At 43.3% G+C, this 53,465-nt stretch overlaps 2 protein-coding genes and 1 long non-coding RNA gene across 3 annotated transcripts; 1 reads left to right on the forward strand and 2 right to left on the reverse strand.

Annotated features, from left to right (window-relative positions):
* Positions 1-7,052: 7,052 nt before the first annotated feature.
* Positions 7,053-9,397, reverse strand: LOC139031541 (uncharacterized). The gene is made up of 2 exons (XR_011484044.1): positions 9,031-9,397; positions 7,053-7,425 (listed from the first exon to the last, which is right to left on the reverse strand). It is a non-coding gene; the product is annotated as an uncharacterized lncRNA (long non-coding RNA).
* An 18,218-nt stretch (positions 9,398-27,615) lies between these two features.
* On the reverse strand, positions 27,616-35,120 carry SRSF3 (serine and arginine rich splicing factor 3). The gene is made up of 6 exons (XM_020875811.2): positions 34,993-35,120; positions 33,084-33,291; positions 31,714-31,848; positions 29,518-29,556; positions 29,223-29,309; positions 27,616-29,048 (listed from the first exon to the last, which is right to left on the reverse strand). Exons 2-6 carry the CDS (start codon positions 33,287-33,289, stop codon positions 29,021-29,023), a joined length of 495 nt encoding a protein of 164 aa, XP_020731470.1. The 5' UTR covers positions 33,290-33,291; positions 34,993-35,120; the 3' UTR covers positions 27,616-29,020.
* Positions 35,121-44,356: 9,236 nt separating this feature from the next.
* On the forward strand, positions 44,357-44,680 carry SEC61B (SEC61 translocon subunit beta). Its single transcript, XM_070456940.1, is given in 2 exon segments — positions 44,357-44,433; positions 44,435-44,680. Coding segments are annotated over 2 exon segments (270 nt in total). The 5' UTR covers positions 44,357-44,371; the 3' UTR covers positions 44,643-44,680.
* Positions 44,681-53,465: the final 8,785 nt, after the last annotated feature.

Genomic DNA, 53,465 nt, shown 5'->3' on the forward strand with positions numbered 1-53,465 from the left:
GAAGTGGACAGTGAGGCAAGAGATCAGACTTCGTACACTTTGTGCCTGGCATTGAACTGTGTCCTCTGGGGACAGGAAGAGATACACCCACGGGATCCCTCCCTTCAGTCACTTATAAACAGAGGAACAAGACTTGCCACATGTAAAGCAAAGCTGACACAAATTAAAGGCAGAAAGAAGCAGGGCCTCTTAAGGACTATATTAATCTGTTTAGGGGTGCTGTAACAAAATATCACAGACGGGGTGGCTCAAAGAAATTCACTTCATCACACTCCTGAGGGCAGGAAGTCTAAGATCAGGATGCCAGAAGACTTGCTTTCTCCTGAGGCCTCTCTCCTTGGCTTGCAGAGGGCTGTCTTCTTGCAACCTCTTCACATGGTCTTGCCTCTGCACATACACCCCCAGTGTCTATGTGCCCTAGTCTCTTCCTGTGAAGATACCAGTTAGATTGGACTCTAAGGTACTGGGGGATAGGGCTTCAGCATATGAATTTGGAGCAGGGGCTGTTCAGTCCATAACGGACCTACGTGCACAGCACATTAGCTCATGCATCTTCACCCCACAGTGGGCACTAGAGGCCTTATTCCTGTCTTGAAGACATGGAGGCTAGTCCTGGGAGCGGTTGGCAATGGCTTAGAGTCCTCCAGCGGCCAATGGCACAGCATTTGAGTTCATGCTCTACCCTCTCACATAGTCTAGACTTTCGGACTTCAGTGGGAGAAGATGGCGCTGGGCGGAGTTTTAAAAAGCTGTCCTGCAGGCAGACGGGAGATGAGTGACAGCAGAGAAGGAGGAGGCAGTTCCTGGTCAGGACCTCATAGCTTTGTCCAGATGGGAGGAAGAGGAGATAGTTCCAGGCAAGGACAGTGAGAACTGGAAGGTCCTCCTGAGAACTCAGTCCACACTTCCCATTTCACTGGTGAGGAAACGGACCTGGAAAGGAGGGAGTGATGCAATGCTTCCACCTTGTGTGTCTTCACGTGAAAGGCTTCTCTTCTCCCTCTACTCAAGGCCAAACAACATTGGCAGTTTCTCTGTTCTCTGCGTAGGGCCCAGTATGCCATTCAGAATAGAGATTCAGGTGTTTAGCTATGAAACACGGAGGAAATGAAACTGGGTAAGGGGTCTCAGCTTTATGCCCCTGACCCCCAGTGGTGGTGTGTAAAGGTATACACTACATCAAAGGAAAAAGCAAGCAAATTGCTAATCACACACACTTCTAGAGCATGAGGATGTGTATTACATATACACACATTCCTGCCCCTGACAACACACACAATTTTTCCCCTTTTTAGACTCTTCACTGGAGAGACGTCCTTCAGCCAACACTGACAGCATCAGAGGGTCTTTTCCGTCTCCAGCCCCTTTCCTCTTCTCTCTGCCTCCACTGGAATTCTCCACGTTCTTCCATGCATCTTCAAATGAGGATTTTGCTAGACAAACCTCTCTTTCTTATTTGCCCAAACAACCCAATCAAAAAAAAAAAAGGTGTGGAAAATCTAAATAGACATTTCTCCAAGGAAGACATGCAGATGGTCAACAAACACATGAAAATATACTTAACATCACTAAAGATTAGAGACATACAAATCAAAACTACAATGAGGTATCACCTCATACCTCACACACTTCACACCTCACACCTCATACACAGGATGGCCATCATCAAAAAAATCTAGAAACAATAAACGCTGGAGAGGATGTGGAAAAAAGGGAATCCTCTTGCACTGTTGGGGGGAATGTAAATTGATAACAGCCACTATGGAGAACAGTATGGAGATTCCTTTTTATTTATTTACTTTTTTGGGGGGAGATTCCTTTTTAAAATAAATAGAACTACTATATGATCCAGCAATTCCACTCCTGGGCATATACCTGAAGAAAACCATAATTCCAAAAGATACACCCCCCACCCCCCCACCCCCAGTGTTCACTGCAGCACTATTTACAACAGCCAGGACATGGAAGCAATCTAAATGTCCACCAACAGAGGAATGGATAAAGAAGATTTGGTGTGTATATAAAATAGAATATTACTGAGCCATAAAAGGACCAAAAGTGTGCTATTTGCAGAGACTACAACGGACCTAGAAACTGTTATACAGAGTGAACTAAGCCGGAAAAAAAAATTGTATAATATTGCTTATATGTGAAATCTAGAAAAATGATACAGATGAACTTATTTGCAAAGCAGAAATAGAGACGTAAAGAACAAACATACAGATACCAAGTGGGGGGCAGGGGGGGTGGGATGAATTGGGATGTTGGGATTGACATATACACACTACTGTATATAAAATAGATTACCTATTGAGAGCCTACTGTATAACACGGATGTCAGTGCTCTGTGGTGGCCTAAATGGGAAGGAAAACCAAAAAAGAGATGTGTGTATACATACAGCTGATTCACTTTTCTGTACAGCAGAAACACACAACATTGTGAAGCAGCTATATTCCAATAAAATATTTGCCCGGTGTTGGGGTGGTAAATATGGAACAACCAACTCTCCAGGGGAAAAACAGATATATCAGCAATTTCACAAGAGCTGATTTAAAAAAAAAAAAAAAATGGTAGTAAACTAACTAGGAAGTGATGAATTTTGAGTATATTTTAATTTTTAAAATAATAATGAATTTATATCATGTATTGTCAACAGGGGTGAAAACTGGTTTTTGGCAGGGGATGAAAAACAGTCTTCCTGTCTTTATATATAAAACACAAAAATACATCCAGTGCATAAATAGATATGCAATATATCTGTGATATTAAAATTTTACAGGGAGAGTGGTAGGAGATTAAGGGGAAAATGTCTAAAAAAGTCCTTAGGAGGCTATGAACAAACTGTTGAGAAACACTGAATCTTATCATTTGATTTTTTAACAGCCAGCTCACGGAACTCCTGAATATTTAGTAACTGGCTCTTGCAAGCCTGTCTGAGCTGGTTCCAGCACACCCCCAGATCTGATGGGAACAAAGGAGAGGAGAGAAAAAGAACCCCCTCTGCCACCCAAACAGTACAGCAGGCTGGTGGGAAAGATGGCATCAAGAGGTGTTAAAGCAGAGTCTCTGGACCCCCATAAATCAATGGTGGCTGCCCCTCTATCAGCCACTGAGTCTGCCCACAGCCTTGGGTCCTGGCCCATGTCATCCCATCAGATGGTTCCCCTGTCCCCCAGGAGCCCCAGGGCCTAGGCAGCATGGCAGGTGGGCAGTGGCATCCCGCAGGGCCCCCTACCTAACAGGGCACAGCAGGGATTTGTGCACACACTCTCATCCTCACCCAAAGGGAGCTTCAGAGAATGCTAACGGTCTTTGTTCAGTGCCTCTGGTTGGGTGGTTCTGCTGAAAGGTCTCAGGCAGGCATAGGGTGGAGTGGGGGGCAGGGGTGGTGTTCAGGAAGGGAGGGGCTTGTTTTCCCATTGGGAATCAGAGAGGCCTATTCAATGATGTTCCTCCTCATCAAAAGTTTCCAGTGATGAGGATGACACAGGCTTCAATGCTTGATTAGGCTGGGCCCATGGAAATCTGGAAGGCTTTGGGCACCTTTTCAGAGCTTCCTAAAGCTCTGGGGGTAGGAGTGGGGGCTTGGGGACCTCAGACATGCAGATCCCAACAGATTTCACCATGGGGGTCCCCAGCTGGGCCTTCAGCCTTGCTGTGTCAGTGGCTGGATTGGGGAGGAGAGTGCCCTCCTTGAAGCATTGACGGTGGTTGCTCTAATTGCTTCAAGGGAACCCATCCAGAGTCAGCCAAAGGCACTTTGTTTTCTGTAAGCAGGGCGGAGAGGAGGCACTGGGAAACCTAGGAGGAGGCAGTTCCCTTTCTGCCTTCTCTGTCTCTCCCCCTTTCCTGACCTGTTAGGGAGCCAGGGTCTTCCCCGCTCATTCCAGAGGTTCTCTGAATCCTCACAAAACCTCTACCTAGCTCCTCAGAATCTCTTTCCAGAGGCTCAGCTGCCTCCAGAAAGGATCAGGCCTAGCAGTCACCCCAAAGAGCAACTTTTCCTCCCAGCCTTGCCTTTCCCTTTTCCCGTTCTGTAAAATAGGTCTAATCACTGCCTTCTGACCCAGTCGAGGAGGAGGAGTTAACTGGCATGAGTTGAGGCTCTGGTGACCACTGCCCTTTTGCGCCCCCAGCTGCTCTGAGGCTTCTTTTTACAAAGTTCATTTATATAGTGCTTGTGTGCTAAGTCGCTTCAGTTGTGTCCATCTTTGCGACCCTATAGACTGTCCAGGCTCCTCTGTCCATGAGATTCTCCAGGCAAGAATACTGGAGTGGGTTGCCAGGTCCTCCTCCAGGGGATCTTCTCCACCCAGGGATCAAACACCTCTCTTACCTCTCCTGCGTTGGCAGGCAGGTTCTTTACCACTAGCGCCACCTGCCCTTCACTATTTCTCCAAAGAATCACTGGGGGGTTGCCTTGCTCCCTATCTGACAACACTGACCCTATCAGCCACTACATCAGCTTCTACTTTTGGGCCTTTGTCAGACCTCCCCTAGGAGGCCCCTGAGGCCAGCCTATCACTTGGAGCTGAGGAAGGCTGGAATCTGCACTAGCAGAGGGTGGCCAGCCTCCAGCCTGGTCACGGAAGACTTAGCCACAGTGCTCCAAACAGGTGGGCCACATGCCTGGAAGGGCTGCCAAGGTCAGCTGGCCAGAGATCAGGGCAGGACTTCCAGTGCTCACGCTCAGCACGTCCTTTATACACACCGTTCCCTCTGCCTGGAAATCTCTTCTTCATTTGATTAACTCATTCATTTGCCCCAGCCCAACCATCACCTCCTCCAGGAAACAGCTTTCTTCTCATTTCCCATGTTTATGACAAACCTCGGTGATGACAGTTTTCAAAGCCAAGGGATCCTGTGTATTGGACCTAACTTCTTTGAGTGTTAAAATGTTGTTAATCTCTATGTCTCCAATTGAAGTTTCCCAAGAGTGGGTAGAATGTCTCTTCTTGCTCATCATTGCACCTCCATCTAAAGTTTTCTGAATGAGGGGATGAAATGAGTTACCACTCCTGTGAGGCCCTCACCACATAGCATTCCCTACGTTGTGCTGAAATCAACTGTTTATATGTCTGTCGCTCTAGGACTTGAGGATCTGAGGTGATTTGGTGAAGAGCTACTGTGACTGGGTTCATACTCACGCTCTGCCACTTACTAGCTAAATAATAACCTTAGGCAAGTTACTAAATGTCTCTGTACCTCAGTTTCCGCATCTGTAAAGTGAGGGTAATGGTAAGTGAGTTAACACATGTGAGATGCTTACAGCAGGGTCAGGCAGGTAAATGCTCCAGTGAATGTGTGTGCTGTTACTATATCACCCAAACCCTAGGACCTGGGGCATAATAGGTGTTCAGTAAAGACTTATTGATTGAACCAGCAACGTCCTAAAAAAAGAAAACTGAAGAGATGGGAGAGAGTGAGCCTGAGGTAAGAACTGGAGGGCCTTCAAGGGTAGAGAGAAGTTAGACAATCAGAAACCTAGCTGCCTCAATACTTCCCTACCTAGCAGTGCTTTCTCCCCCTGTTAATAGCAGTTCATTCCAAGAGTAACAGCTGATTCCAATTTGCTTTTTTCCACCAGTACTCACAGAACCAGCCTCCGGGCTTGCCCTCAGGGACACCGGGACCCCCAACTGACACCCCCTCACCAAAGGTCTGGGTTTCAGTTGCAAGGCCCGCCATCCTCCCAGCTTCTGAGTTTTAACAGCTGCAACCTTTTCCCTTTGTTTCTCCAGCCCCCCACTGCTTCCTGTGGTTGTGACTCACTGATACTTCGACATTCTCTCTTTGCCTTTTTCAATTCTTTACGTACTTTAATCATGTTTTATATTAGATTCTCTATGTTGAAATGACTGGTGTGGTTTCTGGCTCCTGACTGGACCCTGACTGATACACTTTTCAGATCCTTGAACCTGAGGCCCAGAGTAATACAGCAGGAGCCAGCACCACAAACCCTTGCTTTGCCTGAATTCTAATGGGAGATAGCTGCTTCAGCCCCTTTCCAGGAATCCTATGGACAAGAGAGGGATATACTGCTCACAGGGATGTCTAATCAGCCCTGGAAAAACTGGGCCAACAGTTAAACCACACAAACAAAACAGCTGCAGCTCCACAGAGAGCTGGCTGCCTGGGATAACGCCAAGACAAACAGGGTGCTCTGGGCCCCACCAGGGCTGCAGGCTTCTTGGGTCTGCATGGATACATCTCAAGAAAAAGGGGTTGAGTCCCCAGAGGCTCTCATTCCTAGACTCCAAGTCTTCCTTCATGCCCTCTTGGATTCTCTAGAATAGGCTGCCCTGTTCTACTTTAGAACCTTCCGGTAAACTGTGGAGCCTTCCAGGGCTTCCTTTCCTGGTGCATGTCAAAGGCAGTGAAATACACATGGGAAGTTTCTAAAAATACTGACGCCTGAGCCCCACCTCAGTGCTGGTCAGAGATTCTGGTCTTGCCCAGCACTGAGCATTACAGCCCTCAAGTGATTCCACCGTGCAGTCAGGATTAAAATCTACCAAGCTAAAAGAATGTATTAGGACAGCAATTCTCAAATTTGAGAGTGCATCACAATTACCTGGGGGGCATGTTAAACCACAGACTGCCAAGCCTCACCCCAGTTTTCTGATCCAGTAGTCCTCGGGCAGGACCCAAGAACGTGCATTTCTTCTAAGTTCCTGGCAGATGCTCCTGGTCTAAGGACCACATTTTGAGAGTCCCTTACTTACAAAGTACAGCCCAGGTTTGAATCTCAGGTTTGCCAGATGTAGTTGACTATCCACCTGTGAGAGTTTTGTGAGGAATGAATGACATAACTTGGCCAAAGAGCCCCACACAGTATGTACTTATGATAATTAGTAGGCAAAGCTACAGAAGTCTTTTTTTTTTTTTTTTGGAGGAGGGGTGGGTGGAGCCATGTCACACAGCTTGCAGCATCTTTCTTCCCCGACCAAGGATTGAACCTGGGCCCACAGCAGTCAAAGTGCTGAGTTCTAACCATTGGACAACCAGGGAATTCCCGATAAGGCGACAGAAATCTTGACTTGCAGCAATGTGACACTGAACCATCATTTTAATCAGAGCCTCAAGTTTCCCCATCTGTAAAATGCAGATAATGATACTCTGGCTCATCCCACTTTACAAGTAGCAGAAGGATCAAAGGAGTTCCTTGATGTCAGTGTCTTGGATACTATAAAGCCCTGTAGGAGAGCTTTATTACAAAGTGGTCAGACCAGAACAGACCCATCCTGGAGCCACAGGTAGGGTTCCCTGCTCACAGAGGACATCTGAAACAGCAGTTCACAGGTTGGTGACAGACGAATTCCAGTGAGTCCCTGCTGCATTCCTGCCACCCTCGGTATATTCAGACGTCTCAGGGGAAGAGATAGGGGGCTGAGGGTGCAGCCACGCCCCACTCAGCAGCATTTCTGCAAAGAAAAGGAATGTGGCAGAAGAGAGCAAAGTTGTGTAAAGGTTCCCTCCCCAGGCCTGGCCACACTGTGGCCCTCAGGTGCCTGTACCTCTGCCCACCTGGCTCCAGGGAGCGAAGATGGGCAAAAGCCGCACTCCCGGCAAGACTGTTCTGCTCCAGGTAGGCGCGTGCCCACTTGGTGCCATCTCTGTAGTTCAACTCAACAGACACATATTGTACATCTGCTAGTACAAGGCTAACAGGCTAGTTGGTATTAATGCTTTCTGAATTTTTTTTAAAAAATACATATTTTGGAGGAATAGCCTCACAGGGGCTGAGTTGAAAAGAGCTAAGAGCCCTTGGCAGTGAAAACTGGAGAAGCCTGTGGGCCTCTAACACTGCCAGTAGGGAGGGGCAGAAGGCTTTACTTGACTCAGGGGCCATTTGGCAGAACAGATCAAAAGTCCAAAAACGTGCATTCTCTGACTTGGGGAAGTCTCAGAATCCATCCCAAGATGATATCACAAAATGATCTGATTTTTTTTTTTTTTTTAGTCTTGGCTCTAATGTGGGTGCCCTAGGGCAAGTCACAGCTTCATTCCTAGAATGGGGTTTTTTGCCTCAAATGCAGTAAGTGCTCACTGATACTAGCATCTTGCTTGAGGGACCCTCAGATATAGAGCCCCAGATAAGAATTTGGGAGGCGAGCCCAGGAATCATGTGGGGCTCTGAGACGGGGAGGGAAGGAAGTCCGTGCAGGGCATATTTATCAGGCTGTGCACAGAATGAGCTGCCTGAGGAAGCGGAGTCCAGAGGTGAGGGGGTACCTGGAGGACTCTATTCCTTTAAGTCTGGCTTTTATTTTATTTTTTTAAGTTGTTTTTTTTTTTTTTTTGTCTTGCTTTTAAAATGCTCAAGACTGTCTCCACAGTTGAACATGAGGGAAAAATATTCTCAGGTTTAAGCCACTTATTTTGTTTTTCTGTGATACACAGCTGAGTTTACTAATCCTCATCTGCAGCTGGAGGCCAGTGGCTGTCCCCAGCAAGAAGCTTTCCAGGGGGACCAGTGTGAAGGCCCAGAAACACCGGCAAATGCTGTGATACTGACACCTCCGTCGGAAATGATCTCACCAAGGGACCCTGCTCACACAACCCACCCTCCTGGAGCCTAATTTTGTAGTGGAAAAGTTCTCCTAGGTAGGAGTTCATCCCTCCCACCCGAATCCCTAGGCTGTCTGGCACCTCCTTCCTGCTTAGAGGTGTCACGGGACCTCCCCAAATGTGGGCTCCCTGCACCCAACCCTTCCCAAGCCCTCCTTCACAACTGATCCTTCCCTGTGCCCTTCTCCTTGGTCTCTGGTCTCTTAGGCAACAGCCAGCACATCTGACAAGTGAATCGGTGTTACTGGGTTAATGTGTCACCCTCCAAGTAGCCAGGAGGCTACTTTGACAGGAGCCAGGAGGAGTCGAGGCCCTATGCCCAGAGCGGAGTGACGTGAAGATCACCAGAAAAGCTAGAGGCCACCCTGCTGCTGGCCTCACTTCCTGTGTGCCGCTCCCGTTTCCCCCTTCATCCCATCCCCTCCCTTGGCGCAGCCGACCAAGGTCGTAGCTCCTACCTCAGCAAATGCCAGGTCCCCACCCTCCACCGCCATTCTGCTTGAGATGCCACTCTGAAGGCGAAAGGAGTCAGAACAGAAAGAAAAATAATAAAACTACTGAAAGAGAAGAAACAGCTGGAGAGTGTTGGAAAAATTCCCAGGCGGGAATCCCCAGCCCTCAAGGGCTATGACTGGCTGAGGACCTTCTTAAAGGGCAATCTAGAAATGTGTTCTTCACATCGTGGCCGACTCACAGGCGTACCCGACCCCTGGACGCCCCTCTGCCCCAGAGTGGGGTACCCGCACGAGCTGTGGTCTGAGGGTCAGAGCAGAGTCACGGTGGGAGGGAGAGGGGCAGGGTTGAAGGACGCAGCAGGGACGCGGATGCGTGAGAATCCAAGCTCTTCTGGGATTCTGCGGGACAGGCAAACCCAGCAGGGGCGGGGCTTGGCAAAACCGCGCAGCCCAGAGGGCGTGAGTGCAGGTGCAGGGAGGGGGCCTCCAGGAGGCTGCGCCGGCAGCGGCAGCCGGGCGGTGGCAGCCAAAATAAAGTTGGCTGCTCTTACCTAAACCCAAGTGAGACTTTATATCCGTTCAGGAAACATGGATGGAAACTGGAAAAGGTTGAAACAGGAATCTGGCTTGTGCTTCTGCAAGTCTGAAGCAGGCATGACAGAGGCTGGCAGGCAGGGAGGCAAAAGCAGTGGTACCACGAGCACAAAAGCAAGGCTCCCGCCGTGCGCAGGGACCGGCAGGCTGGCCACCAGGAGGGGCTGGCATTAGGATTTCTGATGAAGAAATATGAAGGGGCCTGCAGGGTGGGGACAGGGGTGGGGGACAGGGGGTCAGGGAGAATAGGAGCGGGTCTGCAACTTACCCGAACGCTGGGTTTGAGTAATGGAGTTTGGAGAGAAAGACCAAGGCTGGACCTGACACAAATCATCACGTCTTCTGGCCAAGTCTGGGAGACCTTTCAAGCCCCCGTGTTTTGGGCTCAGGACTTGACCCACCAGAGAGGCCCCCTCACCCTTTGTGAAATGCAGTTACTGATAATACAAAGAATAATCCACAATAAAAAGGCAGTCAGTCTTCTTTGATGAGGAGAGAATAATTTCTACCAAGTTCATTAATTCCAGATAGGCTATGACCTAAGGAATGTCCCAAGCCCTATCTACTGATTCTTCTGTCTTCACTCTTCTCCCTCCAGCCAGTAAAGTTAGAGGGGTTCGCTGCCCGCCCCCAAACCCCCTAAGTCCTTCCAGCCATGTGCTTCTCCCCATTTGGCTCCACACACACACCCAGAGCGGGCTCCCCTGTGGTTCGGCTGGTAAAGACTCCACCTGCAATGCGGGAGACCTGGGTTCGATCCCTGGGTGGGGAAGATCCCCAGGAGAAGGAAAAGTCTACCCACTCCAGTATTCTGGTCTAGAGAATGCTATGGACTGTATAGTCCATGGAGTTGCAAAGAGTTGGACAAGACTGATCGACTTTCAATTTCACGCCCCCAGAGTAATCCTCCAAAGGCACTTGGATACCCGCTTTCCCTGCCCAGTATTCACCACCATCCAGACCAGCCCATGTTACCTGGCACCCTGACCTCCCCCCCTTTCTCACTGAGGGGGGTGGAGTAGAGGAATGTCACGGTCAGAGCAGGGGCTGGCTCTGAGTCTGAATCTGCCTCCACTCTCGGTGCCAACACTTCCTCATCTGCGGACTAGAGATAATAACCATACCTACCTTATGTGGATGTTTTGAGGATTAAATGAGTAAATAAATATAAAGCACTTAAACAAGTGCGAGGTATGTAGTAAGCACTCAATGAATGTGAGCTATTATTATCTTGGCTATGCACAATGTCCACAGAGGAGGGGTTTTTGTTTTGTTCACCAGCTTCATCCTGCTGACTCGAACAGGGTCAAGCACGTAGTAGACCATGTGTGTTCAGTTATTTTCTGTTGTAAACTCTGTTCTAACCTAACTCTTCCCTGTAACACATTTTATACATGCCTGCCTCCAGGCCTTTGCTCATGGCAGGCCCGCCTCTTGAAAGGCCACACCCATCCAGGGTTATATTCCTCCTGCTATTTTGAATTGCCCGCTCCAGGCTCCTCCCTGCCCCCTCCCGCCCAGAGGCCTTCCCCAGGCTCAGAACCTGCACAAAACAAGCTCTCAGTAAAGCCTCAGTGGTTTGTGGCCGGGATTTTTTTTTTTTAACGCTTTGGCTCCAAAACAGAGTTTCCTCACTGACTTGGCACTTAATGTCCACCACCTCCTGGGGTGGGCCCCAAGAAGTGGCGCCCCTCCCCACCAACCAGCTACTATATATGTCACTCATCTTGTGGCTTTGAGATTCAGAGAGGGCTTCCCAGGTAAAATTACCTGAATAACTACACATAACTGGACACGTGGTCTCCAAACCACAGTTTCTAGGCTTCCTAATTGGCGAGTTGAGAGAAATGGCATCTGTTTGCCCAAGAAACATGAGCCAGGCAGCTTCACATCAACAGCCCGCTTTCCGCCCCGGATGGGGCAACAGCTGCCTTAACTCGGCTGTTTGTGCACTAAAAAAAGAAATTCCATGGTGACCAGTTGACTCAAGCCAGCTCCCAATGTGAGGAGGTACTTTCAAAGTAATCCCTGATGACACCAAACGCTCCCCACCCAGTCCTTAATGAAAAGAAAAAACAAGGGCAAAACTTGAGCAGGAATTTGCATCAGTTGATATTCTAAACCTCCTGGAGTGTGTGGTGTCGGAGCAGGAGTTGCATCTAGAAGGTCGCAGGCCTAACAGCCCCCTCCAGGCAAGCTTGTCCCCCGCTGCCCAGAGACAGGGCACTCTCCCCACTCCCTGAGAAGGATCACAGCGCCATCAGAAGGTCTTCCTCTGAGGCTGGGGGCGGGGAGAGAACAGGAGATTGACTTGACTAGCCGCATGTTCGGGCCGGACTGTCCACGGGCCTCCCTGGATAGCATGATCATGGGTTCTCCACAACCAGCAGATGCACACTCACCACACATTAGGCTTTCTTCTCAGTGCATTACACACATAGCTCTTTTTTAAAATTAGTTTATTTATATTTGTTTTTGGTTGCAGTGGGTCTTCGCTGTGGTGCACGGGCTTTCTCCAGTCGCGGAGAGCAGGGGCTTCTATTTGCTGTGTCCAGGGCGTCTCACTGCCCTGGCCTCTCCTGTCGCAGAGCACAGTCTCCAGGCATCAGAGCTTCATTGGTTGGGGCACATGGCACTCGGTACTCGTGGCGCCTGGGCTTAGCTGCTCCAAGGCACGTGAAATCTCCCCCAACCAGGGGTCCTGTGGCCCCTGCACCACAGGTGGCCGTGTCCACTGTGCAGCCAGGGACGTCCCATAGTTCTCTCTCAATCCTCACACACAGCCAGGAAGGTAGGCCAAATCACTTCTGCCATTCTACAGGTGGTGGAACTGGAGCCCGGAAACGTTAACTGTCCCACCTGTAACCACTTGAGAATAGCCAGGCTGGTTGGAGCCTGGGCCCATTCTCTGAGTCTAGAGCTAAGTGGACTTTAGTGTGTGCCCTTCCTACCCCTTGAGAGTGCCACCTCTCCACCACCACCCGCCCACGCTTCATGCCTCCCAGTCACTACTATCTGTGTGAACTTTGCACTCTGCCCCTGTGGACCCAGGAGAAGTGCTTCCTCATAAGTGCACATCGCCCAGTTTTATAGTTTCCTCCTAGACTCTTTGGCAACACCTGAGCCTGCTGCTTCCCTCTTCCCCATCCCCACACTCATAGTCACCCTCACACACTCAGAATTACACTAGTCTCACACACACACTCGACATACACATTCACAGACAGACACACAGAAGCGGTGATGACATTCACACACACAGTCACTCACCTCTGTGATGGCTAATGGGACGAGAACTACTTTCTAGAAAATCCTGCCTGGCTCTCCTTAAAGCCCTTTGTCCAGTCCCTGGAGCTCCAGGCTTCTGCCTCGTTTCATGTTTTGAGTCACCCTTGCTCTGAGGGCCACAGTCGCCCACTTTCTGTGCCCGCAGGCAAATCTGGATGTCCTCTGGATGGAGTGGAGAACCAGCTTTCTTCCCCGTGCTGCCCCCTTGGGACCCGAGCCCAGAACTGTGGGCTCTGTGCCCAGGGGAGACCCACTTCCCTGGGAGGCTCCAGCGTCAGGTGGGCTGTTAGGGGAGGTCTACATCCAACTGTCCCCCATCTGCAGACGGGCAAGCCAAGTAAACCAAGATGCCCTCTTCCTCCACCCAGTCTTCAAGGGCACAGTTAGCTGGCAGGCAATGGGAGGGTGCACCCCACAGACCAGTGCGTGCCAGGCTTGAGCTCACAGACGTCCGTGTGACCGGCTCTCACCTCGCTCACTCCACTGAGGGACACTTCGAGGCCTCTCTGCCTTTGGTGAGGCAGCAGCCCAGGAGGTGTGCCCCCTTCTCCTCCTTGAGCCCAGAGCCAATGTGTTTCAGGCAGAGTGATTTCATCTCATCTCTTTATTTTACTCAGTTTTATTTTTGGCCCTCTGGTGCAGTGGGATGAGTCAGTCTTACTCCCTAGATGACGGCTCAGTCATCACTATATGCCTGACTTGTCCCCTCTTGTTTTATTTCCCTTCACCCTGCGGGCCACTCCCATCCCCCTGCAGCGCAGGCAGCCATTCTAGTACATCCTTTTATTTGTATGTATTCTAAGTGCAGGGTTCTCTAGGTGTGTGTTACCACACAGCACTGCCTACTACTGCCCTACTCTTTCATTACCATTTTCCTGACAGTGCTATTTAAAGTGTTTGGGGGGAGGGTTAATAGACACAACATGTCCCAGAGTGGAAGTGCCTTACATTAAGACTCTCTGTATTAGTGATCATGGAAGTGACTGCACTTTTTCACTGATTTGTGCTTCCTCGAACATAACCTCAGGATTGTGGGTCATGGGCAAGGCTGCCCAGAGGCCTGAATCCTCACCTCAGCTCTGCCAGACTTACTGAGACCCCCTGCAGGTCTTTTACCCTCTGACCTGTGGATTCCTCATCTGTTAAATAGCCCTTAAACTAAGGCCCTTGGAAGGACCCATCTACCTTGAATGGTCTTCGACACTCAGAAAGGTGCTGTCTAGGAGTCACCAGCCCTGAAATTCTTACCCTGAAGCCAGACAGCCTAGGTTCCAGTTCCAGCTTCCCCAATTGCTGCCATGTAATACTGGGCAGGTTACTTAACCGTGTCTGTTTTTTAACCTGAAGATAATAAGTAATAATACCTACTCTCTGAGGGTTGCTGTGAAGATTAAATTAATTAAATTAGGTGAACAGTACTGGGCACCTACTAAGCATTCATTAAAGATTATTGGGGGTTTTTTTGTTTTAAACTTTATAACAGCCCTGTGATCCTATTTTACAGATGACAAGACCAAGGCTCAAGGAGCCAAGTAACATACCCAGGCTTACATAACAGTATTACTAGGAGCCAAATCTAGGTCTCCCGACGCTGAATGCTATGGTCTTCCCACCAGAGACTTGGGACTTCAATGTGCAACCTGGAGACATTGTGCAAAACCTTCTTGACACCAATCTGAGTGACAAGAGGTGACCCAGTGCCCACTGCGCAGACACTTGTGGCCCTGGCAGTCTTCATTCCTCACTGGCACCCTTTTGCTTTACACCCACCCGCCCTGTCTGACAGAGAAACTGCTTCCTCCAGGGTTTTGTGGGTATCCACGCAGTCTCTGAATCAATGTGAACCACAGTGCCATCTGTTAATAGCAGACACACACAACTGAGATGTGCTGGAGGAGCCGGGGCCGAAGGAGTCGGGCCTTGGTTGTAGTCCTGGCTCTGGCATTTCCTCACTCCGGGAGGAAATGTTCCTTCTCTAAACCTCAGTGTCCACATCTGTGCACTAGGAATGGCAACTGTTAACAAAGCTTCGTGAGGGCTGTTTTGAGAAACTATTCCGATCTTAATCAAATACGAACATTTGCCTGACCACTGTATGACAGAAAGTTCCTGTTAAAAAATCTTGATGCCAGGATTTCCCCGGTGGTCCAGTGGTTGAGAATCCATCCGCCTGCCGTGGGGCAACCAAGCCTGTGTGCTACAACTAAGCCCAAGTGCTCTGGAGCCCGCACACTGCAGCGAAGACCTGCACGCCGTGTACCCAATGCAGCCAAATTAATACAAAATTTTTTTTTTTAAGCCTGATGCAGCCTTGGATGAATTGTCACCCACTGTATGCACATTTAACATTTTTCCTTTACCCTCCAAGAAAACAACTGCCTGGACCTGCCATCCTTACCAAAAAAAAAAAATTGTATTCCTTTTTTGGACTTGACAAGTCCTAGAATATAAGTGCTGGAAAAGACCTTGCAGACCATTTGGTCCCGGTGTAGCAAACTTGGATCTGATTAAGAGCTGCCTCTGGGAAAAAAAAAAAAAAGCTGCCTCTGCCTGAAGCAGGGCATGAGCTGAGTCCAGCTGGAAGGACAATGGGGGCCATTTGTTTACCAGGTGCAGTGGGAAGGCACAGGCTGCCACGTGAGGTACGTGCCACCTGCTGCCCAACTGTCCCCCCCCTACAAACGGCAAACCAAGGAGGTGAAGATCCCGTCTCTGCCCTCAGCTGAGGCTCAGGGCTACCAGATCTGACTGCCATGTTGGCGCAGGAGATAGGTCTGTGTGCCACCTGGACTAGCACAGGGCAGGGCCTACATCACACGTGATCACTTACAACCACCACACAATTAAGGTTCCTGAACTGAGGTCTTTATCTTTTCGGAATTCTTCAAAATTACAGATAGATTTTAGGGAACGATTTGCCTACAATCCACTTGACCTACTCAATGCATAATTTTAACCACTGAAACAAACAGTGCATATTTGTATTACCTTAGGCATTAAAACACTGCAGTTGGTTTCTTTTAGAAAACAATGGAAATATTTGCTGGGAACTCCAAGACAGCTAGCAAACAGGAAAGACCAGAAGAAAGCAAACACAGAGTAAAAAGTACCCTTTTAAAAGCGAGGGAGGGGACTTCCTTGGGGGTCCAGTGGTTAAAACTCCATGTTTTCAATGCAGGGGATGCAGGTTTGATAGCTGGTCAGGGAACAAAGATCCCACATGCTGTACTGCACAGCCATAAGATTTAAAATATTAATTTTAAAAAAGGGGGGAGGGAGGGAAAAGCCCAGAAGGAGAGTACTTATGTGCTTGCAGAGCTAAGGACAGTACCAACCCAGTATCCCTGGGAAAGCAAAATGGAGGAACCTAAAAACCCTGAGTTGAGTTGTTTACTCACAACCTGCCCACTTCCAGGATTCCAGCACTGGACAGACTGCAAAACAGGAATTTATCTTCAGTGAGGAATGGTTTTAAGTATCTCCAGCCATCATGAGGGAAATACATCATGGGCGCAGGCTCCCTGTAAACATGGGGGTTCAGGGGCAGGTGTCTGAAACTCACAGGTGGGCACCTCACCTCTGAGGTCCCTCTTGGTCCTGACACGGGTGCTGGGCTTGGACTCACAGGCTGTGGGGTTCAAACCTGGCTTAACCTTCCTACTGTCTGCATGACCTTGGGAAAGGTACTTCCTCTTTCTGGTTTCAGTTTCCTCATTTGCAAAGTGGGGCCATGATATCACCTAACACCCCCTAAACACAAATGATGTTGGAGAAGACTCTTCAGAGTCCCTTGGACTACAAGGAGATCCAACCAGTCAATCCTACAGGCTTTCAGTCTTGAATATTCATTGGATGTACTGATGTTGAAGCTGAAAGTCCCAATACTTTGACCACCTGATGCAAAGAACTGACTCATTGGAAAAGACCCTGATGTTGGGAAAGACTGAAGGTGGGAGGAGAAGACAACAGGAGATGAGAAGGTTGGATAGCATCACTGACTCGATGGACATGAGTTTGAGTAAACTCCAGGAGTTGGTGATGGACAGGGAGGCCTGGTGTGCTGCAGTCCATGGGGTCACGGAGTTGGACACGACTGAGCGACTGAACTGAAACACAAATAAATGAAGACTCTTTCCACTCCAAGCATACAGAATAAAGAAAATAGGACAGAAAAAAAACTTATGAAAATCCAAAGCTATTGGGTCACTTTCTTGTTTATGTGCTGTCTGCCATATCGTGGATTACCTTTGAATTAAAAGCGAGTAATTAAAGAGGATGGAGTAGAGCTCATGTGAAAAACGCTGAGCTTGGCAACTTTCGGCGCTCCCTCTGTGCCAGGCAGAGTTGTTGAAGCTTTACACGCGTTACCTCAGGTTTTGTCCCAACAAGTCGGGAAGGGAAGCAGTTCTGGCTCCCACTGCTCACTGTGGAGACTCGAGTTCCCAGAGGAGTCAAAGGCTTCACTCTCACAAGGGGCCACAAATACACGACAGTATGGTCAAGGTCAGCACTGCAACTCTGGAGAAAGCAGAACCTTCTCCCTCTCCTGCAATGTGACCACAAAACCTCGGAGAAGCCATTCCCAGCAGAGCGATACTCTATGAACCTGCTTCTGGAGGACGTGCCTGAGTCAAGGTCAGATTAGTTTATTATTCGATAACAGCCTGTGTCCAGCCAAAGGTTTCAGCGTGTGAACTTACTTTTAAAACATTTGTTTCTGTATAAACATACTGCTTGCTCATGGTATTTCTCTTCAGTAGCAACAGAAAGCATTCTCTAAACAAAAACGCTAATATGAATAATGCTGTGATTAAAACAATACCTCCTAATAGTGATTTATCATGCTTTCCCAAAAAAAAGAGGGCAAATGATGATAAACGGTATTTTTTAAATCCTGGGAGTCAGTAGCCCACCAATTCTCCCATGCTTCAGAGCCACCATCTGTCGCCAACATGTCTGCACCCTGGTAACACGGACCACACCTCATGACGCTGCCCCACCCTGATACTGGAACTGAGGTCGATGGGGCAAGGCTCTGAGCTGCCCATGGGGACAGGGAAGACAAGTCCCTTTGTGGCCTGGAAAACCCTCTTTTTTAAAAGAGCCGACACCATTGTCAAGCTCACAGGTGTCTGTCTGTTGCTCAAGAGTCCGGATCTGGCCACAGCGAGCGAGGGAAGGGATGTGGCACAGGCACAAACCGCTGGGTGAATCAGACCTGGGCTGACTCCTGGAGCCGGGTACTGTTTGCCCTCCGTCTGAGGCTTTATCTGCCAGGGAGATGGGCAAGCAGCCAGGGCCTTCGCAGGTGAGGGGTTGTACAGCCAGGGCGGTGGCACGCTGCCACACCAGATGTCAGTCTCTCAGGAGCACTGGGCCAGGACTCAGGAGGCTGAGCACCCAGAGACGGCCCAAGCTGGGCTCCATGAGTCTCAACAACTCACTCCCCTGTGCCTTTACCTCAGGCTCCACAGGGCAAAAGTGTGGGCAGCATAAGAATGCTCACATGGTGCCTCAGGAGTCTCCCAGACATTTGATCGTGTTTAAAATATATGTTTGTATGTCTAATGTTTTTGTTTAACTTTTTTAAGAACATAAAACTTACTAACATGCTAAAGTGAAATCTGTGTTTCTAGGTTGTTGTGAGGTAGACTTTCCATCCTGTCACTTCTGGAATTGCTAAATGAGTTGTTAAAAAATGTATTTCTCTGTATAACCAAAACAGGAAAAACTTGTTTCTGAGGTCAATTTAAGACTGCATTCATCAAAACATTATTTTTCCTATCTTTGTAACTGATGAATTTATCTACCAGAACTTACAAATCATTTAAATTCTTGTGTATTTTATAGTTATACAATTTCATTCCAGAAAAAGGTTTGACTAGTTTTCCAGTTTGAAAACCACCAGTCCCTGAACTCTTAAGTTTTCCTCTAGTTCTCACTTTTTACTAATCTCCAATTCTAAACCCTGAATAAATTCACAGGCTCTTAGAAGTTGTCAGTCCACAATAAAACCTTGAAGTTTCCTGCCTTTGCTTTTATGCACATGGCTTTTTTCTTTATACAGCCAGCTTTCTATCCCAATCCCATTCTTCAATACTTAGCTTAAGTACAACCTCTTCTACACGAAACACTTAACATGGGTCTTGGACCTAGTCTTGATTTCTTCATCTGCAAGATGAAAAACTGCCCTCAAGTGGTGAGGTTTAAGTGAGCTAGTAATATGTATATATAAAACATTTAGCAAGATGCTGGCAAGAGCTCAAGGAATACTAGTTATTATCTCTATTGTCTTTATTACTATCTTTATTGTTATTATTCTAGTGGAAAAAGACACTTTGGAGTCAACACAGACACAGTTCTACTCAACAAGTGTTTGACCTCAGGCAAATTTGGCCCCGTATTCTCAGCAAGGCAGTACTGCCTCCTAGTGGGTGCCGGGGAAACTGAAGCGGTTTTTTTTTTTTTTTTTTGTCACACGGGCCAGGGAGCATCACTGACATCAGGGGAAGAGGACAGACACACTCCATGTCTGGCACACAAAGAACTGCCCATGCCCACAGGTCTGAACCAAGCACAGGTAGAAAGTATTAAAAGTGCCTGCATAAAGCCATTAAAATGATTAAATGGAATAAAGGCACTGTCTAGAACTGCAAGGAGATCCAACCAGTCCATCCTAAAGGACATCAGTCCTGGGTGTTCATTGGAAAGACTTATGTTGAAGCTGAAACTCCCAATACTTTGGCCACCTGATGTGAAGAGCTGACTCAATGGAAAAGACCCCGATGCTGGGAAAGATTGAGGGCAGGAGGAGAAGGGGACGACAGAGGATGAGATGGTTGGATGGCATCATCGACTCAATGGACAAGGGTTTGGGTGGACTCCAGGAATTGGTGATGGACAGGGAGGCCTGGCGTGATGCGGTTCATGGGGTCGCAAAGAGTTGGACATGACTGAGCAACTGAACCAAACTAGAATTATACTTTACCTTGTGCAATCGGGACTACTCACTTTTTCCTAATTGTTATTCCCTTTCTACCAAAGGATTGTTGTCACAGTCACTGTCATGTCCGGCTCCTTGTGACCCTGTATACTACCTAATACTTTATGTTTAAAAGTAACAGGAACTGGTTGAGCACATTTCATCTATTAATTCTTAAATCCTCATAACTCAATGGGAGAGTACTGTATTATTTATTCCACTCGCCTTGCCCCATATCCCTGCAGGATATGACCAGGGTTCCCCTACAGTGGAAGCATGAGTCTTAACCACTGGACCACCAGCAAAGTCCCACTGTGAGTTTATCTTTTGACATTATAGTTTTAAACTCCAACTCATTTGTGAGAATACTGTACTGTCTCACTTCTTCAATTCAGTGATCTGTTGTATTTGTCCTGACATGCTATCCCTACTTCAATTAAGCTTATTTCTCCTCCTCTAAGTAAGTATGGTCTCATTACTCCCTGGCTGTAACTTTCATTCTGATTTCTACATGTGCCTTCACTCTTCTTACAGGGCAAGTATGGAATGGCTTCAAGTGGGTTCAAGCATCTGACTTATTTCTTATGTCTTCTGGCAATCATACCCAACATACACACTCTATTTTATAAACTGCTCTCCTTTTTATATTATAGTTAAGGCTTCATCTTCTTTTTCTTTTTTAAATAGTGAACACAGAAAATGGATTTCACTTCAGGATAGTGAAGGATCATTATAATATATATATATATATTTATATATGTAATTATATAATTATGTATTATATACCTTATATATTTTTATATATGGTTTTATATATATATATACGTGTATACACACACACACACACACACACACACACACACACACACACACACAGGGAGCCCCAAGTCTGTTACGAGTCGAGACCTCTCTCCCTCTCTGAGCTTGAGTCAATGAGGTAACACACACACACACACACACACACACACACAGGGAGCCCCAAGTCTGTTACGAGTCGAGACCTCTCTCCCTCTCTGAGCTTGAGTCAATGAGGTAACACACACACACACACACACACACACACACACACAGGGAGCCCCAAGTCTGTTACGAGTCGAGACCTCTCTCCCTCTCTGAGCTTGAGTCAATGAGGTAACACACACACACACACACACACACACACAGGGAGCCCCAAGTCTGTTACGAGTCGAGACCTCTCTCCCTCTCTGAGCTTGAGTAAATGAGGTAACCCCAACATGAAGAGTTGATAATGAGGAAAAGCACCATACATGTATGTGCTCAGCACGTAGTATTTCACATGTATGTGCTCAGCACGTAGTATTTCAATTTCAGCTCCGTTTTCAATTTTCTCATACTTTGCTCAAGCACTAGCAACCAACTTGATCAGTGAACAAAACAAGATTTTCTGGTAAAAACAATCTCACCCAACTGCTAGGCAACACCAAGGCAAGCACCCAGGGGTGGTGAAAACTGGGCAGCACCCAGTTTTCAGTGCTGCCTTTCCCAGCCAAGTTAAGTGGCAAGAACAGGGATGTGCCTTTCTCCCTATACAGGGAGGCCTAGGAGAACTGGGGTGAGGAGGAGACAAATATACCCAAAGACTACTGTGGGATAAGAAAGAGATCTTAATTCTGATCTTAACAGATTGTAAGTTATTTAGACTCACCTATTCAAACTAAATCAGAACATCTGGGGGCAGGGCCCAGGTATTAGTTTCAAAAATTCCCCTAGGAGATTCCAGTATGCAGCCAACAGTGGAAAAAACCACTGACAAAGATCAGTTTAATACCCTCTGAAGTGTTTTGTTATCCCCAACTTTACACATATAAGTGACTTGTCCCAGACACAAAAAAAGATGGAAATCTGAATACAGGCCGGGCTAATTTGAAAACCCATTTCTAAGGAACCATCTAGCATTTAGAATCCACCTTATCCTTCCTACCTATCCTTGTGACTTCAGAAGCCCCTTTTTTGAAATCTGCCTGGACCCCTGTAACCACAAATGTTCCTCTTGACCTTGCAACCCTGAAAGCAACATCCCCTCAAACTGGACAATATATTCCAATATATTCGTAAGTAGGTAATGACCAGGGTCAGTGGAAATACTCGTATGCACTGGGAGCACTCTTGCTTGCCCAGCACCGAAGTGGTTGTTTTTCTTTACCAGCTGAGCCACCAGGGAAGCCCTCAGTTTTGCTTACAAGCCATTCCTTAGCTGCTAACTGCATACCAGTGTTACCCTGCCACATAAGAGCTAATGCTTATTGAGCAGTATTGTCAGTCTGCATCACATGACTACATTCTCAAAGGTAATTAACCTGTTTTAAGATGAGAAAAATTAAGTGTTAAAAATTATGCAGCTGGCCATTGGGCTTTAAGTGAGGAGGCCAAGATTTAAACCCTGAAGTCCTTAACTGTTATGCTGCTCCCTGGAATAGCACTTTAGTAGCTGTTGAGGCAATCCTTGTCCCAGCTCTGCCAGGGTCCCTGCATGACCTTTAGCAAATTCACCTTCTCTAAATATAGGACTCCCAACTATGAACTCCAAGGCCACCACCAGTTATTCTACACCTGGTATTGCAACCCGGGTTACACCATTACAGCTCAATCACTCCTCGACAACTTACCCAGCCTTCTCTAACAGCTCAATCACTCCTCGACAACTTATCCAGCCTTCTCTAAACTTCAGTCTCTTCCTCAATAAAGCAGGATGCGTACATTACCTATTACTGACACTCTTTTTAATTATTTCTTCCTGCTTTCAAGTCCTAAAGTTGGTCCTGGTTCAGGAACCCATCTTGGATGATGCACTTAAAATTCTCTTCCTTCCATTCACCTCTATGAGAATCCAAATCATTTAGTGTTCTTCCAGGTCAGCAAGCTGTGGCTGCTGGAGGCAATAGCTTTAATCACAAAGTCCACTGTCAAAATTTAAATGATCAACTCAAATGTGCCTACTTAACTTGGAGGAGTTTTCCTGAATCTCTGCAACAGCCTTGTTAGCCGTGGAATTCTGGGGTACTCTCCCTAAGACTCCATTATTTTAAAGAAGGAAAACATAATTGGTATAGTTTTCCCTATGAAGTTGCAATTAATATTAAAATGCTCCCTCAAACAAAGTTTGTTTACCAGTCCTCACATGCAATACTCACCAACGTTGGTCTCACATTGCTTTAAGGGTTAACACAGGTGATGTCAAGACCAGGAGACTGGAACAGCCATAGCAACTATTAACAGCTTTGACACATGCCCACGACACAAGGTTAACAGTCAACATGGACCAATGGAAACGTCAACCCATCTATATTAGCACAACCCATCTATATTGACAATGACATCTTAGTCATTGAATTAGGCATCAGGATAAAGCCAGCTGTCTTGCCAGGTGGCTCACTGGTGAAGAATGCCCACCAATGCAGGAGACGCAGTTTTGATCCCTGGGTCAACATCCCCCGGAGAAAGAAATGACAACCCACTCCAGCATTCTGAAAAATCCCACGGACAGAGAAGCCCGGCAGGCAACAGCCCATGGGGTTGAAGAGTCAAGACACGACTAAGTACACACATAAACCCTGACTGCATTAACAGTTGTACTATTTGCCCAGACGATATGTAAGTTCAGACAGCACATTTCAGATGGGCATGCCTCAGACGTGTAATAAAAAGCTGAAGGACACACAGCACTTCTAGCTGTATAAACACTTGCTCATCACAGTATGCCTACCTTTCTAACTTTAACAAGTTATTTCTAGAAAGGCATTAATTCCCCAGTGTGTGTGTAATTTACTTTTACCGTAACGGTATTTTACAACTAGAAGGACAAGTCCTAAACCCTGTTAGTCACAATAAAGTGGTGTCTTACAAATGGGTTGTAAAATAGAAACACAGTAAGCAGAAAACAGAAGCTTGGGAGTCTAGTATGGCCTCAGTCTAGTATATACTACAGATCTTCCTTATGATGGGGTCATATCTTGATGAACTGAAAATACAAGTCAATGACATATTTAACACACACTCAACCTACCCAACATCAGAGCTTAGCCTCACCTAAACATGCTCATAACATTAGCCTACAGTTGGGCAAAAACATTTAACAAAGTACTGAATCTTTCATATAATTCACTGAATACTGAACAGAATGAAAAACAAAATGGTTCTATGATTGCAGAATGCTTTTAAAGTGTATTCATTTACCTTTGTGGTCACCTGGCAGTCTGGGAGCCAAGGCTTGGCTTGCTGCCCCTTGGTGCACAGCAACAACACTAACTAGCCCAGGAAAAGATCAAAATTCAAAGGAGTTTCTGGTTATTGCTTTTGTACCACTGTAGTCAAATCACAGGTTGAATCACCAAGACTGTCTGTAGTGTTTAGCAGGAGGAGAAATGATAAATGAGGAACTTTTTTTTTTGCCCTTTTAACAAGGAGACTCACCTCTCAACTGGTTAAGCATTTCATAAAAATAAAGTCATGGACAATGTTCGGCAGATCAGCACTCAAAAAGAAAACTTCCTTTCCTGGAGGATACAGCTGGCCAAGTGAGTATAGAGACGGAACCAGAACAAAAAATTTTTTTAAATTTCCTTTCCTGACTATTCCAACTGTCCTCCCCCAGCTTCCACCACCGTAAGAGCTTTGACCCTTTCAAAACTATCAGTGTTCATCTACTCCTGTTTACAAAGTGGGCAGCTTCTATTCCCAACCTCAAACAGCCATACACTGCCAACTGAAGACTAACCAGGATTGACAGTTAACTTATCCCCACTAAACTTTTCATTAGAGCAGTAACACTCCCAACTTCTTAGCCTTTCCACCAGTACTAAAGCTAGACAAGTTATCCTACACTGCTTATTTAGCAACAGGGCTGAAAGAAAAAAAATTAGACTGAAATTGGTACAAATTCAGTAAAACACTGTTTTACCTCCAAAGAGTTGTGCACTCCACTGCTCCTGTCCTCTAACTTCTACTTTATGATTAAGGTTATTTATACTCATTTCTTCACCTCAGATTCTTTACATTCACTTGTTTTCCACTACTGCTAGGTTAAGGGGTTTTTAAAGCACCTGAAATATTTGCCACCTCACTCAAGATCAAAGAGCCTCTCAGAACATTTAAAAGCCCTACAACCAACATCTCTTAAATCATTCTAATCTACAATACGAGTGAACTTATTACTATATAGTTCAAGGTTTCAACATCCCAGTATTGAACAAAGGTCAAGTATTACCTATGCTGTTTTGAGACAGAGCTGGTGTTATGCCTCATCACTGCACCCCATTCCCCATTAAATGCCATCAGTCTGCATGTGGGGAAAGTGACACAAAAAGGATTAAATGACAAATCAACATTCCAATTTGTATTTATTTACAAAACACACTTGAAAGTTAACATGGATGGTTCTTCCTAAACTAAAAATAAATTTTCTCATTACAAAAGAAATTCTGGTGGCAAGAGAGCCAGCTGGATTGAGTTAAAACAAAGTGCCAGCTGCCTAAATATAAAAGGATGTTTCCTGAGGGAGTTCTCTCAAAACTTAGAATGTTTTGTATGTTGATCATTTCCATTCCCCTTTCTAAATGATCGATACGAACAGCAACTCTACAGCATTCACTAAATAATTTTCTTCAGTAACTTGCCCCCTTCTGCCCCAATCTGAGGTTTGGGGACTTTACAAAAAAAAAAAAAAAAAAAAAGCCACTAAAAGAATACTAACTTGCCCCAAATGAAATCTGTGAAATACTGAAACAAAAATGCCAATTCATAAATGAATAGAACTTCAAAAAGAGGGGGAAAGTCACCTACAGCCTACTTTTTCTGGAAGGTATAATTTCACTCTGGAAATAAAGTGAAATATTCTCCATCTCATCTAGTCTCCCAACAATGACTAGCAAAGAAGGTAAAGATCAATGTTTTCAGAGATTTTCACTTCAAGACTAAGTACATACATGAACTAATAGATAAGGCACTAAATGGCCACCAATGCTTTATGTAAGTAAGAGAACCAAGGGAAAACTTAAAATAAAGGTAATATTCTACACATGTACTTCATGGGTTAGTCTGGGAAACATTTTGGCTGTTGTCTTGTGCTCCATCCAGGTAGTTAAAAGAACGGGGATACAAAATTATGAAAATACCATATTATGAATTTCTGCAGTCTCAATAAGTAGTAAGTTGAATAACAAAATTAAGCAGTTAACTAGGTTTATCAAGACAAATTTTCAGTATCTCTTCTCAGAACCTTACAACTATTCTGTATACAGCTGAATTCTTTGAAGCAGCCAATGAATTTAATAAAGTAGAATGAATTGAATTTGTGTGAATATATAAAATTGAATCCAACAGTATTACACTGTTTTGATAAAAATGTACTCCAACCCAGTTTTTCTTCAGCTACTTTAATTATAAAGTCTTTCATGTTCTCGAAAAAAGAAAAGAAAACCAGAAGGCAACAGTCTAGTACAAAAATATACAACTGGAAGACATTGCCACCAACCAGGTCTGACAACTAAATCATGTTGGGGATTCTGAAAACAAAAGCACATTAATACAAAGTACTAAACCAGTGGTTCTTACATAACCCAGGATGGAAAAATGAATCAGTAGGCCTGGAAAATACCATTCCTGATAAAGCACTGCAGAAATATGAACCACGACGCGCCAATAAAAAGCAACCAGGACTTTCCATCCAAATATGGGTGAGTCTAACTAAAAAAGGTGGTGATGCCATCTACTGATCACATTATCTTTTAAGGAACTGTAAAAAACATAGAAATAGTTGGTAAAAGGTATCTATATCTCATAAGATTAAAACTTCTCTTTCTGCTTAAGATATGGAGGTCAGAAGTAACCCACAAATGAATTAAGAACCATAGAATTAACTATTCCTGCAAAAATAAAAACTATAATCCTTAGATGTGTTCCTTAAGTTATCACCAAGTGTTAACAGTGACCTCTAGTGAACACCTGTTATCATTACATCACAAGTCAGTTTCTGTGACTGCTTTCAGTATAATATTCAACTGAGAATCCAAGACAAAACTGGCCAATGGGACTTGTAATTTCAGAAATCAGTTAACTACAGAGAACTTTTTGAAAGCCACAATGTAAATGTAGAATGCAAAGTTTTAATAATTTCTACCTTCCATATTTTTTAACAAGCCATAGAACTGTGCTAAGGCTTCTGGTTAAAGTGATTGCAAATTTGGATCCTAAGGATAAATCAGTTAACTTTATATTGGGTCTGTATTGGCCACTCTGTAGCTATAATCTTTCCTTTTTACAGAAGCCCAATTTAAGACTCTGCAAGTTGCATACTGTCAAAAATATTCATGTTCATTATAAGGGCAGTGTAATATTGATGTACCGAATTACTTCCACGAATCAGTAGCTATCTTGCCTTGCTTGATCCCAACAGTTCTTAAGGCCAGAAGGGCCCAAAGCCTGAGCTCTCAGTAAGCAGGCAGTTTTATAAATGTCTTCTGCCAGCAAGGATCATACTGAACTCCACTGACAGCAGTTCTCCGCTGTGATACCCAAGACTCTTCTCCCTTGATACTTTTGTGAGAGATTAAGGACCACCACTGGAAATAAACTTGTTTAGGATGAATTTCTTATAAAACATCCTTATAGATTAACACAATGACTTGTCTTTCATGTTAAAGAAAAGTCAGTATAGCACAATCCAAAACTATTTTTAAATAGCACATTTAAGGAAACTAAGCCACAAGACTGTTGCATTATGATTTAATCTAATTGCACAGAAGTTTGAAATTACAACTCCTCTAGATATCTAAGAGGAAGATTATGCATGCCTCCGTATTTCAATTCTGCACTTACATTTGAACCATGTAGTGAATTTCACATAATGATGGATCAATTTAGAATTCCCATGCAACACCTCAAATTATATAAAATGGAAGCAATTTTTAAAGCTCTGTGGAACATTTTCATGCTAGTGATAAAAGCTTTTTACTGGCAACTTCGGATTATAATATATCAGGTGGCTATACTTTAAAATGTTGGTCACTGAATAATCATGGACTTTAAACTGGGTTCTGCTCCTAAAAACGTATCACTTAGGTGGACAACCAGAAAGTCCCTTCACTTCAAAAGCCTCGAACGTTATTTCTTAAAAAATAAGATTTGTGTAACCAACTGCCTTCTGTGGGACAAGAACTATGGTAATAGTGGGTTCAACTATTACAATTATGCTTATATTTTATTTTCAAAAGCACTTTACAAGAAAATATAAGTATGGCTTCCAATAGGAATGTTACACCTGGACTTGGTACCAAGCTCAGACTTTAGTTTTGCAAGGAAAAACAGGCTTTCAGGTTAAACAACAATTTGTAACCAAAACTTTAATCCCAAGGATTCTCACAAAACATATTACAAATGACAGCATGAAAAAAGAATCTTGCACAGTAACTCAGTTCAGCTCTACAATGTACCCTTAAACAGGCAGGACATTTGTTATCTTGAGTATCTCAGATTTCCAAATAAAGAACGTTACAAAGAGCTATGTATTCATATACAGCAATCACAGAAGGAACTTACAACCTAAAGCAAAGGTAAACTAACTTCCTTGAAACTTCTTAGATTCTACACCAACTGGACAACCTTTTGTCCAGTGTGAAGACTAGTGGGATTTTTAAACCTCTAATCTGGTTTAAGGGTGAAGCTTTAATTTTTCCAGCTGGTTTCTGAGTTCACAGCAGCTTTTAAAAACTGCTTAACTACAGCTACATACCATATCCCAGCTATGTTGAAAAAAATATTCCAATTTTTGCCAGTTTTTATTTCCATAATGTTACAAACATTGACTTTAGCTGGGCAGGAGTTAAGAGGTTTATTTATCAGCCTATGCAAGACCAAAATTCAAAGCAAATTAAATTTTGCTTAAGGGAACATTGTAAAGTAACAATTCTTGATATTACATGCCCCATATGATCCATTTCAAACCATAGAGAATTACACCTTTGTGTCATTGTTCCAACAAACAAATGTGAACAGCTAAAACATTTTAAAAATGCACCAAGCTTATGAAGTCTCAAACAAAACTTGAATTTTCTGTACATACTCCTGTCAAATGAAGTTATTTCCTGTACACCACTCCTCTTGCAAACTTGTCTTCTATTTCCTTTCATTTGACCTAGATCGGCTGAAAAATAAACAAAAGTTCCATCTGTTAACTCAGTTACAGGCACAACTTAATCAAAAGATTTTTTTACAGTAAAGTTATAAACATTTTGTCCTAGTAGCTTAAAAGACCTATTTCTGTTTTTAGTATATTATGTATGCAAGCTCTTATGACTCAGGTCATTAAAGATCTTACCTACGAGACCTAGAGAAAGAGCGGGACGGCTTGTGATTTCTCTCCCGCGACAGTGATCTCTCTCTTCTCCTATCTCTAGAAAGGGACCTAAAGTAAGAAGAGAAAGAAAAACAGGGCCATTCAGGATTATACAAACAATGTCTCAGTAGTTTTTGAAAGCTAAAAGTTCTATATGTTACTTGATTCATTACTAAAATCAGAGTCTATTGCCATTAACTGAGTCATCTGGAAAACAGCTTACAAATTGCATAAACACTCCCACATCTGAGACTGTGGCCCCCAAAAGATACTTTACCTGCTCCGGCTGCGGGAGAAGCTTCTCCGTCTTGGAGATCTAAAAGCAGAAAACAGGAAAATTAGGCTAACTGTCAATTAGCATTTATGGCGTGAGGCATTTCCCAACTTTTCAATCTCACTGTTGGGCCCAGTGAATGTGCCGAAGAACTGGCACCCATCGTCCAAAAAATAAAAAAATTTTTAAAGGAAAACAAAACAAAAAAAGGGCACAGAAGGATTAAGGAACCAAAAGCTCAAGTGAAAAGCAGGTATTCCAATCATGGATTCACTTTAACAAAGAATGCTTCACAGCAGATCTGTCCAATGCAAAACTTCATGTCAAACTAACTTCACTACCCAAACACCACACCAAAATGTAGTCCCACAAGTAGTTCCAAAAACAGTACCATAAACCAGTATTTGGAACCCATGCAAACCTGTAAGTCCATGACAAGACTTAGGTACCAGGTGGATAGTGTAATTTTGTGAAAACGCGCTAGGTGTAAATATTGATGCCATTAAGTGCTACATTAGAACTGCATTTGTGATCGTCACATTTAAGAGTGTGTTTAGACTTATCAAAATTACCTTAGCTTGGCCCACTTCACCCCCAAAATTTAAAAATTTTGAAAACTGTTAGTAAAACCATTTAAAGGTGATAGGATTCAGCAAATTTTTGCTAGAAAGGAAAGCTAAATCTGTTAGAGTTATTAAAATTTTTAGTTTGGCATCTCACACATGCAAATAAGTTTCACTTGAAGGTCTAGTTACATTATGAGTTCCCTATCACCCTTAAAAGTTTTATTCAAGCAATATATATGTACGTTACCATTCAATTATGCACAGCCAGCCTTTGATCCAGAAAAAAGAATTACTTTAAGCCGCTTACTCCTTATTTTAACCAGCAGTAAACTGTATAAGCAGGAAAAACTTACTAGTTTTTGGGTTTCAACAAGCTAGAAATGGTGAGGTGAGGCTGCCGGACTGACGGCCAGGAAGAATTTGCTGAAAAGGTTTTGCCAGATGTTGCGTTGGATTTAGTTGGTTGGCGAAGGGGGTGTTGTGGATTTTTCCTGCTTTTTTGTTAGCCGAAGGCTGCTGCTGTAGTTGTTGTGAAGACATTTGGTAAATAAACAGCTGAGCTGATTGGCCAGGAATGTGTGGGCGGTCGAGGTGGCTGCTGCCGATTTGGTTAAGGTTGGAGAGAAGGCTGAGAGAAAACAGCATGCTCGGGAACCAAAGGGCGGTGCAACCTGACGACTGGCCATGCCTGGGTCATGTGAAACGACACCAGCCAAGCTGAATGGGGCGCGCTGGTCACATGACGCTGAAAGGGCTAGTTGACTGGCTAATGCAGACTCAGAGGGTGGTGAGAAGAGACATGATGGTGACTCTGTAACGGGGTTCATTTTTATTAATAGATGGACCAAAAAGCACAAAAAAAAATGAAAAACAAGCCATCAGTACAACCATCTATTAGCTAACAAATACTCTTTATTATGATGGGCAACAGTGTGTTGTTTTGTTTTTCAAAATAGCAAAAGGGGCAAGATTTTGAACTCCTATCTCCTAGGACTTCACTCACCTGTAAGAGGTAAATTCAGTCCTATAGAAACTATTTTGGAGGTTTGAGGAGATGTGGAGTTAGCATCCAGACAATACTGCCTGGTCCAAGAATGATGCCATTTTCAATTATAAAAAAAACCTGCATTCTCTCCTATTTGGGTTTGAAGAACAGATGACTGGGATTACTTTAGCCCCCTTTATTGGTCAGTGACTTTAGTTTCAGAATGATTTCTACTTTACCAGTTGTAACAATAAAACAGCTGCCTGTTTGATAAATATTACAATCGTGCTAACAGTAGAAAACACATTTTTGTGAAGAGCTAGAGTTGAATGTAATGTTTGTCATTATGGAGTCAAGAAATGGAAAAAGGCCTAAACTGAAGTATAAGGGAAGACTTGGAAAGATGCAACTAGAAGATGAACTAGAAGACAGATCCAAGATAGAAGTTACTGACTACCAACATGAACAGTGACCTAAAGACAAAAGCCAACACTCAGCACAACTCACATATCCCAAACTACACCCAGCAAACGCTTCATAAAAACCTGATTCTTCCAAGTTAAAACCCACCAACAAACTTTGAGAGATACCTGTTCCTATTAGCTACTCCATTACACCAACACCTCTAAACACGCTCTCTCTAAGTACCTGCGTCGAGGTGGAGGACTCCTCCTCCGATAATCATCTCGAGGGCGACGACCCCAAGAAGGAGGTGGGCCACGATTACGACTTCTCTTTTCACCATTCGATAGTTCCACTCTTACTCGGCAGCCACACAGTGTTCTAGGAGGGAAAGAAACAGTAAATTTAAACCAGCCAAACTAATTTTGAGAAACGTGTATTAAAGCAAGGAAAACAAAAACAAAACCCCCTCTTATAGCTAGCTAGCTTCTTTGCAAAGAATCCAACTGAATGTCTGCAGAATCCTTAATACCAAATCAAGTTTTAGTTCCTTATCTTTTTCTAGTAAAGAAAACCAACTCCCTTATGTTTTATTGCTGTTAGTCTGAGCACTGGGCTCAATGTTAACAGTTATACCTTAAATATGAAAACCTATGGATTCATCTTCCAAGCTAGTTCATCCGAACATCCTGTTTTGACTTCTTCCTTGGGAAGTTGCAGCAACTGTTTACCAATCATAAATACTCTTATTTGTTGGTCTCTCTCCTCCCTATCCCCTCTAAGCAAACAACAGTAAACGGGACAGAAGCATCCTGGACATTTTACATTTCCCTTTCCCTTCAATCATCACACAACAGTTTAAATATAAGAAACTGTAGCTGAGAACAATTATTAAAAAAAAAAAGACCTTTATATTCCACCTACTCATTGGTCCACAACCACTAAGTTTAGATATGTGGACAGTGATTGGGAAGAGGTGGGGTCCTGGAAAAATGTTTCTGTAATCTGCTTAGATAAATGACCTTCTACATATCAACTCGCAAACCCTTTAATTTTTGGATCTTAATTCTTTTCCTTGGTTTCATGAAACCCAATAGTTTTCAAATGCCATGAAGAAGAGCAACACACTTGTTCACTGTTAAGACTCAGGTGTTAACTTACCAGCCAGCTAACAGAATATTGTAATGCAAAGGGAAATATTGTTATATGATGCAGTTCTTAAATATTTCCAACATGTATCAAAAAGATAATAGTACAATAAACCCATATAACCATCAGCCACTTACAATCTGTGGCCATTAAGAGGGATGATTGATCCACAATTTAGACACAATTCAAAGGTAACATGATTGATGCTTTGTGGTGAATTTAGATTAAAATGTTTCAATCACATGAAGTTACACACCCAAGAACTGACCATTAAAATTATTTTCTCCAATGGCCAACTGAATAAAAAAACTTCCTAGATATCTTCACAAATTGTTCACTTTTTTTGATTGCCAAAAAGGTTTTATGTAAATTTCCAATAACAATTTCAGATAGCAAAGAAGAAATCTAAAAGCCATACATTCTAGAGATTTTAAACATAAACTATCATTAATTAATCAACAAATTACCTCCCATCTAGCTCTCGGACAGCATCAGCTGCATCTCGGGGATCTTCAAATTCAACAAAAGCAAAGCCGGGAGGGTTTCTAGCAACCCACACACTTCGGAGTGGTCCGTAATAGCCAAAAGCTCGTTCCAATTCAGTTTTATTACCATTGTTTCCAAGATTACCTACATAAACTTTACAGTCCAATGGACAGGAATCACGATGCATTTCTGCAATAAAAAAAAATATATATATAATACACTGTGAAAAATAGATTTAGTAAAGAACTCAATACTAAAAAGCTAGGACTATCCCAATAGTTACCGATAACTGCATAGAAGCCAGAACAAATTGTGAAGGGGGGGGGGGAAGGGCCGCAGCAGGGAAGAAAACACACCAGAGGAGCGTTTACCAAAGTAGAAACTAAGCATTTTACCTATTTCAATTAATTTCACCTAGAAGAGGAGAATCACCTACTCAGAAGCAAATTAAAAAACAAAATGAAACAACTTGCTGAAGACAAATCACCAAGAAAAGCGACACTAATGTGCCTTCACAGGTCAAGTTAACCAGCACTCTTCACAATGCAAAATAAATGTTTTTTTAAAAATGTACCAAAAAAATAAAAAATGTACCTTACTCTATTCTCAACAGCCAAAAAGTGTCAAGCCAAATATCCAGCAACAGGTAGATAAGCAAAATGTACTATCCAAATTATTCCGGAATCAAATACCCATAAATGCTACAAATGTGAAATGACCTATCAGAGCATGCCGTTATAGGTAACAGACACAAACTAGTGCACACATTACGATTCCAAGGATGTAAATTATCCAAAACGGGCAAATTCAGAAACATTTTAGTAAATACCAAGGGCTTGGGAAGACAGGACAGAGCAAAAGGTGAATGGATGCTTCGGTATACAGGTCACTTCATTGGGTATAAAAGATGTTCAAACTAGTGAGGTGATAGCTGAACAACAATGTGAACATATTAAATACCTCTGAATCGTGCACTTTAAAATGAAGCTTATGTTAATTCCACCTCAGAGAAAAAAACATTTGTTGCGTAAAATTTAAGCCACCCAAGGGGCTTACGTTTTTACAAACTTCAAACACTTATACAATCACTTAGCAATATCTAATCAACTTATAGGCCAGTTATCAATTGCATAAAAGAGCAGTCTGCCCATGAACTCAGCTCAAGGGCTTGACCATTTTCTCCTCACTCTGGGTTTATCCAATTTAAAAAAACCAGTCCAGACACATCCTATTTGCGTGACCCCACCCTGCACCCAGCAGTTCTGAGGCCAAACCACTGCTGGGGAATGGATTTTTTCCCCCCCTTTCCAGAAACTTTACGGTGACCAGTTTCAGGCCCACGCATTAATAGGAAAAGTCACAAGAACAATTCAGCTCAAGGAAAGTCGGTTTAAAAAAAAAAAAAAAGTCATTAGGTCCCGACGGTAAAAAGTGAACTCGTCAAAAAATAAAAATAAAAATGAAAGTGAGTATATGAATCAATTAATATGGTTCGAAAGGATCAGTTTTGATTAGTGACCTGAAGGGAAAAAACGTTGAGAAGCTACCTAAGGAAACGTGCTACCAAAAAAAAAAAAAGGGCGCCATAAATTGAAAAGCCGCGGCCTGGAGTACAACCGACTACCGAGTCCCCCTTCGCCTCGACTCGGATAATCTTCCTTCCCGGCTCACTGCCTCTCCGTTCCCAGTACAGGATTAAAAACAGCTCCACTTTGAGGCCTGGGTATACCTCCGAAGGGCCGAGAGCCCCCGCCACAGCCCCGAGCTGAACGTCACAAAATGGCGGCAGCGTCTCTTTGTCTCAGCCTACCGCCGCCATTGGGCCTATCCCCACTTCGGCCACTTTAAAGCCCATTTCCCACCTCATTCCTTTGGTAGTCGTTCGCTTACCGAGATCTTGGGTTAGAAATGCGGAGGTCCAAATCCACAGAACCTAGGCTAGGTCTTCTCAGTTCCCTCCCGCCCACCGTTCCGGATGCTCTCGCACACCCGGCGTCCACGAAATGGCGGACCACCGCCTTCTCCTCGCCCTTATTTATACGACACACCAGAGCCACATGATTGGATGGGCTCGCCCAATGAGAGGCGAAGAACGCCGTGACGTAGTGGCTACAAACGCTGCGAGAATCACGGTTGCTGGGAGCGCGCTCAGGTCTTGCCGCCTTGTCTGTAGAGGCGGCTGTGGGGTGTTCATCCTTGGTCGTTTCAGGCCCGGAGTTCCCTCAGGTGTAATTCCCCAGTTCCTGACTTCCAAGTTATCCTCAGTCCCGTCTCCCTCACCTCCAAGTAGGCGGGGGTTTAAGAACACCTCCTCTGTCACTCTCACTGATAAAACGTTTTGCTCCTAATAAGATTAAAGTATTAAATAATTATTAAAGTATTCACTAATTACTTCATCCTCGTAAGCGGTTAGGCTGGAACTAAGACCATCAGGTTTAAAAAAGTACTTCGGAATTGCTCCCAAGGTCAATGAGCATTTGTGACGTCCCACACTTAGGGAAAAGCCCAAGCCTACCTAGAAAGTCTGTGGAATTCTGGCTGGTATCTCACGTCTCACCCAAACTGCAGGATTTGACCGAGACGATGGCGCATTATCCCGGACTCCTGAGAAGTTTAATAGCAACTCAAACGCAAATGAGACTGGTCAGGCCATCTGAAAACTACCACATTTAGCAAATAAAAATGGAAGTTCCAGAAGAAGATTGAATTTAAATTCAGAGTTCCAGAACGAGTGCTAGCCTTTCTCCTAGCAAAGGTTGCTGTATTGTCCTGGGGGCAGTGGTGGGGTCCGTGGGTCACTCATACCTTCCTCTGTTTTCTACTTACCCTTAAAAAAAAAAAAAAAAAAACGAGCCACAAGATTAACCATTGGGAGAAATATAGCGACTGTGGCTTCCCAGGTGGCGCTAGTGGTAAAGAACCCGCCTGCTAATGAGATAAAAGAGAGGTGGGTTCGATCCCTGGAGGCGGAAGACGCCCTGGCGGGGGACATGGCAACCCACCCACTCCAGTGTTCTTGCCTGGGAAATCCCATGGACAGAGGAGCCCTGCGGGCTACAGCCCAGAGTGAAACTGTAACGACTTAGCACACGTGTCAGAAAAATCACCAAGAGCCCCTTCCTCAGAACAGTGACTTCAGTTAGGAAGTTTGCCTGGTGTTCCCTACCTGCTTTCACTGGAGTCTGTGTTAGTTGTTCAGTCGTGTCCGACTCTTTCGCTACCCCATGGACTCATGGAGCTCACCAGGATTTTCCAGGCAAGAATACTGGAGTGGGTTGCCATTTCCTCCTCGAAGGGATTTTCCCGACCCAGGGATCCACCCGGGTGTCCGGCATTGCAAGCAGATTCAGTGGAGTCTGACTTAATGCTAAATCTGCTTTCAAGAGAAACGGTAACAACTTGTATTTTTCCACTGTTACCTGAAAGATATACCAATTATTGTTTTGTTTCTCTCAGGTGTTTTCTTACTGTGGCTCTAAAAGGTTTATCCATAGTGAAGGGGAAATACAAAGATTTAAGATCACCTGACCTGCCTCTTGAGAAACCTATATGCAGGTCAGGAAGCAACAGTTAGAATTGGACATGGAACAACAGACTGGTTCCAAATAGGAAAAGGAGTACGTCGAGGCTGTGTATTGTCACTCTACTTATTTAACTTATATGCACAGTACATCATGAGAAATGCTGGGCTGGAAGAAGCACAAGCTGGAATCAAGATTGCAGGGAGAAATATCAATAACCTCAGATATGCAGATGACACCACCCTTATGGCAGAAAGTGAAGAGGAACTAAAAAGCCTCTTGATGAAAGTGAAAGAGGAGACTGAAAAAGTTGGCTTAAAGCTCAACATTCAGAAAACTAAGATCATGGCATCCAGTCCCATCGCTTCATGGCCGATAGATGGGGGGAAAGTGGAAACAGTGGCTGACTTTATTTTTCTGGGCTCCAAGATCACTGCAGATGGTGATTTCAGCCATGAAATTAAAGACACTCCTTGGAAGGAAAGTTATGACCAACCTAGATAGCATATTAAAAAGCAGAGACATTACTTTGCCAACAAAGGTTCATCTAGTCAAGGCTATGGTTTTTCCAGTGGTCATGTATGGATGTGAGAGTTGGACTGTGAAGAAAGCTGAGTGCCAAAGAATCGATGCTTTTGAACTGTGGTATTGGAGAAGACTCTTGAGAGTCCCTTGGACTGCAAGGAGATCCAACCAGTCAGTCCATCCTAAAGGAGATCAGTCCTGGGTGTTCATTGGAAGGACTGATGCTGAAGCTGAAACTCCAGTACTTTGGCCACCTCATGCAAAGAGTTGACTCATTGGAAAAGACCCTGATGCTGGGAGGGATTGGGGGCAGGAGAAGGGGATGACAGAGGATGAGATGGCTGGATCATATCACCGACTCGATGGACATGGGTTTGAGTAAATTCCGGGAGTTGGTGATGGACAGGGAGGCCTGGCATGCTGCGATTCATGGGGTTGCAGAGTTGGACACAACTGAGCAACTGAACTGAACTGAATAGCCCTGAGCCTTAGTTTTTACGTCTGTAAAATGGGGCTTCCATACCAGCAAGGGAAGAGTAGGGAAGGAGAAATGCAGTAGTTGAGGCAGACCCTGAGCTGGCCTTACCTTGGGTGTTTACCGGGTGAGGGATTCTAGCAGAACCTTTCCGTTTCTTACTTTTCTTTCCTTCTCTAATCGCTTTTCTTTTCTGGCTCACATAAATTTTCTTTGATTTGCTCCCCTCCTCCAAGGTAAATTGTTCTCCTCTTTTATTTCCTTCTATCAGACCAAAGCTTTTTTTTTTTTTTTTTCTTTTTGGCTGCACCCAGCAGCATGTGGGACCTTGGTTCCGGGCCAGGAATTGAAACTGGGCCCCCCTGCAGTGGAATCATAGAGGCTTAACCACTGGGCTGCCAGGTAAGTCCCAAAGTAAAGCCTTTTTTAAGTCAGACTATCCTGGATTTCGACCACAGTACTCCTGCTACTTACTGTTAAAAGTATCTGCAGGAAAAAGAGACTCAGATGTATAGAACAGACTTGTGGACTCTGGGAGAAGGCGAGGGTGGGATGTTTCAAGAGAACAGCATCGAAACATGTGTATTATCTAGGGTGAAACAGATCACCAGCCCAGGTTGGGTGCATGAGACAAGTGCTCGGGCCTGGTGGACTGGGAAGACCCAAAGGGATCGGGTGGAGAGGGAGGTGGGAGGGGGGACCGGGATGGGGAATACATGTAAATCCAAGGCTAATTCATTTCAATGTATGACAAAAACCACTGCAATGATGTAAAGTAATTAGCCTCCAACTAATAAAAATAAATGGAAAAATAAATAAATTAATTAATTAAATAAATTTTAAAAAAAAGTATCTGCAGAAGAGTCCCTTACTGTCACTCAAGATCGCTTTCCTCTCTATAAAATGGAGTAATTATAGCAATGCAGGGTTGTTGTGTACTATCTCCCCTCACAAGAACTTCAGCTTTGGTCTCCTGTGGTCACTCCTGCATCCCCAGGGCCAGAAAGCAAGCCTGATACACAGCAGGTGATCAAACATATTTGGTTAATTAAGTAATTAAATGATGTATGTCAATCAGCTGGCTCAATCTTTGTTTAAAAAAAATATTACTCTTTTCACATCTCATATCCCATTCTTTCCCACCATTTCCCCTATTTTTGTTGTTATTATGTGTGTGTGTAATGCTAGCCTGCTGCTGTTGCTGCTGCAAAGTCGCTTCAGTCATATCCGACCCTGTGCGACCCCATAGACGGCAGCCCACCAGGCTCCCCCATCCCTGGAATTCTCCAGGCAAGAACACTGGAGTGGGTTGCCATTTCCTTCTCCAATGCATGAAAGTGAAAAGTGAAAGGGAAGTTGCTCAGTCGTGTCCGACTCCTAGCGACCCAATGGACTGCAACCCACCAGGCTCCTCCATCCATGGGATTTTCCAGGCAAGAGTACTGGAGTGGGTTGCCGTTGCCTTCTCCGAATGCTAGTCTAGTGTGCATCTTTCAGTGGAGCACTCTTAATCCCTCCCACTGTATTTTCAAATACCTTCTTTTTATTTTTTATTTTTTCAAATACCTTCTGAACCTCCTCTTGTGGTCATCCACACTACAGCCCAGTGAGTTATCCATTTAAATTATAGACTATTTTAATGTTCCTTTAAATTTATTCAACCACCAACCCCTCTTATCTAGACCCTAGAATCATAGGAAGCTTCAAGTGAACATATCAGAAATTCTTGGATGGGCATCATACGTTGTAGTAAACAAGTATCTTTTGACCTTCTCTGAGGAACAATTCTCACAGTAGACCGTGTTATTGACTTAAGTGTGGTTAGATCCTATACCCTACTTTTTTAGGGGTAGAGGCATGAGCAGCCCTAGTTAATTAAATCACCCCCATTCTTAGTAGCCTCCCTGCCTTACCCCCATTAGTTCAGGAATGGATGAGTAATCCAACCAGACCTGTCAGCTAATAGGACTTGTAATTTGCAAAATTACAGTTATTTTAGAACTTTTAATAGCCATAATCTAAATGTAGAATATAAGATTTTAGCAATTTTCATCTTCCATATTTTTTACAAGTCACAAAACTGTGCTTGGGCTCTTGGTTAAAGTGATTGCAAATTTGAACTCTAAGGATAACTTCCTGGGGTTATCTTTATATCATCAGGTTCTGTATTAACTGCATTCTAGCCATAATCTATTATCCTTTATACAGAAACCCTTCCAATTTAAGACTCTGTGAGTTATATACTGCCAAACATGCCCATATAAATTTATAAGAGCAGTGTAATTATTGATGTACAGTATTGCTTCCATGAACTAGCTATCTTGTCAGCAGAGAGGTATGTTCCTTTTCTCTGACTAAGTCAACCAGGGAGAGGTGTGTTCCTTTTCTCTGACTAGCAGGGTCTTGAACCTGGCAGCCATCCTCTTTCTAGAAGGGAGGAAGCAGCCTGCAATAGACCCCCAACCAAAAGAGAGGGAGAGCTGAGAGATGGGGACCAGACTCTTGGTGAAGAAACACTGAACCCAGTTCCATTTTTAAAATTTCCAGTTGTGTGAACATACATGTTCCCTACCTCTGCCTCTGATTCTAAGTCACTTTCAGTTTTTTTATCTGTTACTTGCAAACAGGAGGATTACAAATACAGAAATTACTCTGACACAGACTTCTCATTACCTCGTCTAGAACCATGACTCTAAGCTATGTTACAATTCTAAAATTTGCCTGCTACCAATTTGCAAAGTGCTTTAAAAAAAATTTTTTTTTAATTGAGGTACACTTCATTTACAGTGTCGCGTTAGTTTCTGGTGTACAGCAGAGCGATTAATATATATCTCTCTCTCATATATATATTCTTTTCCAGATTCTTTTATTCTTTTATTACAAAATATTGAGTAGAGGGAATTCCCTGACAGTCCAGCAGTTAGGACTCAGTACTTTCACTGCTGTGGCCTGGATTCAATTCCTAATGGGGATCTCCCGCAAGGCCCTGGTAAGGCCAAAAAATAAAATAAAAAAAAAAATTTTTTTTCAAGTATTGAGTATACTTCTCTATGGTATACAGTAGGTTAAGTACTTTTTTTTTTTAATTAAAAAAAATTATTGGGTTTCCCTGATGGTCCAGTGGTTAAGAATTCACCTTGCAATGCAAGGGATACTGATTCCATTCCTGTTCCAGGAAGATCCCATAGGCCTGGGGGCAATGAAGCCTGAGGAACACCACTACTGAAATCACTGCAACCTAGAGCCCGTGCTCCACAATAAGAGAACCCACCTTGATGAGAAGCTCAACTAGAGAATAGCCCCCGCTCACCACAGCTAGAGAAAGCCTGTTTGCAGACCCAGGGCAGCCAAAAATAAGATTTTTTTAAAAAAGAAAAAAAAAAACTACTGATGGTCAGGCATTATTAGCATTATGTATACCAAATAGAACTTTTCAATATTGTGATTGATTTCAAGTATCCACGAACAAAAATCTGTTGAGAGTGTAGACCATAATAACAATAGTTTATTAACTGCTTGATATAATCAGTGTCCTCACAGGATGCAGATGGCATAGCAAACAAAGGGTTAACTGAAGAGGTAATTATTTACAGAGGCTTGGGTTAAAAAAATCCACAGGGCAGTGGGGAACTCCCAGAGGCACCTCTTCTAGGCCCAATGGGGCAAGGAAGGGAGCAGGGTTACCAGAACCAGACCAACGCTGTAGCTATGAAGAGAGGCTGTTAGGTAGAGGAAATGTGGCAGCCTAGTTCAGGTAGGGGGGTGGCCAGAAATGAAATAACCGGAATTCTTTCTCTTTCTATACTCCCATCTTTTAATAGTGCCTCCTATTGCCCAAGGCTATCTGGAAATCTGAGGACAAGAGAGCTGAGTGATGCAAGCCCAGGTCAGCTGCCCAGGGCACAGAGGAGGACAGAGAAGACTGGAAATTGATCTAGGGTTATAGTGTCCACCACTAGGCTCACGGGGTTATTTCAGTCCAAATTGACATGTGCTATAAATGTAAAAATTCTTCCTGGATTTCAAAACCTTGGTATTCAAAAATAATGTAAAGATCTTACTAGTTTTTTATACTGATTACATGTTGAAATGATGATGTTTTTATGCATTGGGTTAAATCAACTATATTATTACAATTAAATTCATGTTTCTTTATACATTTTCACTGTGGCTACTAGAACACTTAAAATTAAGTGTGTGGCTCACATTGTATCTGTTGGATGGTGTTGATCTACATGGATGAGTGGAAAATAACCACACAATGACAACAAATGATCATTTAAAAACTCATTTTAATTCTATGTCCTGGACAACTATATGAAAATAGTGTTTCTGTAAATCACATAGTTTAAAGTTTTTTAAACCTAATTGCCTTGATCCTTTGACATATGGCCTTTCTATGTATTTTTATATTATTCCCTAAACTAGTTTTTTTTTTTTTTTTTTTTAGGTTACATCACACAGTATGTGGGATCTTAGTTGCTTGACTAGGGATTGAACCTGCACCCCCTATATCTGAAGTGCAGATTCTTAACCACTGGACCACCAGGGAAGTCCCTGAAACAGTTCTTTGGATCATACTGCGTATTTAACAATCACTCATTCAGTCAAGAAGGGTTTGTTAGGTACCTTCTATTTTCCAAATACTGAGATGAGTTTAGAGGGACAAGTAGTAACCTAAAACAGAGTCCTAGGTTCCCATCATGGGGCTAAGGTCCAAGATATAGGGGAACTAGAAAAAGAATCACATAACTGATTGTGAAATTACTTATGTAGAAAATGGTCTGAAGAGGGAAATGGTGTCTTTTTTTTTTTGAAATGGTGTCTTAAGACCATATCATAAGAAAGATTGGCCTGATTAGGTAAACCAAAGGAGGCTTCCCAGAGGAAGTGATGATTTAGCAGAAGCAGGAGATGTCTGGCAAAGTTTGTGAGAAGAAAGAAAGTTCCTGGAAGAGGATACTGAATACATGAAGTTATTGTAGCAAGTTAGAGGAATTAAAGAAAAATAGGGCAGTGTGGTTGAAGCACAAAGTGAGGAATAGATTTAAAATTTTATGAATATGTAAAATGTTCATGTTATACTTGTATTCGTTTGTATGTCAAGTATTTACCAAGCTACTAAGTGCTTTCAGAGAAGCAAATCTGAATCCATCACTTTCAGTCAATAAACATTAATTGAACACTTATTATATTTCTCTCTGGAAGGCTCAGAGAGCTGCTACAGTGGTCTGTTAGTAGCATGGAAAGCTCACCCAAGAGATTTTCCGCCCTCCACCATGTGGAAGATTCCAGGTGACAGTTGGACTATTTATTTATTTGGCTGCAGGATCTTACTTCCCCAACCTGTGATCAAACAAACCCCTTGCCCCCTGCAGTAGAAGTATGGAGTCTTAACCACTGGACTGCCAGGAAATTCCCTGGACGTTTTATCTTCTGAGGAGGGTTCTAGTGCCTGGAAAAGCATAGTGATTGATTCTGGAGTTCTGATTAATGTTAAATTTGTCAAAGTTTCCAGTTCTTTTTATTTATTTATTTTATTTGGCTACACCATGTCTTAGTTTGGGCGTGTGGGATCTTTAGTTGCAGCATAGGAACTCTTAGTTGCAGCACGTGTGATCTAGTTCCCTGAGCAGAGAATGAACCCTAGACGGCTGCATTGGGAGCTCAAAGTCTCGGCCACTGGACCACCAGGGAAGTCCCCAAAGTTTCAAGTTCTTAAATCTGTTTCTTTCTGTATAGTTAAGCTAAACTTCCAATCATTGTTATTTTATTTTCTAAGAAACTAATTTTTAAAATAAGATCAATAATTCCCACTATCCTTAGATAAGTCTTTAATAGAATCAAGGGACTTCCCTGTGGTCCAGTGGTTAGGACACCACACTTCCAATGCAGGGGGGCAATGGTCTGATTCCTGGTTGGGTAACTAACATCCTACAGGCTGCATGGAGGGGCCAAAAAAAAAAAAAAAAAATCAGAAGTTAAGCAGAATTTTCCTAAACAGTTAACATTATTTACACACTTGACTTATTTAATTCCTTTAAATGTATCAAGCAACACTTGTATATTTAGTACATTTAATCCTCTGAACTATTTCAAAGGTCTATCATAGCAGACTTAAAATTCTAACAAGCAAAATATCCCCATTCATGGATTAAATGACTTAATAGTGTTAAAATGGCAATGGTACCCAAAGCAAGCTACAGATTCGGTGCAATCCCTACCAAAATTCCTGAAGTGGAGGGTGGTCTTGTGAGAGTGAGCTTTGTATCTGTGAAATCTCATTCTGTCTCCCGATAGACAGTTGATGTGGGATCTGAACACTGACTAAATGTTTGATGACATTAAGGAATGATGATTAATTGAAATGATTTTTTTTAAGTCCTTACCTTTTTAGAGATATATGCTGAGAGACTCACATATGAAATAATATGTTCTGGGTTTTCTTCAAAATAATATGGGGGGGGGGACTTCCGTGGTGGTCCAGTGGCTAAGACTCTGCACTTCCAAGGCAGGGGGCCCAGGTTCAATCCTTGGTTGGGAAACTGGACTCCAGAGTTTGCAGACCTCAACTGAAAGATACCCACATGTCACAGCTAAAGATTCCATGTGCCGCAACCAAGACCCAGCACAACCAAATAAATAAATAAAAATAAATGTTAAAAAACAACAACAACAACAAAAAAAACAAAACACATGGGTTTCTCTGCAGTTCACTTCAGCTCCCTGCCACCCTCCCGTCTTCAACATGCCTGGCCCGACCCCCAGCAGCACTAACGTGGGCTCCTCAGGGCAGTCTCTCAGCAAAGCAAAGCACAGTCCGGCAGAGGGAGAATGCCAGTTGCGGAACAAGGAGCGCAGACCACACGACCTCAGTGGGCACTGCGGGGATGTGGTGATTCTACACAGAGGATTCGCCAGGGCTCAAAGGGGGCCCTGTTCCAGTATCGGCTATGAGTCTTCTGTTCATTGCTTCTATATTTATGTTGCACATTTGGGGCAAGTACACTTGTTCATAGATTTGGCTACATCCATCTGTCTGTCATCTGAAGAAGAAGGGAACAAAATCCCAACATATCTTGGATCAAAGACATAGTGATTTTCTGTTCGTGAGGAAGAAACTTTCTGCAAGCTTACTGTTTTACAGGGAACTTAATGAAAATTAAAGAATCAATTTTTTTCTATGGCTAATAAACTTTTTAATTCATTAAAAAAAAAAAAAAACCCACACATGGGGATGGGAAGTCAATTGAGTCTCCAGTCCTCAGCTGATAAAATAAGATTGAGCTCAGAACTGTTGAAGCTGGGTAATGAGTACATGTGATTTGTTATGCTCTATTTACTTTTGTTATGTGTTTGATATTTTCCCATAATTAAGAAGTCAGAAAGAAAAAAAAGGAAAAGAAAAGGAGAGAGGCCACAAGAGGAGATCAAGAAAGAGAAAAAGACTAAGTATGCTGCTGATGATATCATAATAGTGTAGCATTTTACAGAACATTTATGGAACATTTACATTCAGTACCCCAGAAAAGACCGGATAAATCCTCAGTTCTTCCTAAACCTCTTCCCAGCCACAAGATCCCTTACTGTCATGAGACTAAAGCCAGCCTGACACATGGAAGGTGATAAATGTTCATCAAGCATGAGTATGAAGGGATTTTCAGGTGATTAAGTTGGTTAAGAGTTCACCTTCCAATGTGGGGGACGCGAGTTTGATCCCTGATTGGGAAACTAACATCCCATATGCCCTGGAGCAACTAAGCCTGAGTAAGACCCAGCACAGCCATAAAGGGGGGGAAAAAATGAGTGTGAAGCTCTCATTTCCAGCCCTCCCCACACTTTCCAGAGACTCTGTTGCCATCTTTCTAGCCTTGATCTTAGAGCAAAGAGCAGTTGTGGTCCTGGTCTCTTTTCATCCTTCTCTTCTAACATACCTTTTATTTTAATTATTTTTATTTTTGTTGAAGTATAGTTGATGCACATTCCCTAGTATATCTTGATTGCTTTCCTCATATTTCAGAATTTAAATTATACCCAGATAAAGCTTTATTCTACAGGCAAAATTCTGTAGCTTACTTCATTAGCTTTCATTGTTTGTTTTTATTTTCAAGTTTAAGGCTCAGGGCCATCAAATCAGGTTATAACTGGTTCTTTTATAAACTATTAATATAACCTGTTCATTTCAGTTTATAATTTATAACTATTCAGGTTATACTTCCTCCCATTCACTATGTTGTATCCTCCTTATGTTTAGTCCTCTTAAAGTGTGTTACAGAATCAAAAAGATTGGGAAACACTGAATCAATAAACAGAAATTTTGTGTGTAAGGAAACTGAGAAGGTTGATGGCCACTTAGTGGATTTTAAGAGGATTCACAGCTATTTTTAACATCGCCGCCCCAAAATAACCCCCACATAAACTCACACAGGTTACAGAACAATGCAGGGATGATTTATTTTTCAAATATATAAGCATTATATATATGTATGTATGTATGTGTATGTCCATACACACACACACACACACACACACACACACACACACACACACATAGAGAGAGAGAGAGACGGAGAAAAAAGTAGAAAAGTTTACATACAGAATAATAGCATTTAACCTATCATATAGCATAGGGAACTCTGCTCAGTGATATGTAGCAACCTGGATGGGAGAGGAGTTTGGGGGGAAATGTATACACGTATACGTATGACTGAGTCCCTTTGCTGTCTTCCTGAAACTCACAACATCATTAATAAGCTATACTCCAATATAAAATAAAAAGCTAAAAAAAAAAGAGAGAAAAAAAGAATAATTAGCATTTACTTCTAGGTAAGATGAAGATTTCTCTTTTTTTGGCCATTTCTCTACTTGGTCCAATTTTTTATAATTACATCTAATGAAAATTCTTTTTACTGAAATAAAGAGCTGAAATAGCGTGGGTATAAAACTTTCATTTTAAATTGATCCATAATTATTTTCCTTTTCATACTGTCCACGGGGTTCCTGAGGCAAGGATACTAGAGTGGTTTGCCATTCCCTTCTCCAGTGCGCTACGTGTTGTCAGAATTCTTCACTATGACCTGTCCATCTCGGGTGGCCCTGCATGGCATGGCTTATAGCTTCATTGACTTACTCAAGCCCCTTTGCTATGACAAGGCTGTGATCTATGTGCTGGTGAACTCTTGAGAGTCCCTTGGACTGCAAGGAGATGAAACCAGTCCATCCTAAAGGAATCAACCCTGAATATTCATTGGAAGGACTCAGGCTGAAGCTGGAGCTCCAATACTTTGGTCATCTAGTGCGAAGATTCAATTCACTGGAAAAGACCCTGGTGCTGGGAAAGATTGAAGGCAAAAGGAGAAGTGGGTAGCAGAGGATGAGATGGTTAGATAGCATCATCAACTCAATGGACATGAATTTGAGCAAACGCTGAGAAAAGGACAGGGGAACCTGGCATGCTGCAGTCCATGGGGTTGCAAAGGGTCAGACATGATGTAGTGACTGAACAACAGTAAATTATTTTCTGATCATCAGTTGATTATCTGAATTCCCCTAGTCCGGGGATATGTCACGTGACAACTGAAGTTAGCTGAGAGCATTTGAGTAATTCTGTTTCCCTGACACCGCACCCGCCTGCAATGCCTTTCTCCATATGCAGTAACTGTTCCCATAGCACACACAATAATTATCACCCTGTGGTTTTCTCTGCATATTACTTGATATACAAAATGTAACTGTAGGACTTAAAACAAGTGGAAACTGGGATGCAGAGAAGTTAAGTAAGTTGCCCTAGGTCACACAGCTAGTAAAGAACAGAGATGGCCTTCAAACCCCAAATCTGACTCTGAAGCCTAGTGATACCTTGATGAGTGGAAAGCAGCCAAACTCATGAATTGTGACCATTTGGAAAAACTGCCTCGATGTCTCTGGGTGTGTGTGTTTGTTTTTTCAGTTCCCCACGTTCCTCCGGGAACCCCAGGGAACAGCAGGTTACATGAACAGTGATCCTTCCTCACTGGGCCCAGCCCCCAGAGTCAGCTCTGTTCCTGAAATCCTGCTCTGATTTCAGCTCCACCCTCTTCCCCTCTGGTGGTGCCTCAATGTATTACCTTATTTGGCTCTCAGGCCCACAAAGAAGTCTGGAAAAGGATCCAGGCCAGAGTAGGATTGCTTGTACAGTGAGGGGGTGAGAAATCTTTATTTTAGTGACCTTGGCTCGCGCTCTGAAAGTCACAAATACAGGGAAGTAAGTTTAGTCTCAAAAACAGCTACAAGAAGCAACTGAAGAGGGCAGAGTGGAGGTGCCAATGTCACAATTTTTTACGTGTGCGTAACTCTGTCTTTAGAAAGAGATTTGTCTTTATTGTGCTCTCTTATGGCTGTCTTTCTTTCTTTCCTCTTTCCTGAGTTTCCAGAGTTTGTATCCCAATGCAAGGAAACTCAAGCCCAGAAAGTAGAAAAAGTTTTAGGTAGCTGGTGCCATAGATATCATAGCTTAGCATATGCTTATATGGCTTATGAACAACGTTATAAACACAGTTCAGAGAGTCTCTCTCTCTCGTCTAATTTTTGAAACTCTCTCACATAGATATTCTTATTATCTCCATTTTATGCTTTTTAAAAACTATTTTTATTTATTTATTTGGCTGTGCTGGAGCTTAGGATCTCTAGTTGGAGCATGCAAACTTTTAGTCTGGTCTAGTTTCCTGACCAGGGATTGAACCCGGGCCCCCTGCATTGGGAGTGTGGAGTCTTAGCCACTGGACCATCAGGGAAGTCCCTCCCTGGGACTTTTAATGTTTCGTTGTTGTTGTTTGGTTGGTTTTGGTGTTTTTGTTTGGTTTTGGCCGTGGTGCTCAGCTTGCGGGATCTTAGTTCCCTGACCAGGGATTGAACTCAGGCCATGGCAATGAAAGCTTAGCGTCCTAACCACTGGATTCCCAGGGAATTCCCATTATTATCTCCATTTTATTGATGAGAAAACTGAGACACAAGAGTTTAAGTCACTTGTCCAAGGTTCCAGAGTTCAGAATGAACAAAGCCAGGCTTGCACCTACAGTCAGGATAGTAACCATAGGCCCATGCTACTACTGAGACTTCCCAGGTTTCTGGGGGCCTTTGCCTTACTTGACCGGTTATTACATTTCAGCCTGTTGAGCCCTTCCCCTTCCCTTTCTGTCTTCTCCCTTCCAGATTTGCAAGTTCCCCACTTCCTGGCTCAGTGTCCGTCAGAGTGCTTCTTCCTCCACTGCCCGCTAATCCAAGGAGCCCTTAGGATTCCCTCCTGGTCTCTTCCTGACCATGGGGAACCTTCCTGACTTTCAGGAATTAGGTTCATTGCTTTATCTTTGGTGGAGTGATTATTCTCCTATGCCTGAACCATGTATCCAATACACATGCTTCTTTCTCAAGTCTCCCATGTACTTCAGCCCTCCAGTTCACTATCCCACAACCTGTACCCCACATCTGACTCTCATTGCTTCCCAGACACCGTTCACTGACCATGAGTCTCACAGCTTTCATATTGGCCCTGCCTACCTCCTAGTCATCTTGTCTTTCCTTTCCAGAAACAAGCTGTGTACTCCTGCATTCAGCCTCCTTTGTCTGCTATGCCCTAGCTTAGGTTTTTCAAACTTTTGATCCCAAGCCTAAGAAATTCATGTGACATCATAACCCAGTATCCACGCGAGCATGACCCCAAGGGTAGGCAGCATCTAGGCTGTCTCAAAAGTGGCTGACAACACCACATTCATGTTCAAATTAGAATATAAGTGCCAGGTCACACCAATGAGAACTCCAATCCAGTTTGTGTCCACATCCAGGTGGGTTGTTAAAAATATTTAACCATAGTTCAGCCTGAACCCTAGATGATGAAGACAATGGTGGGAGGGTGACAAGAGGAGACTGGGTGCTGTGATGTGAAGAAGACAGGGGTGTGGTGGGTGCGTCTCAGAGCAGCAGTTATTTATCAAAGAACGCTGATGGTTTTGAATATTTTAGCAACTACTACCTCTGTTTCAGAGCCTTCCAGCTGGACGTCACTCCATCCACTGCTTAGCTTCAGTGTCACTTACTGACTCCACCATCCAAACCTGCTTTTCTGCCACTTGGGGAAAAAAAAAAAAGCCTCATCCTTGCTTGGAAAAGAGCCCAGGAAGTCAGCCCTAATTAATTCTAATTTCTGAAAGAAAAGCAGCCTGCTCAAACAGAAGTCAGTGAAGGGTGTTTTATGGCAAAAGAAAGTGTTCCAGGCCTGTTGGGCCCCAGTGTTTAGCCTCTGCCTCACACTGGCAGGTGCTGAGAAGGCCAACACACCAGTGAGACCATCTGGGTAATGACCCTGCTGCAGGGGAGGGAGTTTGGCGGGGAGATGGGATGTTTCTCAATAACTCTGAGCACCGAACTAGGAAGCAGGCACCCTTTCAGGCAGACTGTGACAAGTCCTCAAAGAACCTTGGCAACCAACCAAGACTTTTATTTTAGAAGCAAACTCTTATCAGGATTCTTGATTGTTGGCTGAGATTGAGACTTAAGCAATTTCCTGAAACTCTTTTGAATCTCATAGTCATACGTTTCATATTGCAAAATGGGAAAATAAGAATGACCTACTTGATTAAAAAGGTATGGAAGGATGAAAATAACTCTTTGTTTTGAAAACTGGCAATTACAGGGAAGGAGTTAAACATTTAATCTCTTTCTAATGGGAACTATATTTAGGATAGCTACATAATCTCCGTTTATGAAAGTTCTATTTTACTGAAGAATGCCAGCTAATTAAAGTAGAAATAATAAACCAACATTTTTGCAAGCTCTAATGCATTTAATTCAAGCAAATATTGTCAACTGCTGTTAAAAATCATTAGGTAGGGACTTACCTGGCGGTGCAGTGGTTAGGGCTCCACCCTTTCACTATTGAGGGCCCAGGTTCAATCCCTGGTTGAGGAACTAAGATCCCACAAGCCCCACAGCCGGGAAAAAAAAATCATTAGGTAACCCCTGCCCCTCTGAATGGCTAAAATTAAAAAGCCTGTCCATACTATATGTTGGTAAGAATATAAAAGAATTCTACAGACAGGAAGCAGGCTGATAAAATGACTCAGCTGTAAACAGTTGCTTCTTTCATGAAAAAGGAAGGATGACTCAGAAAATAGAACTTCAAATCCAGAGAAAAGAACTGAGAGCCATAATGAATTATTCCCAGGCCTTAAAACCCAATGGAGGGACTTCCCCCGTGGTCCAGTGGCTGAGACTTCTCGATCTCAAAACGGAGAGGCCCTGGTTCTATCCCTTGTAGGGGAGCTAGATCCCAAATGGCGCAACTAAGCATTCAAGGCAACTAAAGATCCTGCATGTAGCAACTTGCAATGCAGCCCAATAAATAAACACAGAAGCAAAGTAACAAAGTGAAACAAAGCAAAAAAAAAAAAGAAAAAACTTAATGGAGTTTACAAGATCGGATTTCGAAATTTCTTGGGAAATTTCTTTCCCTTTCCCTTTCTATTTTTTTTTTTTTTTTAATTTTTTGTTGCATCACAGGGCTTGTGGGATCTTAGTTCCCCATCAGGGATTGCACCTGGGCCCTTGGCAATGGAAGCCCAGAGTCTTAACCACTGGACTTCCAGGAAAGTCCCCCACCATTGTCTTTTGGGAGCAGGAGACTTACTTTCTAGCTTCATGGGTGCACAGATAGGGAAGAATTATGTCCCAGGCTGAATTACATCCAGAGTCTCTGCTATATCTAACTTAGATGATTTTAATGAGATTTACATGAGATTTAGGACTTTGAATTGATGTTTTAATAGGGAACCTTGGAATGGGGTGAATATGTTTGATGTATGACATAAATCTTTGAGGATCAGAGTGTAGTAGGCAGAATAATGGTCTCCAAAGATGTCCACATCTTAATACCTGGAACCTAGGGACCTGAGTTCAATTCCTGGATTGGGAAGATCCCCTGGAGAAGGGCATGGCAACCCGCTCCAGTATTCTTGTCTGGAGAATCCCATGGACAGAGGAGCCTGGCAGTCTACAATCCATGAGATCGCAGGATCAGACACAACTGAGTGACTAACCCTAACTCACACTATGAATTTATATGTAACATGGCAAAATGAAATTAAGAATCTGATGACCTTAAAATGGGGAAATTATCCTGGATTGTCTGGGTAGGCCTAATATAGTCACAAGAGTCATTTAAAAATGGGAGAGTCAGAGAGAGAGAGGGATAACTATGAAGAAGGGTCAGAGAGATGCTACATTGCTGGCTTTTCAGGTGGACAAAGGGAACCATGAGCCAAGAAATGCGGGCAACCTCTGGATGCGGGAAAAGACCTGGACTCGCCCCCAGAGTTTCCACACAGGAACACAGCGCTGCTTACACCTTGATTTAAACCTGGTGAGACAAACGTTGAACTTCTACACAACTGTAGGATACTTACTTTTGTGTTGTTTTAAACCACTAAGCTTATGATAATTTGTTACAGCAGCAATAGAAGATCAATAGCATGCCCTTTTAAGATGTTCCGTTTATTACATTTCAGTTATACCTAAACAGAGATGTTAGAAATTAAATGAATGTTGACAGAGAACTGAACATACAAATAGTGCCAATTAATACCACACGGGTTCACTTTTAGTCTCAAACTGGGGGTGAGGTTGATGTAATGGTGTGATGGGAGAATCTGTCATTCCCCTAAGACTGGTTGAATCAGTGATGAATCTAAACTTTCTGATGAAATAATATGAACACACAACACTACTTAAGCTGTGGTCTAGCCAGAATGGTTAAAGTGAGTCTCTTACACCTTTAAGTATAACTTTTCAAAATGCATCTATTTATTTATTTTTGGCTGCACTGGGTCTTTGTTGCTGCTCACAGGCTTTTTCTAGTTGCCGTGTGCAGGTTGCTCACGGCAGTGGCCTCTCTTGTCGAGGAGCATAGGCCCCAGAGCACCTGGGCTAAATTAGTGGCACACAGGCTTAGTTACCCCACGGCTTGTGGGATTGTCTTGGACCAGATATAGAACCCTATGTGTCCGCTGCATTGGCAGGTGGATTCTTGACCACTGGCTCACCAGGAAGTCCCTAAATATAACTTTTAATTTACAGTAAATGCAGGGCGCAAGATAAACACTGCCACAAGGAAGTAGACAGACAAATCAGAAAATGGAACATTCTACAGTTGGCTTGGTTTCTCTCAAAGTCAAAGTCATAACAAAAAGATCAGAAGGCACAAAGGGCTGTTAGAACCAGATCAATGAACAGTTCTGCATCAATACTGCTTGCAACAAATTTGCTAAGAAGTACATTTTGGAGGGAAATTTGAATATGGTCGGATAGTAGATAAAATGAAAATATATGAGAGTGGAAAGGAAGAAATTGTTGACTGAAAAAAATTAAAATACAAAGGATATAATTTTGAGTTTAAAAATGTGTGTTAGGAAAAAAAAAAAAAAAAAAATAAAAATGTGTGTATAGGAAAAGATCCTGATGGATATTCACTAAGTGTTAACAGTGGTCATCTCTGGTAATGGGATGATAATATTTTATTTTATTAAAATACAATATTTTATAAAAATATTTACTTTTGCCTACTTGGATTTTTTTTTTGCCGGGGCGGGGGTGGCATTCCACATGACATGTAGAATGTTAGTTCCATGACCAGGGATTGAACTTGTGCCCTCTGCAGTGGAAATGTGAGGTCTTAATCACTGGGTCACCAGGGAAGTCCCCCTACCTGGATTTTCTAACTTTCTAATCTACACATGCATGGTTTTGTAGTAATAAATTATTTTATAATAAATAATATTAGAATTATGTGAGACAACAGATCAATATAGCATTTG

Source organism: Odocoileus virginianus, chromosome 27 (assembly GCF_023699985.2).
Source record: "Odocoileus virginianus isolate 20LAN1187 ecotype Illinois chromosome 27, Ovbor_1.2, whole genome shotgun sequence".
Lineage (NCBI taxonomy): Eukaryota > Metazoa > Chordata > Mammalia > Artiodactyla > Cervidae > Odocoileus > Odocoileus virginianus.

Bases quoted from the DNA above. Each gene is read 5' to 3' on its own strand.
- SRSF3 (XM_020875811.2), bottom strand. From the start codon at position 33,289: ATGCATCGTGATTCCTGTCCATTGGACTGTAAAGTTTATGTAGGTAAT. The intron at 29,557-31,713 runs GTACTTAGAGAG...TTCTGCTTTTAG, and splicing joins AGTCCTCCACCTCGACGCAG to ATCTCCAAGACGGAGAAGCT. The intron at 29,049-29,222 runs GTAAGATCTTTA...TTTATTTTTCAG, and splicing joins TCTTTCTCTAGGTCTCGTAG to CCGATCTAGGTCAAATGAAA.